This window comes from Sorghum bicolor, chromosome 8 (genome assembly GCF_000003195.3).
Source record: "Sorghum bicolor cultivar BTx623 chromosome 8, Sorghum_bicolor_NCBIv3, whole genome shotgun sequence".
Taxonomy (NCBI): Eukaryota; Viridiplantae; Streptophyta; class Magnoliopsida; order Poales; family Poaceae; genus Sorghum; species Sorghum bicolor.
Genome location: NC_012877.2, coordinates 6,369,657 through 6,441,255, shown reverse-complemented (window position 1 = coordinate 6,441,255; position 71,599 = coordinate 6,369,657). Strand labels below are relative to the sequence as shown.

Below are 71,599 nucleotides of genomic sequence, written 5' to 3'. Positions count from 1 at the left end.
ACCAGAGTGGGAAGCAATGTATAGGAAACGGGATCGCTACAAGGCAAAAATGTATAATTATTTTAAGGAGGAGGCTAAGAGAGAAGTCGAAGAGGTGATGTCTAAAATCCTCTCCAATCCTCCTCCTGAGTTGATGCAGCGATTGGCGACCGCAATGTCTAGCCAATTAAGTGGCCAGCAGCCTCCTCAAATGCAGCTAGTCGTCGCCCCGACAACAACAGAACAAGCTCCGGTCGTCCCGAGTAGTATTGCCTCTACCGGAGACAAGGTCCGCTACCCAGTTGATGAGATCGATAGTCCTATGCCTTGCTCCCTAGTCATAAGGTATGGTTTTAACAATAACCGTACAAGGGAAGTAGCCACAGGACTTGCGATCCCGGGGCGTCAATTCCATGGTAGTGAGATCCCTGAGGACTACTGCAGGGTGGAAGTGTTGACAGTTGTCCAAGGATATGAGGACGACATGCTAGACATTCCCAGTCCCGAGGGCATTGAGAAACTGGGACAAGCTATCAAGAATTTTATTCTTTGGCCTCAACGGGACGTCCTGCTGTCTCAGGTACCAGAACCATCACCCCGAGAAGTGCCGCAGACTCAGAAGTCGTCCCATCCCACATCTCTTTCCACTCCACCAACCTCTCCAATCTTGCATCCACAATCCCCACCACCACCATCACCAATAATGCCTCAACCACCATCCCCACCACCATCAAAACCCACTCCCCCACCATCACCTAAACCCCAGGCTTCACCACCATCACCTAAACCCCATGCTTCAACACCGCAATCTTCCACACCACCGACACCCAAAAATGATGATAAGACACCACCGCAACCAAAGAAAACAAAATTCTCGGTCCCCAAATTGGTTTCCCCGTTCGAGCCAAAGAAGAAGGCCGCTGGTACGGCCCTATTTTTGTCCGGAATTGCAAGGAGCCGCACTTCAAAACTTGTTGACTTAGCAGAGCATGAGAAGGAGGGGTCAAAAAGTTGTGAAACATGTATTGTCAATATCAGGCCACCAACGAAGGATGATTACAAATTTGTCCCTACTAAATATGAGCCAGGCAGACCACTACTTAGTTGGGACAAACTCAAAAAGATCCCAGCTGGTATAAAAAGGATGCATGACTGGTATATGAGAGCAGCTTCTGTAGGCATTGACACGATCAATGTGATTATACCACCAACAGCATTCAACAGTGAGCGTACAAAGGTAATCGTTACCTTTGAGGACATGTGGCTAATGATGAACCTGCAGAAACTAGACGTGCAGCTGGTAACCGTGTTTGCATTGTAAGTGTCACTCGTACTATCTTGTGTTATTATTCATGAGTTGCATCAATTTTCAACATCTAACGTATAAGTGCTCATTGCAGAATGAATTTTGAACAACAAGAGATGCGGTACGGTTCAGATCCGGATAAGTCTGCCAGTAAAAGGGTTGCGTATCTGAGCCCGATGAAGATATGCGAGGAGCAGCACAACTTTAGAATCGGAGACAAACACGACTCCTTAGAAAGTTTGGACCCCGCTGAGCGTAAGAAGATAATAGATGAAAGTCGACTAGATTATGAATGTAAATACGACCTCTACATAGCCTTGACACTGCTCAAGTATCAAGATCGAGAATGTGTTGTTGCCCCATACAACTTTGGATAAGTGTCAATTTGTATTCATCGTCGTATTAGTAATTTTAATGGGCACTTGCATCATAATTTCGATTCTCTCAGGGACCACTGGATTTGCCTCCTCATTAATCCTAGTCTAGGACGTGTGCTAGTCCTAGACTCTGCAGACTATGATCCTTCAAGTTATACAAAATTCATTACACACTTGGAACGGTAAGCTGAGTACATTAAATATTCATACCTACTTTTATAAGAGTTTCAGAATAACTTGAGGATTGTGTATTCGATACTATAGGGCCTATAGGTATTATAAGATCAAAGGTGGAAGGTGTGATTCATCAGAACCGGGGCAGCCATTGAGATTATTTTATAAATGGCCGGTACGTACCAAAATATCACAAGCTGTCTTTTATAAATATAATATGCATATGACGATGTTGCAACTAATAAATATCCACTTTTTTGTCATACTTCAGTGCCATAAGCAACTAGTCGGATCGGTCCACTGTGGATTCTACGTCTGCGAGTTCATGAGAGAGACTGGAAGATTAGCACACGTCCTAAGGTATTGCACTGATGTAACTAACTCTTCTAAGGTATAACACTGCTGTAACTAACCCTTCTAAGGTTTAACATCATAAATTTATAGTTCATATAACACATGCTTAGCAACAAAAAATGACACAAAATAATATAAATGACTATTAGAGCAATACCTTAGAGCATCTCCAACAACTTGGTATTTCAACATGCTATCCTACCAAATTTGCTAAAAGCATAAAAATCCTCCTCCAACAACTCCTTATCTCAACTTGCTAAATTTCCCAAGTTGCTATCTAGAGATTTCTACTGCCGAGATTTGTCAAGTTGCTATCCCAAGTTGCTATCCCGAGCGTAACTTGTTGGAGACACATATTCTTTTACCAAGTGAGCAGGTCTCATCTGTCATCCTCTATTTTTACCAAGTGAGAATAGCAACTTATTGGAGACACATCCTTTTTTCTTTTGCTAAACAAATTAGCAACTTGCTATAACTCAAGATTTGACAAGTGAATTTTACCAAGTTGTTGGAGATGCTCTTAGAAGGGTTAGTTACATCAGTGCCATAACTAACCCTTCTAAGGTATTGCTCTAATAGTCGTTTATATTATTTTGTGTCATTTTTTGTTGCTAAGCATGTGTTATATGAACTATAAATTTATGATGTTTCTAACTTTCTCTGCAGCAACATGAGTTGGAAAAGACGAAGAGCGTGACTCAAGCTGTTCTATATAACATAGTTGAGGACCTCTGCACTTTTCTCTGAGAGAAGCTATTCCCACCGAAGGGAAATATCACGACCCGACCAGCGTCCTAGCAAAGCCTAAGTTTAGAGCGCTAAGAGATATTAGTAGGCTAAAGCTATCTCGATCGGGTTATTAGAGCAGAGGTTTCAGATGTGAAACCTCATATGTCTGTAAACAAAAAACTTTGATGTGTGATGTTTGTAATTAATATAATTTTATGTACAAAGTAATGGTATATATAAATATATTGCATGTTGCATTGGTTGAATCTTGTAGCCTAACATAGTTTCAATATTAATGTATATAATATATATATAATATTAAAAATAGGGTTTGCTGGAAAATAGGGTTAAATTGGAAAATCTTACCATAGGCGGTTCTGTTATGAGAACCGCCTGTACAATCCAATTTCTACAGGCGGTTTATATAACAGAACCGCCTGTAGAAATTGATTTCCACAGGCGGATCGCATAACTGAACCGCCTGTAGAAATCAGTTTCTACAGGCGGTTCTCAGTTAACCGCCTGTGGAAACTTTTATTTCCATAGGCCTATAGCCACTGGCGGTTCGTCAATCCGCCTGTACAAAGGGGTTGCGAACCGCCAGTATAGTGTCTCTCTGTACTAGTGTTCTATGCTACACTGTGATAACAAATCAGCTATCAGTATCGCCAATAATCTAGTTCAGCATGATAGGACCAAACATATTGAGATTGATCGCTTTTTTATCAAGGAGAAGATAGATGATGGTGTTATAGTTTTGGGTCATGTGACTTCAAATGAACAAGTGGCAGATTGCCTAACCAAAGGTTTAGGATTAAAACGGTGTGAGTTAGCACGTAATAAGATGGGGATGATAGATATCTATCGTCCATCTTGAGAGGGAGTGTTGGGCTATATATATATATATATATATATATATATATATATATATATATATATATATATATATATATATATATATATATATATATATATATATCTTCCAATAAATATAGGAAGCCCTAGTCCAACGTGCAGTTACCTGGTTGCACCAAACCAGCAGTCCCCAGCCAGACCCAGCCAACCTTCCGTTTTGAAATGAGGTACACGGGTCTCTCGCGTCAAAAAAAATCCCCTTCTCTCTCTCATCCGAAAACCAAGCGACAGGCGACGCCCCGAGAACACCATGGTGGTCGCTCGCGGGCTGCGAGGGAGAGCCGTGGCGGAGTCGCCGTCCTTGCCCACGGAGGAGGACGTGGCCGCCGCCGCAGTGGGATGGCGACGCCGACGCCCATGCCCGGAGGCGAGGGGACGCTCGCGGCGGTGATGCCGCGGTCCCCGTCGCTGACGCCGGCGGAGGCGTGGATCTCGGCGACCGAGACGTCGTGCTGATATTCCTCTACTTCCACAAGGCGATCCGTGCGGAGCTCGAGGCACTGCACGTCGCCGCCGTGCTCCTCGCCACCGAGCGCACAGGCGATGTAGCGGCGCTCGCCGAGCGCTGCCGCTTCTTCTTCAACGCCGAGGACGCGGTACGGATGCAGGCCACCCCGTGTGGAGCCCTGTTTTTTTTTTTTGTGTTTTTTGTCATTTTCCCATATTTCTTCCTGTTGGGCGGAGGACTCGACGCGTGGTGGATTTGGGCTTGGATGTGCATGGGCGTGGGGGAATTTCGGCGGAAAAAAATTAAATTTTATTTTCATTGAACCACACAATTTCTGCAGAAAAAACTTTTTTATGCATATTGACCTGTGGAGAGATTTTACGTGGTCACAAAATTAAATTTTATTCATTGAACCACTAGTTTCTACACAGTTTTGGCAGAAAAAACTTTTCTATGCATATTGACCTATGATTCAATGCATATAATCGGCCATTACGTGTCTTGATTCAAATTTCAAATTTTAGATCTCTTCTCCATGAATGCATATGGATTGTAGGGTTTATTTAGTTCTACGCATCGTTGCTAGTCTCTCTAGAGAGGGGGTTTATTTGGTTCTATGCATCTATTAATGTGACTCTTTAATTTTCTAGTATTTGCATTGTGTGTTTTTTCTCTGTTCTAAATAGTGCGCTATAGCGGACGCTATAGCGCTATTTAGCGTTTTTGGAAGAGAACTGCTAAGTTATGAAGATTTTTAACGCTAAATGATTGTTCCCGCTATTAGCAGCTAATAGCGCGCTAATTTCGCTAAATTGGGTTAGTTTAGCGCCGCTATTTGGCCTTGGGCTTCATTTCCATCAGCCCAAATAACTTGGAGGCCCAAATAGCAGGGATATGTCCCTATGTGATGTATGTTATTATTGATGTATCATGTATGAACTATGAACTTTGATGTAATATGTCAGTAAGACTTTGAAATATCTATTTCTATTGATTTTCATAATGTTTTCATCTTTATTATGTGTAAAATTACATGATGTTTGACATATTTTTTGTTTAACCGTTAAATGGCTTAGCCCGCTATTAGCGCGCTATAGCTTTTCTTAGCCTTTTAGAGAGGCTGCCGCTAAGAGGCTTAGCCCGCTATTTAAAACATTGGTTTTTTCTAGCATTAGTGGGTTTTCATATATATCAAAAACAGAAAATGAAAGGTTTCTGCTTGTTGCTTGGTGGAGGCACTCTAAATGGATGATTCTATGCGCCTCCATTTTGATTTTTATGCGCTCCGGGTCATGACGCTCATGAGGCGGTCCATTGTATGACACAATCCACCAGCTACACACGCGAGGTGATAATATTCCTGCTGGTGTTTGATGAACTGACCTGCACATATTGGCTTTATTTTTATTCACTTAGGATCTGCATATATTGGATTTCTTTTTCATACAATTGAATGACAAGCAAGAAAATTCTCTATGCAATTTTGATTGTGGTTCGTGCATAATTCATCTTTATTGTTTTGTTTGTAGATTTTTTGAGTTATTTGCTTGTGTGCATAAGTTTCTATGTATGGCTAAACTATTGCTTGGTATGTATTTCATATATTGTTACAACAAACTAGTCTACATTGTTGGATTAGTTAACTGTGCACTTCTATACAGTTATATAATAGTTGGAGCATCTTTTTATGCAATATTGATGCTTCTATTTATAGACAAATTTGTTTCTCTGCTTGCATATATGAGTTTCTATGCATAGCAATTATGATTTAATAATCTGACTGCATAAATAATAGTTTTTACAGATTGTTTTCATGTACTTTTGATTTGGCAATTATGATTTGACAATCTGACTAAATAAAAAGAGTTTCTATGCACTTCTATGCTTGTTTTTTACAGATCGTCCTTTGCGGATGGGGTCAGCAGCAGCACTGCCAGCGCCGAGCGCTTAAGCGCTGTGCTTGCTCAATCGAGCGGTGCTTGCTTTAGGATTCCCGTATGTGGCCGCTCCCTAGGAACTCATCTGCTTGGAGTACGTTTCATTCTGTTCATCGCTCTCTCTGGCTTCTGTTCGTTGTTCTCTGTGTTCGTACAGTGTGCAAGCAGACTAGCACCTGCACCGCTCGGCTTCACTCCTCGTCTTCTCGAGAGGCCAGGTCACAATGCTACCAGTGCCGGCGTCCAAGCGCTGTGCGTGCTCATCGAGCTGTCCCAGTTCGTTCTCAGACAGAGACAATTCACTGTACAGCGGCAAGTGCAAAGCTTGATCGTGCCTTGCTTTTAAATCTTGTGTTGTCAGCTACAGAAAGTTCTCTCAATACTTTGCATTCTAATTCAGTCATGTGCACGTACTTGATTTTGTGTTTCCAACGGTGTAGCTCGTGGCTGAATTTTTATACATTTTCTTCTAATTTTTTGTCTGCAGGAGATGCGGCATCATAGTCTTGTGCGCTGGTGCATAATTAGTGGCTGAATTTTTATACATTTTCTTCTAATTTTTTGTCTGCAGGAGATGCGGCATCATAGTCTTGTGCGCTGGTGCATAATTAGTATGAACGTTATCATTGCTTTTTATACAACTACATGTTGATGATGTTCATGCTTTTTATGCAACCTGGATGGGAGTTTCATTACCATGCCGCACGGTGATATGAATCTGCCGACGAAGGTGATCTCTCATGTTATTTTTTATGCACAATTGCAATATGGCCACCACACACATTAGGTCGAACGACTAGCAGCATGCAAGATATTGTTATTAAAGATTTTATGCTTCCTTATGACCGTGTCTATGTGATTTGAATACAAATTATAAATAGATTATTTATAGGGATGTCAGCTACTGGTGCTAGAAAGTTGTGTATTTGTGCTACTGTGTTTTATGCTCTGCTTGGTTGCAATTAATGTTTGTCGCAAGGGAAATACAAATTCAACCAAAAATCTATATTTTTTCCTAGATTTTTGGTCGTGATTTTTGCATTAACTTAGCTGACATTAATTTCACAAACAGGTTTTTGCGCATGCTAGAATATGTTTTTATGTCTTTTTTGCTGCTGTAAGGTTTCCGCACCTGCTAAAATATATTTTTATTCCTTTCTTGTTTTTCTGATTTTTGGTTGCGGCTTTGGATGAATAGGTGGATTTGATGATTTCTATGTGCTTGATTTTTGGTTGCAGCCATGGAAATGAAGGGACACCAACACAGTCAAGCAAGATTTTTACGTGCTTGATTTTGATTTTTATGCTTTTTCTTGTTATTATGTGCAATGAATATGTTTTTGTGCAATTGATTTTTTTTTTTATTTCTATGCTTTCTTGAGCCAAATATGTAAGCAGGCAAGCAATTGATTTTTGCTTCAAAGATAATGGTTTGTATGTAGGTGAGCGGTGGCGGTCCGCTGCATTTTCTTCAAAAAAGAAAGGTGGCTTTCTGCTGATCTATGTGTGTTATATTTATCCATCTATGCAATACTTGGTTTTTACAAGCAACCCCAATTTAATCATTTGAATGTTACCGGTGGCAAATCTAGTCCGCTGTGGCCTCCCCCACCACCAGCAACGACATCGGTGGCGGCTTTGTTCTCTCTCGGCGCCGGCTCTATGCCTCCCGGCTGCGATGGTGCTCCCTCTTCTAGCGTAGCCACGCACAACGCTCCTTCCATGTTAATGAAATTGAAATCTTAAATAGATGTTTTATGCATGCTGAACCTAATATTTTTTGAATATGTTGGGTGATTTCTATGCTTAGTTTGCATAGGTTTCAACACAAGTTGAATTCAAATTTCAACTATGACGTGCAAGAAGAGCTACCAATAAGTTTATATGCTTAACAAGTTAGATTTATATGTATTTCTTTTATATTATGTGCAATGAATAGTTTTTTGTACATTTGGTTTTGGATTTTTATGCTTTGTGGATTGCCTTCCTCGGTAGAATAGGTTTCTACCAAGGCTGTCAATGGTTTCTATGCATATCAAAGTAGACGACATGTCAGGTGAGCATGTTTCTATGTATATCATTGAAGTGGCCTTACCAAGGATTTTATGCTTGGTTTTCGTAGGTTTCATTCTCTTAGTTTGCATAGGTTTTCCAGTAATGAATTGCTTTTAATTCATGCAAACACTAGATTTTATATGTGGTCATGATAAAAAAAATATTTCTATACAGTCTAATCTAAGATTTTATGCATTTGATTGATTGGATCCCTAAAGGTCCCCCACATGTACGGGCATCAGCCCTATGGTGGGTTGGGTGGAGGTGGCTGGCGTGACTTCCAATAGAAATATGTGAGACTAATATATTTTTGGCAGCATGGACATGGATGCAATAGAGGATGCAGTGGTGTTGCAGAGCTGCTGCCCATGGTGCTTTTGGCCAATCATAGGTACCGTTGCTATCTTTGGGTGACTATTTCAGTATTTATACCAGTAAGTCCATGGCATTTGGCATATATGCCTGAACCTGCTTTTGGACATTTACTTGTAGTATGTTCATATGTCCATGAACAATCTTAGTTTGTTGTTTGTATATATGTGTGTACTTGTGTATTTTAGTTGAAAGTTTTACTTCTACATTGTTGGTACACAATTCTATACATTGTTCTATGTATTCTTTGGGTTATGGCTGCCACGTTCCTGGTACAATAATCCCCTTGAATGGAGGGTATTTGGGGTTTTATGCATTGCTCCTTTGTTAATTATACACCCTCAAAGTTAAAATAATTATTTAGGGTTCTACGCATTGTTTCTTTATTGATTACTCATTCATCCAAGTGGGAGGCAAGGTTTGGGTTGGGACCATAATAGATCTTTGTGTCAGTAAAATAAGTTTACATGTCTTTCTTGCAGCTATAAGGTATATGTGCATACTAAAACTTGTTTCTATGCTTTTTCTTTTGCCGCTGTAAGGTTTCTGCGCCTTCCAAAACATGTTTCTATACCTTATTCTGATGTAGGATGGTTGGAAGGAAGCACCGATGTGAAAATGACATCCTTCATGTGTAAAAGTTGTGCTCCATGTTAATTTCTATGCTTCATGTGTGATGGATGTTGTTAGCAAGAGGTATTTTAGATCGAGCTTTCTTTGGATGATAAGTTCGGGATGGATGTGGTCACAATTTTTATGTTTCATGTGTAAAAGTTTTCTATGCTCCATGTTGTCTCATGTTTTTTTTCAAGATGGAGATGTTGTAGCTAGATGTATCTATGCTTCATGTGTTTCTAGAATTTCATGTCTTTGTGCAACTATTTTTATACAATACTAAGAACTAGCAATGCAAGCAAGCATGGTTTCATATGCTTTTTTTGTACCTGTAAACATGTCACTAATTATTTTCTATGTGCTTCTTAAATTTTCTAGTATTAGTTATTTTTTATGCATATATGTTGGTAAGTGAAGAGGTCTAAAATTATCTGTTATTTGTGAAACTACGTGTATGAGGCAAAACTTTATGATAAACGACTAAAATTACTCGTTATTTGTGAAACTACATGTATGAGCATGGTGCGAATCAGTGGTGGCGGATGGTGGTGTGGACAATGGCAATGGCGTGGCACGGTCAAGGATGTCTTCCATAGGTTTCTATGCCTGACTTTGATGATTTTTGTGTCAGTGGCATAGTGTGATCTTTTTTGAAACAATATCGGGTCAATGTAAAATATTGATGGCTCATGTAATTGATGGCTTACTCATAAGAACAGATTTGTATGCATTCTTGAGCATTTATGTGTTCACCAGTACACAACTATATGCATGGTTGAAGCACTCTTATATGCAATGTTAGAACACTTCGACATACGTTGTTGGGATAATTGTCAGTACACTTCCTACATTCCTACACATTATTGTCTCTACCAATTTTATACATTGTTGGTACATAATTCTATATATTGTTAGAGCAATCATTTGTGCCAGGTGGAATGTCTATCTCGTGGAGAGGTTTTTATGTGTTAACAAAAATAACTTTGATTTCTCTAAACATTAAATTCTATGCAACGTCGGCACCATATCTCGTGGGGAGGTTTCAAAATTCAAATTTTGTAGCATTACAATGGTTCCTATGCTTGTGTCTTCAAAATTCTATGCGCTAGATCGCTCCACAAAAATCATAGAACCTCTATGCCAATAAGATTCAAATTTTAAATTTTATAGTAAAAGGTAGATGGTTTTCTATGGTTGCATCCATGGAGTTATATGCAAGGTCTGTGCTAAAATTTTTTGCACACATATTAAACAATAATTTTATGCATCCAATCTGTATTCAAGTGCCATGATTCAAATTTCAAATTTTTGGACAAGACGACAAGATTATAGGGAAGTATTTTGTAAGTTTCTATGCATCTTGACAAGTGATTCTATGCATAATCAGCTATTACGTGCCATGATTTAAATTTTAAATTTTAATTTTTAAATTTTATTAAAAATATATTCATAATGGATCTTAAATTGTGCGCAAAAATGTCAGAAGTTCAATGGTGAAAATTGTTTCTGAATCGGAAGCTACGTTGAGGAATTATTGAGAAAAAATGGATAAATTTAGAATGGATGCATCCATGTCTGTATGTGTCAGCATGTGTCCGGTCCAGTTAGATGGAACGTCGAGCTCGCGGAAAGGTTTTATGCGTTAACGAATTGATTTTAACTCATGCAATCACTAGATTTTATGCATTGTCGCGATAAAAAAAAATTCCTGCAGTTTGACTTAGAATTTTATATGTTCGATTGATTGGGTCCCCAAGGGATCCCCACCTGCGCGCGTGTCAGCTCTGTGTTGGGTGGGGTGGGGTGGCTGGTTGGGGCTTCCAATAGCTATTTGTAGCCCTGGACTCCCAATATACCAGCCCTATATATATATATATATATATATATATATATATATATATATATATATATATATATATATATATATATATATATAAAGTGGAGTGGTCTCTGGAATTTTGCATACCCCTTCGTCAGCAACCGCCAATCGCGCATGCAGTCCATCGTATCGTTCCAGATCGAGGTCCACAATCGTCGCAACGTGATTCTCACGCGGCAGAATCGTTGACGCTGGCCGTCACTTGTCAGCGGCAACCCAAGTATACACGCTGGCTTCGTTCGTCGCTGTCGCCACGCCTTAACACTAACAAATTAAGCAAGTCGACGTACACGACCAGTCGGGCGCTTTAGCTTGAATTGGCTGGTCAGCAGCCGCCACCGCGACCTACAAATTGAAGAGCGAGGCACCATGGATGCACATCCACGAAAGACGACATAGATCAGATATACAGAGCCGCGGCGCACAGCAAAAAGATCCATAAAATTAATGAAGGCGCCTCGTCCCTCCTTGCTCGTACTTCTGCGTTTCTTGGCGATCTTGGTGGTGGCGTTCTTCATCATTCTCGCCTTGCACGTTGAGCCTGCCCAAGGTACTATACTCCTACGTGCTATGATCGATTACGCCGCTTCCGGTGGTTAGTTTATGGCTCCTGGTTTCTTCAGTTGACAAGCTGCTAGCCAGCACAGCTACACGTGAGGATTAAGCAGCTGACTTGCATGTGTTTTTGATGGTCTGCGTGCAGGAGGGAGGCAGCCGAGCTCACCGCCGTCTCCGGTTCCACATACAAACCAGCATTGGCCTTGCTGCGATCGTAGGTGAAGCAGCGAGTGACAGGCCGGCGATATAATTGGATATAAAGTGCGCCTCTTGTTTAGTGGAACGCAGTGTCCAATTTGAACCTTGTGATCTTACTCCATATGCGCCCTCCTCCATATCTGAAACCATAAACGTATTTTTGTGAGGGAAAAGTCATATAAAATGTCTTCTGATTTTTAAATATTTTTTTGTATCCCTCTGTTTTTATTTTAACTTTCAATAAAATCTAGTAGGGGCAAGCCCCTGTTTCACTCAAAAAAAAAATGTTGTCGTTTGCTAAATAATCGATAATACCATCACTCCTTGACCGGTGACTGGCCTCTAGTCTTCGTTCCCACCTAAAAAAACCTAATGAAGAGGTGTCTAACAACCTTACAACCACAACTATTCACAATCGTAGGTTTTCTTATACCTCAGGGTGGACTTGAACCAGGCCATTAGGTAGTTATTGAGCCCATTCATGGGCAAGACTTAATCACACTACTACAATTTTTTCGGGAAGCGTTTTGAAATGGACGACGGAGGCGGTTGGCCCGACAGTTCGCCTCGGTTAATCAAGGCCGGTCCGCTGGTTCAACAACCGCCTCGATTAATAGGTTAACTAAGATGGGTAGGTTAAGGCAACCGCCTTGGTTAATCATCTTCTAACTGAGACGGTTGCCCTAATTAACCGTCTCAGTTAATAGATTAACCGAGTGGTTAACCTAAAGTAACTGCCTCTGTTAATAGTTATTAATCGAGGCGGTTGCATTATGTCAACCCCTGTTGCTCCTCAATTTCCTCCAATCGAAGCAAATCTAGAGCAGAGGGAAGGTTGATTAGAAAAACAGGAAAATAATTAGAGTTTTGCTTAGGAAAAGATATCGGATTTATTTAGGAAATAATCTAGTTTTGCTTGTAAAGAAGTCCAAATCTATAAGGATTTCTCCTCTTAGTTTGCTTGGGAAACAAGTCCAATAGATACTATAAATACAGGAGAAATGTAATCATTTGATCTTAGCTTTACTCTTTAAATCTCTCTCGCGCTCCAGCTCTCCAGCCGTTACCGCCCTCTTCTGCCTCCCACGCCGCTGCCCCTGCCCTAGCCGATGCTACCGCCCACACCTAGTTGTAGCCGGCGTGGCCCCTGCTCAGGCCCGTCGCATAGGGGAGTGTAGGCAGTGCAACAGCCGGGGGCCCATGGAGCTGGGTGCCCATGAGTATATCCCTATGTAGTACAGGTATTCTGACCATACAGTCATATGGGTATATGACCCTTTGCTTGCCGTGTGTGTCTGTGTGCATACGCTAGATTCCGATCCGAGCGAGGCAGAAATCAATGTATCCTATTCTAACATGAGCCGTGGTCGTGACCCTTTGTTTTGTGATCGTCGAGCAACTTTCTTCATGGTCGCGGTGACTGCACGTCTGCACAGCGATCGACATTCCCTCCTCAACTGAATCCTAAATCCTACCTGTCTTGTCTATCGTCTCCGTGACTGTGATCCACTGATCTTTTCAGCCATCGGGCACCACAGTAAGTGATTACGAGTTTAGTTATCAGTTATAGGAAATTAGCTAGGGATAGGGGCATATGATTTGATCTAATTTTAATCGTCATATTGAAACATTAGATTGCAGAGCTCTTAGTGGTCTTGCTTGCACAAGGGCCCTAGAAATTGTTGAGATGGCCCTGCCTCTGCTGCCGCCGCCGCCCCTAGCCCCTACCCTAGCTGTCCAACCAGCCCCTCCAAGCAAGGCTATGACAGGATGAATTGAATCATCCACAAATAGTTCAAATCTGCATAATATCATAACCCAACTGATGATGATCTAATATGTCATATTTTTCGTCGGTGTAGACAAAATCAATAGAGAATTCCTATCTTCTAGTAGTGTGGTAATTGCAGTCAATGGTGGTAATTTTGATAGCACGCTATACGTCTCTGATTTACAGTCGTAACAGCTATAGACAGTCTTCCTCGGCAGGCATTGTTGCGACAATGCCAAGCAAACATGCATGTCCACGGAATCAATGGCGACACCACTCATGCGTCTCCAGGCCGCTCATGGTGCCAGCAGCCAATTACTACTACATAGACAATAGAGATGATTTTCAAAGGCAGACTCATTTTTGCCAAAGGCGTCTCTATCTCTAAAAATGGTTCCAAAGACTGTTCATTCCTAAAAAATAGTTGATTTTAAGAAACTGTTGATGTTAACTGTCCCTAAAAAGTTCTTCTATTTTTAGTAGATGTGAACACCATCAGCCTCTAGAAACCGTATTTTTAGAGGTGGCTATTGTTCCCTGCCACCTTTACAAATTGATCTTTACAGCCAGATGGAAATGTTGCCATCTCTAAAAAGAGATGTGGAACAAAAAAATTCATAATTTTTTTAAATCAAGTCAGATGAACACAAACTATATGTCAAAGATCTATAACTTTGTAGATGATGTTTTTTTCATTTAAAAATATTTGGAGTTCCAAAATTTTGATATAACCGTCGGATCTGCAGTAGTCAAGAGGACATCACTGCTAGATCATATGCCAGAGCGACAGTGATGATATACTGTCACCATCCACGGTGACGAAAACCGGCAGTAAAGGGGGTTATAAATAAGTGGTGATGACCTTTCTATAGCAGTGTAAACAATTTACTTTTTGCATTTTTATCGCCGTTGAAAACTTACATTTCTTCTCAAGTTCATTAAAATCTATTAGACACCTCTTGACTAGGAAAGTTTGGTCTCATTTAACATGGCTTATCTCCCGAAACGTCTAGTCTTTTGAGAATCTTATATATATGGCCGGTTCTAGAGGTGTTTTTCTCTCTGTTTAATACCGTAGCATGGAATCACAGCAGAGAAGCTCTCCGTAACGAGCTGCATCGTCACGAAAATTGCATCAACAGTTCAATACTCAATCGCGTAGTCCATCATATCCTTTCTGAGGTCCACAGTCATCGCAACGTGGTTTGCATGCGGCAGAATCGTTGACGCACGGCTCTCAGTACTGTCAGCGGCAACAAAGTATACGCTTGCTTCGTTCGTCGCTGTCGCCGCGCCTGACAAGCAAGTCCACCGTCCACGTACACGACCAGTCGGGCTATAGCTTGAATTGGCTACAAATTGAAGAGCGAGGCACCATGGATGATGCACATCCACGAAAAACGACTTAGAGATAGAGAGCCGGCGCAGAGCAAAAAGTTTCAAAATGAAGGCGCCTCGTCCCTCCTTGCAGCTGCCGGTTGTTCTGCGCTTCTTGGCGATCTTGGCGGCGGCGTTCTTCATCATTCTCACCGTGCACGTTAAGCCTGCGCAAGGTACAACCTACTATGCTCGTCGCGCCACTCTGTGGTGGTTAATTTATGGGGCTCCTAGAGTTATAGTACAGTGTTTTTCTCTCACAACAAATCAGAATCGATATCAGCAGTTCAGCCAGCCGAACAGGGCCGCACAGTTACACGTGAGGATTAAGCAGCTGACTTGCATGTGTTTTTGATCCATCATCTCTGATCTGCGTGCAGGAGGGAGGCAGCCCAACTCACCGCCGTCTCCGGATCCAAATGCAAACCCGGGTTCACATTGCTGTAATCGTAGGTGAAGCAGGGAGTGACCAGCGATATAATTGGAAAGTGCGCCTCTTATCTAGTGGAACGCAGCGTCCATGAACCTTGTGATCTTACTCCATATACTCCCACATGAATCCATCTCTGAAACGATAAACGTGTTTTTAATTTGTGAGGGAAACGTCATATAAATGTATTCCGATTTTTAAATATTTCTCTTATAATATATTTTAATTTTGTCATTTGCTAAATAATCGATATCGTCATCGCGCGGAAGCACTTTGAAATTAAGCTTAGTAATTCCATTCCGGTAGCGATTGTTCTTAATCAGGATCTTAATTAGCCCAATCAAAAGAAACGCCTAATACAATCCAGTAGGCTGAGTCAGCATATACAATCCAGTTCGCAGGAATGAGTCAGCATATACAATCCAGTTCGCAGGACGAATACTCAGCTAAGTCAGCATATACAATCCAGTAGGCTCAGCTAAGTCAGCATATACAATTCAGTAGGCTGAGTCAGCATATTTGTCATGTGCTGAGTATTCGTCTGAGCTCTATAAGGACCTTGGAGAGCTCAGACGAATACTCAGCTAAGTCAGCATATACAATCCAGTTCGCAGGACACCTCCAGTACGGCCTATCCAGCTTTGATCTGGAAAGCCTGGGCACCGCCGAAGTGCAAATTTTTCTTATGGCTGCTACTTCAGAATAGGCTGTGGACAGTGGCACGGCTACTACGATGTCAATGGGAGAACAATTATTTTTGTGCTCTTTGTGAGAGAAATCTTGAGACGACACATCACTTGTTCTTTGAATGCCCCTACTCCCACTTTGTCTGGCAGCTTGTGGCTTCATGGAGTTCCTGTGCCAGTCTACATACGGCCAATTGAGAGGTTAAACACGAGCTTGAAGATTGGTTTAGTCAAATATTGGCATCAAGAGGGAAAAAGGAACCACACCCTGGCAATCCTCACCCTATGGAACATTTGGAATCGATGGAATGCGGTTGTCTTTAGGCAAGAACGGAAGACAGCACAGACACTTCTAGCTAAAATAAAGGATATGGCGCATCAGTGGAGCTTGGCTGGGTGCTAGCCTCTTTTTGTTTACCATTTAATTAGTGAGTAATTAGCTAGTTAGCTTGTTTCCTACTTCCACGTGGCCTAGGCTGCGGTGATGGGGGTGCGCTGCTCGTGCATGTAAATAAATGTTTTGCTCCTCCTTATTATTAATCAAAGTCGGACAGTGTTCGGATCTTTAAAAAAAGTCAATGTGTAGTTGTGGTACTACTACGTAGATAACCATCTCTCCTTGGCCGGTGACTGGCCTCCGGTCTTCAGTCCCACCCGAGAAAACCTAATAAGGAGGTGTCTAATAACCCTAATTAGAACATGTAGCTATTCATAGTTGTGGGTGTCTTCTCTCATATACCTCGGGATGGATTCCAACCAGCCCATTAGGTAGTTACTAGACCCACCGATCATGGGCAAGACTTAATCAATATCTGTTACGCCCCCATAACTCAGTCAAGTTATTGACAAAGCAGAGATCAATCCTGACATTCTAGGATTAGTTACACTTTCAAAAGAGCAGCGTACCAAGATAAAAAACAAACACTGATCAGTTAAGTACCATTTTGGACTTGAGTGCATATATCACTCTGCATCAAGAGGGCAACAACTTATTTCACTTATTAGCGTTTGCCGCTTGTTGAATCCGCCGTGGCTGCTAGATCTGCGCCGTCGCTGGAGGTGAGGCCATGGATCCCGCAGCCACTGTGGAGGGAGCCCCACGCCGTCGTGGATCCTGCAACATGCAAGGAAGGAGCTCCGCGCCATCATGGATCCTACCGAGGTGAGGCTGTGGATCCCGCAACCACTGTGTAGGGAGCCTAGCGCTGCCGAGGAGAGAGCCCCTTGCCCCCGTTGAAGTAGCAACTATCGAGGTGAGGCCATGGATCTCGCGCCACCGCGGAGGTGAGGTCATGGAGCCCCATGTCGTCGTGGATCTTGCGGATCCCGCAGCCGCCGTGGATCCCGCCACGTGCTCGCTGCTCGAAGAGGGAGAGGGAGAGGGTGAGGTTGGGGAGACAAGAGGGTAGGAGGGGTGTTGGTGTGGGAAGGGAGAGGGAGTAGGCACTGGCGGCACGTCGCTCAAAGGGAGAGAGAAAGAAGAGAGTGAGGGGGTGCGGAAAAATTTTATATTATATATATATACTCCATACTAAGTGGTTTACTATAACGTTATGGTAAATATCTCTATATGTTATAGTAACCCAACTATTGTAAATATGTTATTGGTATTATCGTAAATTAGTATATAAAATTATCGTATATATATATATATATATATATATATATATATATATATATATATATATATATATGTGCTATTCTACACCCTAGGTGTAGAATCCGAACTGTTATACTGAGGAAAATTTAGTATCGTTCAGTTTTTATATTTCAGTATTGTTCAGTATTTTTATGGTCATGGGTGTTGGACGGGATGATACTGAAGGTTCTCCAGTATTGCTCAGTATTTTTTCTACTCAGTTTTGACTTGCGGTGTAGAATAATATTCTACACCTAGGGTGTAGAATAGTGTTTCCGTGTATATATATATATAGGCAACGGATCTAGTGCAAACTCATATCCCGTGCAAACTGTGCAAACTCTAATCTGGACCACAGGATGTTGATCCAAGGGGCGCGGAGAGATTGGGTAATTTTGCACTTAACCATCTGCTCTTAATCACACTTTTACAAATCCCTCCTTCCACCTCTCTCATGCGTCCCCTTGGATCAACATCCTGCGGTTCAGATTAGAGTTTGCACAGTTTGCACAGGAGATAAATTTGCACTAGATCCGTTGCCATATATATATATATACATTTTATCCGGTCATATACACCTTAAATCTAGAGATATATAGATGAGAGTAACTACACGCGCGTGTAAAAGAAACGCATCATATATATATACACACACATGCGAATAGTTATCGGGTCTCGTATGAGTTTGCTAGACCTCGAGAATTTTAACCGAGGCGAGCCTTATAACTAGCCCACCTCCTAAAATAAGGGTATTTTAGGAGACGGGTCATTTATAAAGTCTGTCTCGGTTAATTGATTTTAGAAGGCAGTTAACCGCCTCCGTAAATTAATTTTGCGAGGTGATTTTTTAATCGCCTTGGTTAATAATAAATAACCACCACGATTAATCTAAAGCATTAACCGAGACGGTTAAAATTGTTGTCCGCCTCCGAGGTCCATTCTAAAACGCCTTGCAAAATATTAATTTACTTTTTTTTCTTGCTTCGTCTCCTAAACTCTCTGTATCACTTTGTTTCATATTTTTAATAATATTTTCTCAGTAGAGGTGCACCACCCTCTCCTATTCACCTAAAAACAACTCCATGTGCTCCAAGTTAGAGCCATTTTGATCAGTACTACGGTGCCGCACAATGACACAGTTGATACAGGAGCCAGAGTTGCCGGCGAAGCTCTACCAAAAACCTCCTTAATAAAAATATCAGTATAAAAAGACCGGGTCATGTCTGTTGAACTTATAATTCAAGAATCAAATGCAGCAGATTCTTATATAACAGTCGACCGAACGTTGCTTGCTTTTTTTTTTAGAGAAGCGTATCATATCATATTAGTTAACTCTCTGTACCTCTCTGTGAGATTAGATGAATGATTGCGTCTCGAGGACTCCAACAAATCAGCAGCTTAGGTCGCTTGGTATAAGAGAGTGCGCCACACTCTCAACCTTTAGCCTCAACTTTTTCTAACTGATTGCTACTCTAATCCGTGCCCTGGTATATGCATCGAGACCCAAAGCTCCACAGAGATCATAGCCTCGAGACCAAGGGTCGAGCCAGCTGGAGCCAACAGTTTAATCATAAACGTACAAAAGATGGTCTTTTCTCCGGCTCCTCTCCGTCAAACACGGCTAGCTTGTCCCTCTCTGATGCAAAATGAATTAAAGCAAATGCGATTTGTAGATTTAGCTAGCTTCGTCTTTGCCCTAGATCGTCACTTCAAGTTGGTGTACTGTCGTCTTATTAATTTAGTGCAAGCAGTGTCACAGTCGCGATATGATACCGTTACACATAGTTCCAAAGCTTGCTTTCAGTACCACTCCCTATTTTAGGTGTGGTGGAGAATCCGACCGAAACCATTCTGTGATATGTGAAAGCAGCGTGAGAAATTGAGAACTCGGTGAAGTCTCCGTTCAAAGTCGCCGCACGAATTGTGTGGACTGAGGATTGGTCCTTACTAAAAGAAAATTGTGTTGATGTCCAAACGAAGAAGGTCCAAGTATAATAATCATTTGATATTGTTCAAATATTCATAATTTTCTATTTGAATATCGATACTTCTTGCTGAAACCAAATGTAAATACTATTTAACCATCAACCATTCCATGTGTGATATTCGACAATTTAGTTGGTACATACCCCCAATGTGATCTTCTTTATCAAAGGGGCAAGCCAGAGAAGGCGAGAACACCATCGCTCGGGTCTCAGTCCTAAGGGGAGTCATGGCATAGTCTTAGTCCTAGAGGTCACCTCAAACTTGGATCGGGGACAACAACAGAGCGTCCCGAGCGAAGACTAAAAGCCAACTCTAAAATTTATTAGGCGCTTCGGGTCTGATAGATGCTAAAGCAACACTTTGCCGCGAGACGTTGTCGATCACTCCCTCAATAGGAGCACGCCTAGGGCGTGACACATCTAGACAAAGGATTTCTCTAAGCCCGTTGAGCACGAGGGCTCCAGGCCCGCTCATCAGCCCCTCTAGACAAGGAGAGGATCCTTGGGTATCAGGGAAGCCAGGAGAAGGCTCACCTAGGGAAGCCTCTGCTGCGCCAAACAGCGCCTGGTGATCAAGCGTCAGACTACAGCAGGGACGTCAAGGAGTGATCGTAACATTTTTGGCCCCTCCTATATGACAAAGAAGTACCCCGGGTGCACCAAGGTGAGAAATCCTAGAGAAACTAGCCAGTTTTGTACTCTCATGCCCTCATCGGTAAAAAAGGGGAGGCATGTGCTCTCGTAGAAAGAGAGAAGCCAAACAGAAAGATAGACACCAAGATCGACGATCAGGTAACCAAAAAGGGGAATTGACTGAACAATCTCCCCAAGAACCTTAGGAAAGTACAGCATGATCCATTGCCAATCTCTCTCTCTTATAAGAACCCTTGGTTGAGCATTCTTAACATAAAGAACACCATACTACTAGATATAGATCTCGTAAAGCCGAACCACGATAAATTGCTTGTCTATGAATGCGTTGAGTGCTTGAGCCACCTGTAACAAACAAAATGATGCTTGTCGCAGTTTTAAACCCGCGACACATGGGTAATTTTGTGCAGCTAAATTGAGTATGGAAGTAGTAAATAGCTGCTTGGCTAATTGGCCCCTCCTTATTTTTGGGTCATGCTTTGTGGAAAATGAAAATGGATATCTAAATTATCCAATATTCGTATCTGCTAAAACTTATAGTATGGATATCCTTATTCGCAGCTGTTTCTAATATGGATATTAAATGGATATATCTGACTTCGTTTTTCCATGTTTTTCTCTATCTGATTCTAGATCCATATTAAACAATATGCGACTGTATCCATATCAGCAAAGAAAACGAAGTGTCCTGAACCTATTTAAAAGTTCTCTCTATGCGAGTGACCAATTATTATTATTACTAATAATGCACTGAAACCATTTAGTAGTATATCGATAAATAAATTTTAGTACTAATTTGACATTATTAATGATACAAAAAGATTAATTAATTTTAGTATTTTTCTGATTTAGTTTAAACCAAATATATTTGTTGTTTTAAATTATTTTAATACTTTAGTTTATTTATTTATTGAGTAAATTATTTATGTAATTTATAATTTTATGATAAATATTTATATAAATATAATATTGATTATTTAATTGATATACTTATTTATTAAATTCAAATATTTATTGGTAACTATATACACAAATACTTTAGTCTTTATTACTTGTGTAATGATTTTGTGATTCCAAAACTATTGATAAAGTAAAAAGGCTAGTTGTTTTCTACCATTTTTATTTGAAATCTTCACTTGATCTATTATGTTATTCAATATTCTCCACTATAATTTAGTTTACTTGCATATTGGAGATTATTAGAAGTGTACTTTCATTTAGTTCACTTTGGTTAACGATGAACTTAGTAGTATTTTTTCATGATGTTAAATTTAACAATATATATTGTGAGTTGACTTGAGTTAATATCCTAATAGAATCTGAGGCATCTGCTTCGTATTCGTAATCGAAAATATCTAAATCCATATTCATATTCGAATTAAAATATGGTAAAAGGTGATATTCGGATTCGATTATGCCCCTAACTAGCATATTTTTGCCAAATCTTGCTATCAACATCTTGGACTCTCAAATGCTTGCACAGCCTTCTGCATGCACTATCTGGATATGCCAGACAAACTGCTGAAAGGAGACCAGACAAGAAGTCTGGCATATACTGAAACACGGCTCTATGTTTAGCCTTTTAAACAATAATGATATGCAAGCATGCAATGCAAGCAATAATCTGATCACTCTTGTTAATCAAATAATTACTAATCAGCTAAGTATAGAGCAGCCAAATTAATTGAACAAAAGCAACAAAGACTAAACTTATTTTAGCATCAAATTTGGCTATATGTAAAAAATATGATTTGAGCCAAATTTGGGTATCAACACAACCACCTCTAGAAATTGATTTTAGAGGCATATGGAAATGTGGTCTGCCTTTGATATTTATTTTTTTAATAGATCAAATGATCTCAAATAGAGGATACCCTAAATCAAAGTTGTAGTGATCAACAAGATGTAAAGCTTTGCAGCACAAACTTTTAAAATTTGGAATCGTTTAGAGGTTGAAATAGCCAAAACAAGATTCGTGAAAGTTAATATGAAAGGATAATGTACTTATACTACTTAGTTATAGTGAGTTAGTGATGTGGCGATAATTTAACGTCGTCCAAGGTTTGAGGTTTTGAGTTCAATCTTCAAGGAAGTTTAGCCTGAAGGGTAAGGGAACTGTCCCTTTGGTTCAAGACCTCACTGCTGACCAAACTTGTTGGCTATATTAACATTAAGCAAGCAAGTGTACCACTAATTCATCCATGCTATGACAAAGAGGACATAATCGTTGGTTTGGACATCCTCTTCTAGCTAAGCGGTCTGCCGTCTAAAGGTGGTCTTGGACAGCCAACAAAAGCAAAGAAACTTTGCATTTTGCTGGCATCCGAATAGAGTCTCTAAGTTCAGTGTCTGTCGATCCATTGGTGTTGAATATTCACCATTGGTGATGAGTACGTGTCCACTCGATATGATCAAAGGACGACAAATTATGTCAACTGCTGAGAGACGTATTGATTGTTAGAACGTCATGTTTGCTTGGCTACAAAATTATGGCTGAAACTACTGTTTGTTGATTTGTTGTAAGAAAAAAAATACTATTGAATGACTGGTAGAACTAGATTCAGCAGATAATTACTGTCCTGCACCGATGAGCCCTAACTCCACAAGTGGGATCGGCATGGTGCTGCAGTTCTACCGGTCAGACCGGAAGATTTCGGATCAATGCAGGTGATCCTGGGCTGCCGTCCAGCATCAGTGTCTAGTTATTTTATGTAAACTTATTATGTAACTTATGTACTTAAGAGTTAAGAGGTTACATTCAGTCTACTCTCCATTCTTAAAAAAAATACAATTCTCATTTTTCAATATTAGTCAAACAACATGAAGTTTGGGAGGACACTTGGAATTTTGAACTGCTGAAACTTGAATTTCCACAACTTTTCTCCTTTGCTAGCTAGGGACTGTACATTCCTTCAACGAAATGTGGAACAAAAAAATTTCAGTCCCTGCCTTTTGGTTGTTTCTCAGCAACTCTAGAAAAACTCAAGCTTCTGAAGAAAGGAAAATTTTGGCCCAGCCAAAATAGACCTTTATTATTATTCACAAGAAGTACAGACACCATCATGCGGAGATACAAACCAAACATGTCTCCCTAAATCAGCATAAATACAACTCCTAGCAAGATTATGAGCATCCACGTTTGATTGTCTCCCCTCATGGACGAACTCGACAAATACAAAATCATTTGATCTATCTCTAATTTCCTGGACAATGTGCCCATAAGAGCCTAAACTACCTTCACGTATGTTTGCGACAACTCCAGCATTGTCGCATGCCACTCTGAAGTCCTGAAGTAGCAAGAGCCAAGCCTTCCTTACATGATATTGCCTCCACCGTCCCTGGCTCTCCGAGCTTCCTTCCAACAATTGGGCCACCTGGGGCACGCGTAATGCTGGATCGTCGGAGCTCAGTACTGGAAGAAGCCAACGATGAACACACATGCATGGAGTCGACGTCTGCGGATAGTTTAGGCGAGTGTCGCGAATTATTATAAGATATATCAAAAGTAACTTCAAGGCAGTCATCACACTCTGAACTATTTACTCTGCATTATCGCCACTGAAATCTTGCATTTCTTCCCAAGTTCACTAAAATATAGTCACCTCTCGAATAGAAAAGTTGTCATGGAAGTTGGATCAAACACCCAATTGCGCAGTCCATCATACAGTTTCTGAGGTCCACGGTCATCGCAACGACGTGGTTCGCACACGGCAGAAATGTTGCCGCCGGCGTGTCACTGTCAGCGGTCTTGCCGACGCGTCTAAACAAGCAAGTCGACGAACGCGACCAGTCGGGCTTTAGCTTGAATTGGCGGCGCAGCGGACAGCATGCAGCAGCCGCCACCGCGACCTACAAATTGAAGAGCGAGGCACCATGGATGCACATCCACGAAAGACGACATAGATCAGATACAGAGCCGCGGTGCACAGCGAAAAGATCGATAAAATGAAGCCGCCTCGTCCCTCCTTGCTCGTACTCCTGCGCTTCTTGGCGATCTTGGGGGCGGCGTTCTTCATCATTCTCGCCTTGCACGTTGAGCCTGCGCAAGGTACTACGTAGTTACGTACTATGCTCATCACGCCACTCCGGTGGTTAATAGGTTACCTGGAGTCCTGGTTTCTACAGTTCACAATAGCTCGTTAATCAGCTGATTTACATGTATTTTTGGTGCATCATCTCTCTGGTCTGCGTGCAGGAGGGAGGCTGCGGAGCTCACCTCCATCTCCGGTTCCACATACAAACCCGAGTTCAGAATGTGGCTGCAATAATGGTACTTGAAGCAGAGAGTGACCGGCGATATAATTGGAAAGTGCGCCTCTTTTTAGTGGAACGCAGTGTCCAATTTGAACCTTGTGAGATCTTACTCCATGTACTCCCTCCTCCATCTCTGAATTGATAAGTGTATTTTTGCGAGGGAAACGTCATATAAAATGTATTGTGATTTTCAAATATTTCTCTTATAATATATTGTCATTTGCTCAATAATCAATGCTTCCTCTGTTTTAACCATTTTGCTATATATCGAGACATATTATTATATCTAGCAATGTAGACGTACAAAAAAAATCAAAGTGACTTATAATTTAAAACGGAGAAAGTAGTATCATTATGGAAGCATTAAAATCAAGCTTATTAATTCCATTCCGGTAGCAATCAGAATGGACATTATTGTTGGACGTACTCCCTCTATTATGAAATATAAGGAATCCAATTTTGTATTAAGTCAAACTATAATAATTTTGACCAAATTTACAGTAAAGAAGAAAAATAAGTAGAACTTCAAATTAGCTTAATTAGTTACACTATAGAATATATTTTTATAATATACATCTTTGATGTGGTAGATATCAATATTCTTTTCCACTCTCTCCCTTCCAAATTATAAGTCATTGTAAGAATTTTAGAGAGTCAAAGCATCTCAAGTTTGACCTAAATCTACCACCTCAAAGGTAGCAAGCCATTCTAGCACTCCAATATGAGAAAGTAGTGCAGAGGCCTATGGGTATCCATTATTCCCACTCTAAATAGTGTCGTCTCAATGACGGTGAAGTCAAAGGTCCAAATTAAACCAACTGGTTCTAATACAACTTGTAGGGATTGTGATGTCTAAGAGGGGGTGAATTAAACAACTTAAAAGCCACTTCTAATTATGACATCTAATTTTCTCCTAGTCAAAACCTATGCAATAAACAAACTATCATTTGTGCAACTATGGTTTTGCTAGGTATGTTGCTATCTCTACCTCAAAAGAGTTATGGAACCTAGGTTCCAATCCTATCAACTAGACTATCAACTAAGCTAGGAAGATAAAGCACAAAACCAAGGTACACAACATAAATACAAAAGGTAAAGGGTGATAGAGATGCAAACTCTTGTTTGACGATGCTGGTATTTTTAGTGAGGTATCAAGAAGCATGGAAGCTCTCCTAGTCCTCATTTGAGCCCCTCTCAAGGATGTCCTCATAGGGGCCAAGCTCTTGGTCGGCTAACTCTATAGATAGCGCTAGGGCTTCCTTGTGTGCAAGTGGATCTCCAAAATTGTCTCTCCTAGATCGCTCCTAGGCGTATTTACTATCGAGTTTTTGGCTAAACTGCAGTGGGTCTCGTTCTCTTCGGTACACGGTGACAGCCACACCACAAATGATGTTAATGTGATCTTGCAAGACTACAAGCTCCTCTAATGTACAATAATGGTATGCACAAGCACCAAGTGGTGAAAGGTATGCAAAGCTCACTACCCACTAGGCCTAAACCTAGAGTGAGCACATTTAGCAACGGTCTAACTAACCTAAGCACTTTTCAAAGCACCTATGCTAATCAGCGAGTATACTATTAAGTACTTTGGTGGCTAGAACAACTAGAGATGAGCCTCAACTCACACAAGTCTTCCCTGAGCTCTGCATTCCCTCTTTTAGCCGATTAGAGTCATATTTATAGCCCCCCAAGGTGAGTCATAGCCGTTGGCACTTTAACAGCCATCTCTGTGCATCGTCGGACCATCTGACACATGGTTGTCAGACCATTTACAACAGTCCAGTCCCTCACAACACCTACTATGTCAGAACTAGCCGTTATCGACTGTTAGGACCTTTTTTGGGAGTGTCAGACCATAACGTACCATTGTTCAGTTCGGTTCAGTAAGTGTCAGACCAAAAGGTGAGCATTGGACTAAGGTGCCACTGTTCAATTTAGTTCATTGAGCATTAGACCGAAAGTCTGAGTGTCGAACTATATGGTACCTTGTTTTTAGCATGTCACGCTTTCGTATTTTGGGCATAACTTTTGGCTTCAAACTTCGTTTTTGATGATCTTGGACTTTTTGGAAAGGTAACAAAAAGCTATATAACTTTGAATTGAAGTCATATCAATTTAAACAGATACATAATCATGAGACAATTCCAATCTGTCTATCTCTTTGTCTCGGCTTCAGTGGCTTCAACTTTGTTTGTGTCTTTGTATGGGCTTCTACTTATTGGTGACTTAGACTTCTAGCATGTCTTGTAGGTCTTCAACATGGCTTTCAATGTCTTTCTTGAGATGTTGATTATTTGGACCACCACTTTGCCTAAGTCCAAGTCCACCTTGGATCCATTTGAACTATACCATGTATATACTAGCAAACAACATTAGTCCAAATAGTTATGTTATTCATCAAACAACAAAATCCAAACTTAATGGCCCATAGGGTGCATTTTCCTTACAGTGTTAGCTTGTTGTTTATGTTTCTCACTAGAATTGTGTAGGTATGCTTGAGCTTAGCCTTTGTTGATTGTTCTATTTGCTTGCTAGTTGTAGTCATGCTAATAGACTTTGTGTAGGGCTTGATCTTGTTTTGCTTTGCTATGGTGCTATTAGTGATTATTAGGTCTCAACTTTGTTACTAATACTTGTGCCTAATTGTGTTTGTGTCTCGAAAGGAATTTTAATATGCCATTCATTGCCTTGTAGCCATTAGGTCCTTTCACTAAGGTAACCATAAGGTGTTGGCCACATAGTTGGGGCATGCACCCCTTAGGTTGGGGTCTTAAGGCTGATTGCTAGGCCCAAGATGATGACACATCACCTGACAGAAACAACAACAACAACATGTAGTGATAATTTGATAATCTTGCAACATAATATTGAGGTGGGACCAGATTAAGTTGAAATATAAATACCCATGGACCTCAATCATGCTATGGATGTAAGAGTTATGGACTTCCCAATAAAGTATTGTCGAGCTGCCTGTGAACCGCATGTTAGACATTGATGAGTTTGCACTCTGAAATTAGTCCTAGGCTGATTTGCCAAAAATGGTCTAGTTGATTTGAGAAACAATGGATTGAATTGGGAAAAATGGGTCAAAAAAATTAAAAGACTAAATAGGCCAAGATAAAACGAATCAGCCCAAGTCAGCACCTTAACAGGCCAAATTTTGGTTTTATGACGGTTGTGGCCTTTTACAAGTCTGCCTCTCATATGGGCCTTAACTGGCCTAATTTTAGTTTTATGACTTTTTTTGCCACTTGCCAAGTCAGAGAAATGTCAACATGGCATCCCACATAGCGCTTTGGTATGCATGGTTGTGACGTAAGAAGTAACATCATAAATCTCTCTAACATAAAAACCAATGTCATAAGGTTAATGACATGAAAAACAAAGACACCATGTATTTTGCGACGCACAATTTTTCGCCATTTGCATTTTCATCAACCTAGTGTCATAATATGCAACCTATAACATAAATGATCTATGTTATGATAAGTATAACGTCAAAAAAATGGCAGATTTCTTGTAGTGTATCCATGTCCGATCTATTGTAGATGTCGCAGAAATAAAAACTCTTTCTCAAGTTCACATCATCATCACGTTTGCTTAAACACATTGAAAGTACCGACATTAGGTAGTAAAAAAAATATTGTTGATACCATAGTTATTAAACATTAAAACAAGCTCATCTCATTTTTAACTTTCATAGTCATATCCAGAGCAGCCGTTCTTATGCCCTCCACGATCAAAACAGAGAGACAATTGATCAACAGGGAAGTAGGATACCACGTCGTCTTTCGGCCTTTGGGGTTGCAGTCCAAATGCCAAACGCTGACATCTTGATCGCTGATTAGTGGCTAGCAAGCAGGAAAGAGGATTGATAAGAATGGCCCTCAATGCTTTAGTGATCATGATTTTTCGGTCTATCTGGAAGGAACAGAATCCCGAGTGTTTCAAAGCTCATGAAACTCAATCACCACGCTGTGGTGGCTGGTGCTTAGTATTACAGGAGATGTCCATACCTAGATTATGGCAGATTACGTTCGGTTGTGATTGTTCTTCATAGTTTACAATGGATAATACATTGTTAACTTGTTTTAAAGCCTAAAACTTTCTTGGTTGTTTTTAATAATAACAATTTTAAGCTTAGTGCCGCCTAAGCCACCTCTGGGTTCATGTGCATGTGTGGTCATGCTTTGCTCTTCTTAATGAATTACATGCTAAGGCATTAACAAACTATGAATATATAAAATTGCATATGGATTCTAGATTTATTATGAAATATTTTCACATTGTGTAAAAATTTTCACCTAAGTTATAGATACTCTTATGTCATATTTGACCCAGACTGTTTCGGGCTCTAGCACCATAGCGCTGCTGTACCAGAGCTGGAGAGAAAAAAAAATACTGGACCATCTCTTCCTCAGGCTGCCCTTTTGCTGCGGATTGTAGGCACTTCGTGGGTATACATGTTGATCTCACTCTCCCTAACCCCTATCCAAGTTCTTATGTCCTTCAAAGATCATCTTCAAAGTGCCATTCTTCACGAAGATTGTTATCCTTCTCTGCTGGAGCATCTGGATTCTATGTAATGATTATGCCATATTCCAAGGAGTTGTGCCTTCTGTGGATAGAATCAAAGGTGGTCTTCATACATGAGTTTGCTATGATGCTTCATCGGGCAAAAAAGAAGAGTATACGGTGACTGAGTTGCCGGCGAAGCTCTAGCAGGACACACAGTTAGTTGATCCAGGAGCCGGAGTCGCCGGCGAAGCACTACAAACACACCCTTAATAAAAATTTCAGTATATAGACCGGCCGGGTTATGTCTGTTGAACTTATAATTCCAAAATCAAAGGCAGCAGATATATATCACAGTCGACATTAAGGACGTTGCTTGCGTTTTTTAGAGAAGTGTATCATATCATATTAGTTAACTCTCTGTGCCTCTCTGTTAGATTAGTGATCGATGAATGATTGCGTCTCGAGACTCCAATTAGGCTATCTAGACCCTTTCTAAATAGGCTTTCGGCACTATGCACTGTACCTGCAGAATCTTAAATCAGCTGCTTAGGCTCGCTTGGTATGTATAAGAGAGTGCGCTACACTTAGGGATGAAAATTATTTGTTTTCATATTTTTGGTCGAATTCAGATTCCAATACGGATAATATCAACCATGTCGGATAAGATAAGATTGGATGTCGACACCATAAATATACGATTTAAGTATTCAAATACGGATACGGAATCGGATATTGATATTCGGACTCGAATACGGACAGATCTAAACCCCTCTAAACGAATTCGGTCTCGAATATGATCAGAAAATATCCGTACCGTTTTCATCCCTAGATACACTCAACACTGCTGAATACACTTCTAGCCTTGACTTTTGCTAACTGATTGCTGGTCTAATCCGTGCTAAGGTGTGATTGGTACGCATCGAGACTCAAAACTCCACAGAGATGATAGCCTCGAGATCAAGGGTAGAAACGTACAAAAGATGGTCTTTTCTCCGGCTCCTCTCCGTCAAACACGGCTAAGCTTGTCCCTCTCTGATGCAAAATTAATTAAAAGCAAAGGGGATTTGTAGCTTTAGCTTCGTCTTTGCCGTCCATGATCACTGCAAGTTGGTACTCTTGTCTTATTAATTTAATGGAATGGAAGCAGTGTCAGTCGGGATATGATGATTACCGTTAAACATAGTTGCAGAGCTCGCTTTCAGTACCAGTCTCTATTTTAATTTACTCTGAATAAACTGAATGCAAGTATTTTATTTTGTCTGGTGAGGTAGAGGTGAAATTCCAAAATTTTTATCAGATGTTTACTTGCAAAAAAAACATTCTTTGGATTCACCTGTTCGTACTTGTGTATGTGTAGAAACCGGAGGGACCAGCGCGTTTTAGGTGTGGTGGAGAATCCTGCCGGCACCATTCTTGTGTGATTTGTGAAAGCAGCCTGAGAATTGAGAAATCGCTGAAGTCTCCGTTCAAAGTCTCCGCGTGAATTGTGTGGACTGTGGACTGTGTAGACGAAGAATGTGATTCATATTTTTTCTTTGAATATCTATTTCGTGCAGAAACCAAATATAAATACTATTTAACTATTAACCATTTCATGTGTGATATTCGACAATTTAGTAGGTACTTCCAACCGATGTCCACTGGTCCATAAAAGATTTCTAGAGGTGGTTAAAATAGATTTACAGAGGCGGTTAGAAAAAATGATACAATACCATCGATTGTAAAGATAGGGTGTTTCTAGCGATAGGCTTTTAACTATCCCTAGAAATGTATTTCTAGGGTTGGGTTTCATTAGAAAATTCACCTTTATTTTTAGGGGTGGTTCAAATACGAGAACCGTCTATAAAAATATATTTTCAACAATGGTTGCGGTAAGCACACAGTCCCTGTAATAACATTTCTAGTGACGGCTGATGCACTGCAACCATCCATAAAAATGTTTTTTCAAGGACAGTCGTGGCAACAACCACCTCTGAAAATGTATTTGCAAGTGTAGTTCACTGAACTGCCTCTGCAAATCAATTTCACACTTTTGGAATTTGAAATTTCTTGCTATATTTGAAATCGTATTTTCCCACCAAATTTCAGAGCCTATTGCAATTTATTCAAATTAACTTCATATATACATAGTACTAAGTCAGAGTTAACTAATACACACATGATCAATAAAGTATTTGTAGCACAATTTTAAATATATTATAAACTATAAATTAACATTAATTGTGCTTCTGCCCAAAAAATGAAAAGGGATACTCGATCGCATGCAGCTCCAAGAGACTCAAACTTTGGATGTGTGATGTACTCCGGATCAAAGAATAAACCGCATGGTTTAAAAACCTCCTACATCAAGAACTTGCAGAAATCATCTTCAACTTCCTGATTTTTTTTGGCCAATTACTTGGTTTGGCCTAAGTTGTTCATGATGCACAAAACAAAAGGGGTACAATTAACTAAGATTCATATTAATGAACATATGCATATGATATGGTTTGATAGATCAACTTACGTCTTTAGGGTTATTGTAGTGACACTCTTGGTTCTCATCCATTGACATACATAGTAGTCGCGAAAGCACACTTCCAAGAGGCTATTCCGAGCACTGCAGGTTTGATGACATGCAAAAAAACAATACAGTGAAACACATTGTTTTATATAATCAATATTCTCGCTATTTGAGTTAGAAAATGGTTGCACCCATTGACGTAGAGAAATGGTAATCCCACACCCCTGCCATGCCCCTCGCCTGATCTAGTGGAGAGGGAGGGAGGGAGAGAGAGGAGCCGCCATCGTCAGGGAGAAGAAGCGTGCTGCCATCGTTGGGCTCTCCAGACATCAGGGCTTGGGAAGGGAGAGGCACTGAGGCTCACCAAGGAGAGGGAAGCACAGAAGAAAGGAGGGGGCTGCCGACAGTGTTGGGGAGCGGGTCGTCAAGAGGGAAGGGGCACGTCGGGTGCTGAGCTCCGCGTAAGACTTTGAGAGAGAGAGAGAGCATCGGGCTAGGGAGAGAGAAGTGCAGTTGAGGAGGGAGTAAGGAGCTAAGGCTAAAAACCCTTAAGTCTTGTATATTTATGTGTGTTCGGAACTAGACCTCTTGGGCTAGCGGGTTGGGCTTGATTTACTAGGACGGTCGATTTATAATGCCCGCCTCAGTTAATGATAGTTTGACTAACCCCCTAACTAACTCTTCCAATCAGCTAGGGGCTACACCTATCTGGTGTGCTCGTATGCACCCTCTGGCAGAAAAGGGATGGCTCGAGAGCCCATAAATGACCTTTCCCCAAGGAGGTCATCGATATAAGAGGGCCAGGCCTAACAAGACAAGAGCTAGCCACAGCGCACAGGGCTCGAGGCTCAGCTAGAACGTAGGGATTCCAGAGACCTAAGGGGAGCCCCAACCTAGCCTCAACCCTGGCGGCCATCCCAACCTTGGCTTGGGGACTACACCCGTCTTAAGCCAAGACTAGATGTTGACACCATTTTTTGGACACGTGCACAGAAACCGGTAGAGTACAAGATCGGTAGGCGGACCAACGGTAACTAGACTGTGGAAGCGTTGCCGATGAAGAAAGTTGCCGATGAAGGGGCGGTTGGATATGGCTAAGTCCGGAAGTGATAGCGCATTCCTAACCGATGACTAGTATCAATGTTTGCCGATGGCGATAGCAAGGAGGTTGTCGATGGCTCTGCAGGAGTTGCCGATTGACCCGTGGTGGTGTCCTGATCGGTTACGGGAAGATAATTTTGTATTTTACTTAGTTATCTAGATTCGTTTTGTATACGAGCTCTGTTTAATTTGGAATTCGAATCCTAGTCGTGTCTGATTGTAGCTCTTTGAGCAGGGTATAAATGTAGACCCTAGGGCCTTGTAATGCATAATCTATCAATCAATCAAACACAAGTTTTTACTCATATTCTAGCATCTACTTTTTCGATGACTTCGTCATATTTTCCTTTTACTATGAGTTCTTAGGAGTTCGTCGACTTAAGCTCGGCGTATTCTCAAGTTCCGTGTGAATACCTCTTGGCCGTGACATCCGGGCGCATCGCTGTTGTCAGGACCAAAGTATTCAAGTTATCACCTTTGCCGATAGTAAGGTCAAATCGGTTGGCACGCCTTAACGTTTGAATCGGGTATTAGCCCTTTGTGTTTGCAGATCCGTTTTTGCATCAACACATCTTTTGGCACACCCAGTGGGACTAAATCAAGATCAAGATTAGCATGGCGAATACCGAGTTCGACTTGGACAATGTCATCCCCGTGACGGAAGCCAATCTCAAGGATGAGCAGAAGCAAGCCATTGCAAAAGCCATGGAGGACTACAAGCAGCAATGTTTGAAGTCTTTTAGTATCAATAGGAGTGGCGAGGTGATCCAGAAGGAGGCACTGCCGGCACCTCGGCAGGTTACTTTCGACGCCAATCCTGGTAAACTCCAAGACATGGTTGATAGTGCTATTAACCGTGCCTTGATCAATTAAGCTGGTGTGCTGTCCAATACGGTTTTCAACGCCGTGGCTAGAACTTTCAAAGAATGACAATTGCCACCAAATTACGTGGGCCCTGTCTGTCATCAGCCGAGATCACCGGTGGTTACAGCTCCATCGGCTGCTATAGCCGCTGCAGGCACAGAAACTACTATTCCTCCAAGCACGCTAGGAGTCACTAACGCGCAATCTACGCCGATGACGACCAATCCATCGACTTTAGATGGGCAGATCAAGCTTGCTACAGATCTATTGGCATCGGCGATGTCTGGATCGGTTCCTCCTCCTAATTGGTGGGGTTATGGTATGCCCCCAGAGCTGGCATTGAAGACACCTGGCACGTCTCAGACGGCTGATTTGAGGGGCAAGGTTCCTATGACATCGGCAGCCCCAAATTTGCCGATGAATCAGAGTCCCCAAAATACTACAACTACTACTGCAAGGCCTTACACTAGGAATTCTCAAGCTCCAACGTTCCAGATGCCTAATGCATCGACAGATTCAATGCCGACACAACAGAGGTTTATGGCTCAGTCAGGGTATGTTAATTCTATGATGATCCCCAATTACCAGACATCGGCAGGGTCTATGCCGATGAATGCTAATGGTGGATGGACTGGGCAGCAAGTCTTTCCACAAATGCCCCAACAGAATCATCAGGCTACAGGGTTTCATCAAGGCCAGATTTACCCTGAGTTCCAGAATCAAGGATTGGCCAACCAGCCAATGAACCTTGGTGGTCAGCAGTTCGGTGGTCAGCAGATTGGTGGTGAGCAGATTGGTGGCCAAATCATTAACCCAATGTTCCATACAGATCACGCACCACATAGACACGTGGAAGTATATCAGCAGGTGCCGGATCCGCAACCACCCCATCGGCAGGATGCCGATGCTTATTGGGCTGATAAGATTGCTGAAGTAATGAGAGACCAATTTGGGATAAAACCCAAAGTCAACACTTATTCTTATCGGACACCGTATCCTCCTGCATATGATTTAATCCCACTTCCAAATCGGTACAAGGTGCCAGATTTCACTAAGTTTTCTGGACAGGATGACACATCAACCATGGAGCATGTCAACAGGTTCATCATCCAATGTGGAGAAGCTGCTAACAGGGACGAGTTAACGGTTCGCTTGTTCTCGTCATCATTATCTGGATCGGCTTTCACTTGATTTATATCATTACCTCCCAACTCAGTGATTACTTAGGCCGATTTGGAGAAGCAGTTCCACAAATACTTCTTTTCTAGAGTCCATGAGAAGAAGATCACCGATTTGGTCAAATTGAAGCAACGCAATGATGAATCGGTTGAGAGTTTTGTGCAGAGGATACGGGAGGTCAAGAACAAATGTTATAGTCTGGTTTTGGACGATCGACAGCTAGCCGATTTGGCTTTCTAGGGTTTGTTGCCGCACATCAGGGACAAGTATGCTTCTCAGGAGTTTGAAAGCTTAAGTCACTTGGTACAGAGAATTTCTGATCAAGATATTAGACCTTTTGAACCCAAGAGAGCATGGAATAAAAAGGTATCGTTCGTTGATGAAGCAGCAAGCTCGGAATCTGATGAGGAACCAGTCATCGGCTTGGCAGAATGGGTGAAAAATAAGAAACCAATGTCTTGTCCCTTTGGGCATAAGGAGCCAGAGAAGTTTGCGTTTGACATCACCAAAGCCGATAGGATATTCGACTTTCTACTTCAAGAAGGTCAGATCAAGCTGTCACCCAATCATGTGATTCCATCGGCTGAAGAATTAAAGAAGATGAAATATTGTAAGTGGCATAATGCAACTTCTCATAGCACCAATGAGTGCAAAGTTTTCAGGCAACAGCTGCAATTGGCTATTGAATATGGGAGAATCAAGTTTGATAGTTCTAAAGCTCAGAAGCCGATGAAGATTAATCAACACCCTTTTTCGACAAACATGTAGGACGCTAAGGGGAAAACTAAGGTGCTGACGTCAGAAGCAGCTGAAAGAAATGCACCGGTTGATCCTCAACATCAGATTACTGCTACCGATGCTAAAGGAAAGGGTTTGATCCAGGAGGGATCCAATTCAGGAAGGCCTCCCCGATCCGGTATTGTGATAACTCATAGAAGGCCTCGGGAGACTTGGCAGCAACGTGAAGATCGGTATCGGCGCCAGCAAGAAGATTATCATCGGGAAGAAGAAAGACGCCGATGGGAGTGGAATCGGCACAAGGATCACTGGAACTGCCCGTTCTTTGTCCATTGCTGGGAGCAGAACATTAAATTACCTACTGTTGAAGATTGCCCTGAGTGCAATGGTTATAATCGGCATGGCAGATCTGATCGGTGCCATCATGATAACAATCGGCGATTTAATGGGCCGATTAGGGGGAGAGCGTCGGTTCATGATCGGCTGGGGGCAGACTCAGTGTACACGATAGGCTTGGTGATCGTGTTGGATATTTTCGGAGGGATCAGGAAGAACTTGAGGAGATGGCTAATGCACGAGTTTCCGATGAGTTCATATTTTGCAGGGATGCTAATACTCATCGGATGGAGTCGAGGGAACATCATTGTCCATCGGCAAGGCAGTCACCACTTCCCCCATGGTGTCTAAAGGGATTGACCAAGACACAGAAGAGGAGACTGCAACGCGAGAGACGAGAAGAGCTAAGCAAGGGTGAGAATTCTGGCCAGTCTGGGGATCAGCAACAATCAGACCCTAAGGGAAAAGGGCCATCGGTAGGTGTTAACATGGTATTTATGTTGCCGATGGAATTCCTTGCACCCTCTAGTGATGATGAAGAGTTGGAGTTTTCCAACCAGATAGCTCAATTGGCTCTGGATCCGATGACAGCCATCTTCGAAAAGTCTGCCGACAATGAAAGGCAGCATCTTAAAGCTCTGTTTGTCAAAGGGAGAGTTGATGGTCAGCCCATGACCAAGATATTGATTGATGGAGGAGCTGTTATCAACATCATGTCGTATACAGTCTATCGGAAGCTTAGAAAAGGAGATCAAGATTTAACCAAGACTGATATGATGCTCAAAGACTTTGAAGGGAACGTGTCTCCAGTCAAAGGAGCAATATGCGTCGAATTGACCATCGGCAGCAAAACCTTGCCGACAACTTTCTTTGTGATCAGCGGAAAAGGTGCTATAATTTGCTGCTAGGGAGAGATTGGATTCATGCCAATTGTTGCATCCCATCTACAATGCACCAATGCTTGGTACAATGGGTAGGTGACAAGATTGAGATTGTCCCAGGAGATTTTTCCTATGTTATTGCATCAGCAGAGGCAGATACTTATGAAAGGACTAGGTGCATCTCGGGAGAAATTTGGGAGAAGGATTTCCTCAAAGTCGCCGATTATGAAATTCCACCGATCCAAGCAGTCGGTTCTAATGAGGAGTTTTAATGGATAGGTTCGCCGATGATGGAAAATTAGACCAAGGATTCACATCGGTCGATGATTTGGTAGAAGTAGATATAGGTAGTGGTGATAAACCTAGACCTACTTTTAGGGTCCCTTTGGTTGGGCTTTTGAACCTGCTTTTGCTTTTGTAAAAGCCAAAAGCCAACCAAAGGGCCCAAAAGCCACAAGTGCTTTTGTCCAAAAGCAACTTTTCTCGTAGTACAAATCCAAAAGCATCTCACCCCCTGCTTTCACTGACTTTTGGGATGCGTTCAGTTTTTTTTCCAAAAGCCACGAGTGACCAACCAAATGACTTTTGGGTTTCTCAAAGCCCACATCCCACAGCAGCTTTTCAAAACCTCAAAGCTCACAGTAGCTTTTCCAAAAGTCACAGCCCAACCAAACATACCCTAAATTAGTGCTAAGTTGAGTTCTGAGTGTAAGCAGCAGTTAATCAATCTGTTGAAGGAATATAAAGATTGCTTTGCTTGGAATTATACTGAGATGCCTGGTTTAGACCGATCAATTATTGAACATCGGTTACCCATCAAGTCTGGATTTCGGCCGCATCAACAGCCAGCTCGCCGATGTAATCCTAATATTCTTCCTGATATTAAGGCCGAAATAACTAAACTTATTGAAGCTAAATTTATTCGGCAATGTCGGTATGCCGAGTGGATTAACAATGTTGTTCCAGTTTACAAGAAAAATGGGAAGCTTCGGGTTTGCATTGATTTCAGGAATCTTAATAAAGCTACACCGATGGATGGTTACCCGATGCCGGTTGCCGATCTACTAGTTGATGCTGCGGCTGGGCATCGGGTCATTAGCTTTATGGATGGCAATGCAGGATACAACCAAATATTCATGGCTGAAGAAGATATCCCAAAAACTGCATTTAGATGTCCTGGTCATGTTGGGCTGTTTGAGTGGATAGTCATGACCTTTGGCTTGAAAAATGTTGGCGCTACTTATCAAAGGGCCATGAATTTTATATTTCACGAGTTCATCGGCAAGCTGGTGGAGATTTATATTGATGATGTGGTGGTTAAGTCTGGGGATTTCACGAAGCATCTTGCCGATTTGCGAAAAGTGTTGGAATGCACAAGAAAACATGGTTTGAAGATGAATCCTAATAAGTGTGCATTTAGTGTATCGGCAGGACAGTTTCTTGGTTTCATGGTACATCAAAGAGGGATTGAGATTAGCAGAAGATCCATTGATGCTATCAACAAAATAGTTGCTCCTACCATCAAAACTGAGCTCCAGTCCTTGATTGGCAAGGTGAATTTCATCAGAAGGTTTATATCTAATTTGTCTGGTAAAATCCGTGCTTTCAGTCCTTTACTCAAATTAAAAGCCGATCAAGAATTCGTATGGGGAAAAGAGCAACAGTTGGCCCTAGATGAAATCAAGAATTATTTGGTGAATCCTCCGGTTCTGATTCCACCTCAGCAAGGAAAGTCCTTCAGTTTGTATTTGTCTACCGATGGGATGGTCATCGGTTCAGCTTTGATTCAAGAGTTTGAAGGGAAGGAGTGTGTAATTTATTACTTAAGCAGAAGGTTGATTGATACTGAGACCAGGTATTCGGCTATTGAGAAACTATGCTTATGTTTGTATTTCTCCTGTATTAAGTTAAGACATTATTTGCTATCGGCCGAATGCACTGTTGTTTGCAAAGATGATGTGGTCCGATGCATGCTATCTATGCCGATCATGAGTGGTAGAATCGGTAAGTGGATTTTGGCACTGTCGGAATTCGATCTGCGTTACGAATCGGCTAAAGCGGTAAAAGGACAAGTTATGGCCGATTTTGTGACTCAACATTGCGGTACAGTGGAAACTTTGGAAATTGTACCTTGGACACTCTTCTTTGATGGATCCACATGTGATCGGGGGGCAGGAATCGGCATAGTGCTAATTTCCCCTCGGGGAAGGAAGTATGAATTCTCCTTGCCGATTGCTGCCACGTCAACGAATAATCAAGCTGAGTATCAAGCTCTAATCAAAGGGTTGGAGTTGTTAAAAGAAGATCATGCTAATGCTGTCGAGATCTTCGGGGATTCCATGCTGGTTATAAATCAATTAGCTGGGAGTTATGAATGCTGAAGTGAAGTCCTGATAACTTATTACGAAAGGAGTATGCAATTATTAAAGGAATTCAAGGATTTCCGATTAGAGCATGTTCCTCGGTTGCATAATGAGGAGGCCAATCGATTGGCTCAGCATGCCTCGGGATACCAGCCCATGTTGAATAGAATACAATATCGGCAGTTGGTGCCGGTGATTGGAGAAAAGAAATTGTTAATTATTTGAAGGATCCATCCAAGAAAGTCGAGAGACGTGTTCGGTTTCAAGCCACCAAGTATGTGCTCCTCGGAGATGAATTGTATTATGGAACAATTGATGGAATTCTTCTCAAATGCTTGAGTGAAGATGAAGCTAAAAGTTTGATGGGAGAAATCCATGAAGGAGTATGTGGAGCACATCAGTCGGCATTCAGGATGAAGTGGATGATTAGGAGGAATGGGTATTATTAGCCAACCATACTTGAAGATTCCTTTAAATATTTCAAGGGATGTCAAGGGTGTCAGAAGTTTGGCAATGTTCAAAGAGTACCCGCATCGGCCATGAATCCTATTATTAAGCCTTGGCCGTTCCGGGGATGGGCTATTGATCTAATCGGTTAGATTTATCCGCCTTCTAGTAAAGGACACAAATTCATCTTAGTTGCTACTGATTATTTCACCAAGTGGGTTGAAGCAATTCCTTTGAAGAAGGTTACATCGATCAATATGATTGATTTTGTGAAGGAGCATATTATTTACCGATTTGGTATTCCTCAGACGATTACTACCGATCAGGGTACTATGTTCACATCGGGGGAGTTTGACGAGTTTGCAATCGGTATGGGAATTAAAGTGTTGAATTCTTCTCCTTATTATGCTCAAGCTAATGGGCAGGCCGAGGCATCAAACAAAGGAATTATCAAGCTTATTAAACGAAAGATTGAAGAAAACCCTAGAAGGTGGCATATGTCGTTGAATGAAGCTTTATGGTCATATCGGATGGCTTGTCATGGATCGACCAAAGTTTCACCTTATCAATTGGTGTATGGGCACGATGCAGTGCTACCTTGGGAGATTAAGACTGGATCTAGGCGACTGTCTTTTCAAAACCAATTGGCTGCCGATGATTATGCTACTTTGATGACAGGCGAGTTGGATGATCTAGCGGAGCATCGGTTAAAGGCTTTGATAAGTATAGAAGAGAATAAGAAGAGAGTTGCCAGATGGTATGATAAGAGGGTAAAACCTAAGGAGTTTGCCGATGGAGATTTAGTATGGAAACTAATTTTACCGATCGGGACTAAAAGTTCAAAGTTCGGGAAGTGGTCTCCTAATTGGGAAGGTCCCTATCGAGTAAATCGGTTGGCTCCTGGAAACGCTTATATCTTAGAAACTCTCGAAGGAGTTGAATTTCCTAGGGCATTAAATGGTAAATATCTGAAAAAATATTACCCAAGCATCTGGGTCGATGCGTAGAAGTTTAAATGCCGATAACATTTCTATCGGCTGGATCAAACTGTGTCTGGAACCGGACTTAATGTTTTAAACGGGTGCCGATAACAGTCCTATCGGCTAGACCAAAATGGTTAGAATGAAGAAGCAAAGAACACCGCCGATGAAGAGTTCATATGTTCAACAGCGCCTGGATCGTCGATATGGCACGCAGACGGATCTGGTTGGCTTCTTCTATCTCTTTCACGTCATCATCGGCAGAACCCTCCACTGGCTTCAGCTTCTTCTTCATCTGCAATGCTTTGCGGCCATGAACATTTGGCTTTCCTCTTGTTGAGTTTGGGACAAAGCTTCTTCTACTTGCTTGAGTTCTGCCAACAGGGCTTCTCTTTGTGCCGACAGATCAGAGATCTTATGCTTCAGCGCATCTCCTGAGGACTTCAAGATGCCGATGTTCTTGTGTTTCTCATCGGCAAGGAGCTTCACTTTCATCATCTCCTCAGAAAGCTGAGCCTGAGCAACTCTATCGGCAAGACGCTGGGTAGCCTTTTGGTATTGCAGCTGACGGCTCTCTAGATGTGTAGCTTGAAAAAGGATTTCTTCGGCATCGGCAGGAATTTGGCCTCTGAGGGTCATGAACAAGGTCTTGGCCGGGTCGGAGTCATCAACCAGTTGGGCCGTGTCTTGATGGAGGGCTGATAATTCTTCTAACTTTGCCCTCATCTCTGCCGATGTAATTTCGACTGCTTGAGAAGAACTTGCCTCCTCGCCTTCATCCTCAGAGATGTCGATGGCAAAGGAGAATAGGCTGTCAGGAGAATCATGTTCCTGAAAAGGAAGATAAAATAAGTTACTCTATGATCAAGCATTGATAAACGATGCAGATATAGATTGGGTAACTTACTTGCTTCAGGGCCATCTCTCGCCTCTGACTAGATGATGCCGATGGAACCACGGGTTGATCGGCTGGAATTGCCGATGAGACTATGTCAGCTGGAAGATTAACAGAAATAATTACAAGATGGGGAAAGTAAGTTCATCGGCAATGATTTCCTAGAGAATATGTTACCTTGAGGAGGAGCAGTACTTATTTGGATGGAGGAAACTACCGATGCTATAATTGAACTTGCTGGATCGGCAGTTTGCTCATGCACGTCAGCCGATGTGCCTTCTGGCTGAGGTTCCTCTGGGTGGGGTTCTTCTGGGCGAGGTTCTTCTTGTGGCTGAGGAGAAGGTATCTGCTGTGTCTCAGCTTCTAGAGAAGAGGGAGAAGACTCCACTAGGGTTGGAGATATTGGGGGAGGAGAAGGCGTTGCTATTCTTTGGCGCTTTGCTTGTGATCTGGTACTCTTGGCACCTTTTCTCTTCGGTTGACTGGACTAGGGGGCATCGACACTTATGCTTCTGGTCCTTGCCGATGCACCGGTGTGCTGGTACAACAATAAAAATTTGTGAGTACAAGTGTAACAAATGTAAGAATGGAATCGGTATGGATAAAAGAGTTTGAAAATTTACCTTGAAAGCCCGTGCTAAAGTAGAAGCAGGTACCGATGGAGATGCTTTCGTCCGCTTGGTGTGATTTTCTTGAGACGTACCCCCCGATGCATTATAGCAGCCAAGGTGGGAGCATTGTTGCCGATCGTAGAGATTGGGCCCAATGGAAGAAGCGCAATCGGCTTACCACTCCTGCTGACCGATGGTGGTGTATCATCAACCTGCATGAGATGAAGGAAGGGGATTACCGATTGAAAAGGACAGTGAAGAAATTGAAACGTCGGTGTAAGAATACTTACAGTATTGTCAGGGACCTTATATTGAGGGTCAATCATACCACGGTACGTAAGAGCCGATCTGCAGAACAGATGCTCTTTCCATTCTTCCCACCATTGTTTGTATGCCTGAGTAATGAAGAGGGCCGGGATCCAATGTGATAAATCGGCATCTATGTCGGCATTTGGTGGCAGTTGAGCTATCCTGGTCCATTCAAGAAGACTAGTGATGGTTTCCCTGGGTTTTATCACATCGGCATAACAAAGTGCAATCGGTAGCTGACCAAAAGCCAGTTGACGAGCTAGTGCCGATGGGTTGTAGAATTCATAGGTCTGGTTGGAGGCTTTCCCACTACCAAAAAAGTTTACTGGTATGACCCTTGTGGTGATAAGTGCCATCATCACATTATGATCCTTATTGAGAGCATCGTTGAAGGGATGGAAGACCAAAGGGAATCTGGTGTCTGGGTCTTCATAAGGCATCCATGCTCGTTGTTCTTTGGTCAGGCCCTCGTACAGAGTCTGAAAGAATCGGCAAACCTGATCTGCGTTACCCCCTGTGCCAGGCAAGACTATGGCAACCTCACCAAAGTTCAGAGGAGGACGAGTTGCCGATTCTTCTTCACCCAGTTCATGATCCTCAGCTATATCCCTAGGGAAACGTTGTGCAAAGATGTCGAACTCGAGGCGCTTGTGCATATGGAGGCTGAGCCACATATTGATGAACCACCAGGGACCCCCTAAGTTACCGATGGGTTGACCGGGCAGGAGTTTTCTGGCTACTTGGTGGAGAAGATGATAGGCAGAGCCAAGCAGTATCGGCCGAGGGGAAATCGGCCACCATTAGCTAATCTCTCTGCTGCCGATAGGTAGACAGAGGTTGGTCCTGCCGATCGACCGCAGAACACAAATTTGTCCAACCACATGTTCAGAAAGGTGGTTTGTTCCTTTATGTTAACAGGCCCCGTTCTGCGGTACTTCTGAATGTATCCATACCAGCCGCCGATAGAGCGGGTTTCCACCTTAGCACTAGGCGTGGTGTCGAATATGTGACTACTATCGGCAGTGGATACATCTAAGCCGGTGAGCATAAGTACATCGGTAAGAGTGGGAGAAGCAGGGCCATGGCTGAAAACAAAGGCATTGAGTGTGTCTGACCAGAAATATGATGCGGCAATTAGCAGTGACTCGTTCCTATGCATATCGGCAAGTGACAACCTGATGCATTGGTCTAGTTTTCGTTCACCCCACTGAACCTCATTTGAATGGCTGACTCTCAAAAACCAATCCTTCCATCCCTTGGTAGGACTGGGCCAGGAACGGAAGGTGTCTTTCCACAGATCTAGAGAGAAGTTCTCGGTTCTAAAGGGGATTCTGTTTGTCTCTGCGTTGATCAGATCGGTAGGATCTGGGTTCCCAAACGGACCGAGACACTGAAGGTGTGGTTGATCGGTAGGGATGACGATTCTATTGGATAAATCCTAGAGGTTTTTGGGGTAAAAGAAGAACAAAAGAGAAAAAAAAGGGGTATTCAGTAAGATGAACTGTGAATGAACAGGAGTACGATGAAAATACGGGAGAGATGGGGTGATGAACTGACCTCAGGAACAGCAAAGTTGATGGCCATCTCCTCGCAGGAAAGATGATCGAAGACTTTGGGGTCGGTGGAGAAAGGCCTTCGTTGGAGTTCTTGGGGCTCTCGAGTAGCGCCGCCGCCAGAAAAGCAAAGTTGGGGCTGTAGAATGATGCGATGGAGAAAGAATACCGGAGAAGGAACTATTTATAGGACAAAATGGGCAAGGGCAAATATGACTTATCTCATCGCCGTATCCGTGAAATCCGAGGATACTTAGGTAGATATGGTAACTGTTCGCACGGTAATCAAGGGATTGTGCAGGCGATTTGACAGGAAGCGGTCATGATCTGGAGATATTTCACTGTGCGGGATTTCCTGGTCGGTCCATCGGTAGCCTCCTCCAACGATAATATTGCCGATGGGCGAATAAAAGTAGGGATGTCCGCTATCTGGTTTGGGAGGTTGAGAAGTTCTAGGAGTCTGCGAAAGAATCGAGCCAAGGTTGTTCGGATTTAATGACCAGTTGCCAAATTGGGAAGATTAACTATAGAAAGGTGTCATTAATGCAGAGAATTTTGGAGCATTAAGGATTTCATACTCCGAAACTGGGGGACATGTGTTGACACCGTTTTTTGGACACGTGCACACAAACTGGTAGAGTACAAGATCGGCAGGCGGAGCAACGGTAACTAGACTGTGGAAGCGTTGCCGATGAAGAAAGTTGCCGATGAAGGGGCGGTTGGATATGGCTAAGTCCGGAAGTGATAGCGCATTCCTAACCAATGACTAGTATCAATGTTTGCCGATGGCGATAGCAAGGAGGTTGCGATGGCTCTGCAGGAGTTGCCGATTGACCCGTGGTGGAGTCCTGATCGGTTACGGGAAGATAATTTTGTATTTTACTTAGTTATCTAGATTCGTTTTGTATACGGGCTCTGTTTAATTTGGAATTCGAATCCTAGTCGTGTCTGATTGTAGCTCTTTGAGCAGGGTATAAATGTAGACCCTAGGGCCTTGTAATGCATAATCTATCAATCAATCAAACACAAGTTTTTACTCATATTCCAGCATCTACTTTTTCGACGACTTCGTCATATTTTCCTTTTACTACGAGTTCTTAGGAGTTCGTCGACTTAATCTCGGCGTATTCTCAAGTTCCGTGTGAATACCTCTTGGCCGTGACATCCGGGCGCATCGCTGTTGTCACGACCAAAGTATTCAAGTTATCACCTTTGCCGATAGTAAGGTCAAATCGGCTGGCACGCCTTAACGTTTGAATCGGGTATTAGCCCTTTGTGTTTGCGGATCCGTTTTTGCATCAACACTAGAAGCCAACTTCCAAAATCTATCAGGCACTCAGGGCCTAATAGACGCTAAAGCAACACTTCCTCGGTAGGGGCACACCCAGTGTGTGACGCATCAAGACAAAGTATTTTCCCAAGCTCGTAGAGTGGAGGGCTTCAACCCCCTTGTTAGGCCCTCGAGGCAGGGGGAGGATCCTTGCATACCAAGGAAGCCACGAGAAAGGCTCACCCAGAGAAGGCTTTGCTTAGGCAGACACCTCCTGGCGATCAAGCGTCAGACTATAGCAGGGATGTCAAGAAGTGGTTGCAACATTGTCAGCACTTCCCTACATGACATAGAAGTACCCGACGACGCCAAATGGAAGGAGACCAGAGCGCAAGGGGAGAAACCATCGGATTTTGTACTCCCATGCCCTCCTCGGTATATAAGGGGAGGCATGACCTCCTGTAGAAGGAGACGAACCCAAACATAAAGATAGATATAAGACGGATAATAAGCTAATTAACCAAATATGAGAGTTGATCAGGCAATCTCACCACAAACCCTAGGATGGCACTGCACTAATAAATATGTCTAAAGTTCTAACAATTTCTTATCTTGTTTTGCTCTATCCTTGCTAACTATCCATATCATTTTTTTTCTCCGATGGCTCTATTTACTTCTTGGAAATCGGGCTGCCCTTATGGGTGTGACTATTGACCAGGCTAAGTTTGACAGAAATGCCCCTATTATTTTCAGGCAAAGCTAAAGCCTAAGACCTTGTTTAGTTCACCCAAAAATCTAAAAACTTTTCAAGATTTCTCATCACATCAAATCTTGCGGCACATGCATAGAGCATTAAATATAAATAAAAAATAACTAAGTGTGCACAGTTTGTCTGTAATTTGCAAAATAAATCTTTTGAGTCTAATTAATTCATAGTTAGACAATAATTACCAAATATAAATAAAAATGCTACGATACCCAAAATCAAAAAAATTGCCAACTAAACCAGGCTTAAACTACTCCAAATGTAGGTCTCTCGGTCAAGCTGCTTCGGCATTTCCAACGCGTACGTCACCCTTTTCCTGCGTTGGTCCCCGGTTTACTTTGACTCACCTTTCAATTCCTGCATTTGCGTCAGCAAATCTGGTTCACGTTTCCTACCATGGGCCTTGTTTAGTTCCGAAAACTGAAAAGTTTTCGGAACTGTAGCACTTTTGTTTGTTCGTGGTAAATATTGTCCAATTATAGATTAACTAGAGTCAAAAGATTCGTCTCGTGATTTACAGTCAAAATGTGTGATTAGTTTTTGTTTTCGTCTATATTTAATGTTTCATGCATGTGCCGCAAGATTCGATGTGACAGAGAATCTTGAAAACTTTTTGGATTTCGAGGTGAACTAAACAAGGCCCAGGAACCAGTGATCACCAGTTTTACTGGTTAAGACAACTGGAAAGTCGCTTTCAGAATTAAGAGGATCCTGTGTAGCTGAAGCCAAGAGCACCAACCTCTTTGACCCGGCACCACCTGGAGACTACAAATGGAAACCCATGGTTGATTTTCAGTAGCACACGAAAAGAATTCTAAATTCCACATGAAACCTGGGAGAATTTTGGAATTTCAAAATGTTTTGCTGGCTCTGTCACTTGCCTGAAAAGTTATGGTTGAAAATACTGTTCGCTGATTTGTTGTGAAAGAAAAACACTGATGAATATCTAATAGATTCGGTAGCTTAAGCGAAGAGGCTCTATTTCTCCTACATACATTGAAAACATCACAAAGCTTTTTAAAAGACTCGACCAATCTAAATTATACAAGTGCTATTAGGCTAGAAGCTCTTTGTCCATCACAAAGCTTTTCGTCGGAATGGCTTTACATTTTAGTCATCAACTATGCTGTACCTGTATATTATTAAATAAAGTAGTCGTTGATTTATTATGAACAATGTGGCATAGGAACCTCACAGAAACATTGAGGGGCCAGGATGAGTATAACCATTTTTAGCAAAATGACACATGTATTCTCATTTCACTCAGAACTCAATATGGCAACGGATACAATTTTACTTGTCGGTTACCCGTACCCGAACGCGTTAGGAAAATGCTCCCATACTTGCACCCGCGCGTAAATTCTACCTGACGGGTAACCCATACCCGATAGCATACTCGAGAATTACATATAAATATTAGACATTCACATGCAAAAATAAAATCATTCCAAGTCTCCAACAAGTTACAAACTAACATTCAAATAATAATATCAAATTCAAATATATACTAGGAGGATTTAGTTGGATTTGGGCCAAATTCATGGGCTATATAGGCTAAAATGACAAGGGTGGCTTGTTATTTTGGCGGGTGTTTTTTTTTACCCGTAGGAAGGCGGGTATGGGTAGTATACACTCATACCCGTACCCCGTCTTACCCAATGGGTATAGGATTTTGCCCAATAACATATCCACAGGTAAAAAATTCATTCCCTAACTGTCTCTTTACCGAGTAAAATCCATCGCATACTCGGATTTCAGGTACCGTGGGCATCTTGACTCAGAACGGCAACCTCCATTCCATGCCCTTCTCCATGTGCTAGTCTCTTTCGTTTAATATGAAAGTTTAAAGTTGCTCCTTTTTTATGAACCGTTCTATTTCTAGTGAAACTTCAAAACTGTTGCAAAGCTTTAAAGCTACTCTATTTTTAGGTAAATTCTAAAGTTGCACTTTCTTTTAAGCGAGACTTTGTAGTTGCTAGTAGAACATTAGGATGCACTATTTTTAACCATAGTTCAAAACTGCTAATTCTTTAGTGGAACGTTACAGTTGCTACATTCTTAGCAGAGTTTCTCTATAAAGTTACTCAATCTTTTTAGTGAGAATTTAAAGTATGATATGTTTTCATTAGCAATTAAGTGTGAGCGTTCTTTTTTCTAGAATTTGAAAGGTACTCTAGAAAATACTTCCTCCATATATAAAAAATATAATTATATATGAAATTTGTGTCGGTTAAACTTAAGTTTGATCAAATTTATAATAAATAGTATTAACACTTATGTCTTCAATAAACTTTACTACACAAATAATAGTTATTTAATACATTTTTATATAACTTTAACTAAAGTGTATACTGATTGATTTTTCAAAAAACAAGAATTGTATTCCTTGTTTAGTTGTGAAAATTTTTTGAATTTCACTACCGTAGCATTTTCGTTTTTATTTGACAAACATTATCTAATCATAGAGTAACTAGGCTTAAAAGATTCGTCTCGCGATTTACACTGTGCAAATAATTTTTATTTTTATCTATATTTAATGCTCTATGCATATACCCTAAGATTCGATGTGATGAGAAATCTTGAAAAGTTTTAGGTTTTTTTTTTTTGAAACTAAACAAGGCCTTTATTGATGAAAGGATTACCCAAAATAGCTTTGACCAAACTCCTGCTAGATCATTATGATCCCTATAGAGCACTACACACGCAACCTATTCACTCAGAGCACTCACAATGCAGACTCTATCATGGAGTCTAAAGCTATTTATTACCTCGAACAATGTGGACTTGGAGTCAAAATAAGACTTGGAGTCTTATTTTTTCTATCTCTTTCTTCAATAAATATAGTGCCACATCAGCAAAATACTATAAATAATATGTAATTAATTGATTTGGACTATGTGATAGAGTCTTACATTGGGAGTGCCCTCATAGTAATTAGCAAAGACAAACCACACAAAACTCAAAGACGAAGAAGACAGCTTTTGCCTGCAAAACACGAGAGCAGAAAAGTGCTGCACCATTTTGCAAGACCTGCCAAGTTGTCCTCAAATTCTATTCCTTGCGGGCCCCACGGTCCAGCATTTCCTCGAGGTTTTTCAGGCTTTCCGTTCCCAATAGCGTTTTGGTCGCTCACTCGCCCTCACAGCACAAGTCATCACACAGCAGTAGGCGGTGTTGCACGTCATCGGTCAGTCAACGCTGGACCCAACCCCAACCCAAGAGAAGGGGCACCACCAGGAACACCTCAACAAAATCGTGAGCAGACGGGTGGGTCTCCCTCTCTGAAGCACACTTCTCATTCTCAACAAAACCCATGGAGGAAGCCATGGGCGAGCACACCCAGCACTCAAAATCCTAGAGAGGGGAAAAAAGATTTCGTCTTTTTCTTCCTTCTTCCCCTGCTACTCGAGCTCAAGCTGGTGGAGGTCAGCTGGGATTGAGGAGGAGGGAAAGAGGCGAGGCGGTTAATCAAGCGGGGAAGGCCAAGAACTGGCGGATGACCATGGCGGAGAGGAGGTATGGTCCCTGTGCCAGCCATGGCTTCTTCCTCCTACGGCAGCTGCTGCTGCCGTTCTTGTTCTTCTTCTCCTTTCTTGATGTGCCACCGGCCGCCGCCGCCACCACACCCCTTCCAATAAACGCAGCACAAGGAGACATCATGCAGGCCATTGCGCGCCTGGTGAACTCTGAATCCGCCAACACCAAGTGGAACACAGCAGACAATCCATGCAGCTGGAAAGGAATCAGTTGCAGAAATTCCAGTTCTTCTTCGGTCGTCACTAGCATCGCCTTGTCCAACTATGGCCTCTCCAACTCCTCCATCTTTGCCCCCCTTTGCCGTCTTGACACTTTGCGGAATCTTGATCTTTCCATAAATTTGTTCACAAATTTGTCCCCCCAATTCTTCGCCTCTACTTGCTCCATGAAAGAAGGGTTGCAGTCACTTAATCTGAGCACCAATCAGTTGGCTAATTCGCTCAGTGATTTATCCGGTTTCCCCCAGCTAGAAGTTCTTGATTTGTCCTTCAATTCCTTTGCCAGTACAAATCTGAGTGCAGAATTCGGTTCTTTCCCCAAATTAAGGAGCTTCAACGCTAGTGCCAATAAGTTGAATGGTGATGTTCCTACCAGTATGGTCAGCTCTTTAGTGGAGTTGGTATTGTCTCGTAATCGGTTGAGTGGTTCAATCCCTCCGGGCTTGTTTAAATATGAAAATCTTACTCTGCTAGATCTCAGTCAGAATTATATAACTGGCACTGTCCCAGATAACTTCACGAGTCTCCCCAAGCTCGAGACTTTGCTCCTTTCATCCAATAATCTGTCTGGGGAAATACCAGCGAGTCTGTCTAATGTGACAACGCTGACTAGGTTTGCAGCCAACCAGAACAGTTTGAATGGTTCGATCTCCCCTGGAGTTACCAAATATGTGAAGATGCTGGATTTGAGTTACAATGAGATCAGTGGGAGGATCCCTCCGGATCTCTTCTTAGGTATGAATTTGGAGACGATTGATCTCACAAGCAACAATCTTGAAGGGCACGTTGATGCCAAGTTTTCTAGAAGTCTCGTCCGCCTTCGTCTTGGTACAAACAATCTCAGTGGGGGAATCCCAGACTCAATTAGTAATGCCTCAAAGTTAGCCTATCTTGAGTTGGACAACAATAATTTGGAGGGCAATATCCACCCTAACCTTGGTGAATGCAAGAACTTGGCCCTTTTGAATCTGGCATCTAATATGCTACAAGGTCAAGTGCCAGATGAGATTGGCAACCTTAAGAATCTGGTTGTTCTGAAGCTTCAGATGAACAATTTCAGTGGATCTATTCCAAGCACTTTTTCCAATTTCATAAGCCTGAATGCATTGAATCTTAGTTACAACTCATTCAGTGGGTCTATACCAGTTGAAATTACGAACTTACAAAATCTTTCCAGCATGAATTTGCAAGCCAATAAGATCAGTGGTGTGATTCCAATTTCAATCTCGTTGCTGAAGAATCTAATTGAGCTCAACCTGGGGAACAACCTGCTAACAGGCTCCATCCCAGAAATGCCAGCCAGCTTGAGTACAACACTTAATCTTAGCCACAACCTTCTCAGCGGGAATATTCCTTCAAATATTGGCTATTTAGGTGAACTAGAGATTCTTGATCTTTCATACAACAACTTGTCAGGTCAGGTACCAACCTCAATTGGGAGTCTTAATAGCTTGACAGAGTTGATTCTTGCTTATAACCAACTCTCTGGGTCCCTTCCGGTACTTCCTAAACAAGCGGCAGTCAATATCACTGGAAATCCTGGCCTTACAAATACAACTAGCAATGTGGACACTGGTAGTAAGAAAAAAAGGCACACTCTTCTAATAATCATCATTGCTCTGGCCGGTGCTCTTATTGGATTGTGTTTGCTTGCTGTTATTGTTACATTGTCGTTGTCCAAAAAAGTTTATCGTATTGAAGACGAACAATCACCATCTGAAGAGGGTGTTGCTCAAATCACCAGTGGTCGTCTCGTAACCATGAATAGCATACACGCCTCTGCGATTGATTTTATGAAAGCAATGGAAGCAGTCTCCAATTACAGCAATATCTTTCTGAAGACACGGTTCTGCACCTACTATAAGGCTGTTATGCCTAATGGTTCAACCTACTATGTGAAGAAGCTTAACTGGAGTGACAAGATCTTTCAAATTGGGAGCCAAGAAAAGTTTGGTCATGAAATTGAGGTACTTGGAAAGCTAAGCAATTCCAATGTCATGGTGCCATTAGCTTATGTGTTAACAGAGGACAATGCATACCTTCTCTATGAGCATGTACACAAGGGCACAGTCTTTGACTTCCTCCATGGTGCAAAGTCAGATATTCTGGACTGGCCTTCACGATATAGCATTGCTTTGGGGGTGGCCCAAGGGCTTACCTTTCTTCATGGGTGCACTCAGCCGGTTCTACTTCTTGACCTGTCAACCAGGACTATCCACTTGAAGACAGTGAATGAACCTCAGATTGGTGATATTGAGCTTTACAAAATTATTGATCCTTCTAAGAGCACTGGGAGCCTTTCAACCATTGCTGGGACAGTTGGTTATATTCCACCAGGTTAGACATACTAGTCTGATTCAGTTTTTCTGCATCACAGTTTTAAGCTTATTCTGAAACTGTTTCTTGATGTAATTGTTTCTAGTTGATCATGAACTCTTTAATCAATTATCAAGTAATTTGTTTGAGTGTTGTGAACCTGTTGGACCATACCCTCAAATTCTGTTCTAGTTAGCCCACAAATCTGCTTGTGCCTGTACCAACTAATTATGTCTTTGCTTCCTAAAAGTCTGATTAGAAACGTCATTCCTGATTCTGGATGGATTTAACAAGTAGTCAGAACTTTAGTTCATTTGTTTCTGAAATCCTCAAGTGATCATATACTAAAATTGTGTCAAATTTGATTGCAGAGTATGCATACACTATGAGGTTAACGATGGCTGGCAATGTTTATAGCTTTGGAGTCATTTTACTGGAGCTGCTGACAGGAAAACCATCTGTCAGTGATGGCACTGAGTTAGCCAAGTGGGCTCTCAGTCTTTCAGGCAGACCTGATCAAAGGGAGCAGATCCTTGACACCAGGGTCTCAGGAACTTCAATTGCTGTTCATAGCCAGATGCTGTCAGTCCTGAACATCGCTCTCTCTTGTGTTGTACTCTCTCCGGACGCTCGGCCAAAGATGCGCAACGTCTTGAGGATGCTCTTCAATGCAAAGTGAATCAGCAGCAGACTGCTACAAAATCATAGATAAATCTCGGCTGGAGTTTCAGCTTAGTTTAGTTTGTGGATGTCAGTAATCAGTATACAGGCTGTCCTTGTATAGTTCCATAGAAGATAGAACCCTAGCTTATGGTAGATTGTTGTATGTTTGATGAATTGGGTAATAGGTATCTGCTTTGCAGTGAGTGGTAATATGGTTTCTATGCTGTAACATGCAGAGATGGTTATGAGCGAAGCTTAAAGGTTATGGGTATGTGTTTTCATAAGAGATCATCCATCGTTTTGCAATGTAGACTAGTTCAACCAATCTTTTGCATTAACCATATGTAGTTTAACTAAAAGAGTCGAACACGTCCCGAAAAGCTAATGCTGCTGTCTAATGTGCGACATTTAATCTTCATTGCGTGAAAATATTTATATTTTTTTTTCTGGTTTGGACGAAAGGCCTCCTCATGCATCCTAGTTCCTCAGGTTGAGTCATCTTCAACTCAAAGTTGGGTGCATATTTTCTTCCAAATGAAAACCCTCCTAGTTCCTCTCAGAACCCATTGTTTTTTGTCAAACTATTTTGTTCTTGTGCTTCAATTTGCATTACTTTATAACAATGTGAATATCTCAACATTTCCATTTTATTTTGCTTATTTAAAGGTTTATGTGTCACATAATAATTTGTATATGAGCTGTATCAATTTTTAAGAGAAACGGTTACTTTTGTAATGCTTTAGTCTAAGGAAAATTTCAAGGAAACTAGATATTCCATATAGAGAAATAAGATGCAAGAAAATCACGTGTTTGCTTGGCTGATAAGTCATGACTAAAAGTACTGTTCGCTGGTTTGTTGTGAGAGAAAAACACTACTGAATGGTTGACAGATTCGGCAGATAAGCTCAAATTTTACAATAAAGAATATCCTGCAAAGATAAAACATATAGTCCCTTTGCATCCTTCCTACATTATTCTGAATAAAAGTAAGTCCACTCCAATAAAAATTGCCAACAGCACAAATGGAGAAGAAATCAGCATAAAGAAAACATATTTCTTCAAAAAAAAACATAGAAGTGCATAATAATAAGCTATAAGCCTATAAGTAACCTCAATACTGTATTGATATTTTTAATTAAATAAAATAAAAATGTTTCTTGTTTAAAATGAAAAACAATGTACTCCGTAGGTACCTCAGTGTCAAGAAAAAAAAATGGTAAAAAGTACTGGCGGAAACGTTGGGCTTGTTGGAGCAATCCCCAAAGCAGCAGGTGCGACGAGCCCAAACCTTTGCACCCCTCGTCGTCCTCGGCTAATCCGCCGCGCCTCCGATACTCCCAAGGCAGCAGCGCCCCGCCAGCTGCAACAACAGCAGCAGCCAAGCCACCACCATCTCATCAGACTCCTCTCAAATCCTCCCCGCCACGCTCCCTTTCCCTCCCCCTCCCCCGCCACCCCGCAATGGCCGGCCTCCTCAACCTCCAGTCGACGCTTCTCCCCTCGGCGTCCGCGCTGCGCCGCCGCGCGGGCGCGCCGGGGCCGTCCTCGTCCCGCCGCCGATGCCGTGTCGAGGCCAAGATCCGGGAGATCTTCATGCCGGCGCTCAGCTCCACCATGACCGAGGGCAAGATCGTCTCCTGGACCGCCGCCGAGGGCGACCGACTCGCCAAGGGCGACCCCGTCGTCGTCGTCGAGTCCGACAAGGCCGACATGGACGTCGAGACCTTCCACGACGGCTTCCTCGCCGCCGTCCTCGTCCCCGCCGGCGAGTCCGCGCCCGTCGGCTCCGCCATCGCGCTCCTCGCCGAGTCCGAGGAGGAGATCCCGGTCGCCCAGTCGCAGGCCGCCTCCTTCTCCTCCAGCTCCCCCTCGCCGCCGCCTCCGCAAGAAACTGCTGCTCAAGAAGAGTCCCTTCCGCCGCCGCCACCTCCTACCCCAGCGCCGGTGGCAGTCTCTGCTCCCGCGCCGCCTTCGCCAGCAGCACAAGGCGGGGGGCGCGTTGTTGCTTCGCCCTACGCCAAGAAGCTCGCCAAGGACCTCGGCGTTGATCTTTTCTCGGTCACGGGGTCAGGCCCCGGCGGGCGAATTGTGGCCAAGGATGTCGAGTCTGCGCTTGCTGCGCCCAAGAAGGCCGTACCAGCGACTGCTGCACGGCCGGATGTGCCATTGGGATCGACGGTACCATTCACGACAATGCAGGGTGCTGTCAGCAAGAACATGGTGGAGAGCCTTGCCGTCCCGACATTCAGGGTCGGGTACACCATCACGACTGATGCTCTTGATCAGCTCTACAAAAAAGTGAGCATCTTTTCACAATGTTTAGGACCATCGTCTTATGAATTTGATGATTGGATAAAGGGGTAAGTTTTTTCTTCTTTTTTTTTTAACAGATTAAGTCAAAGGGGGTTACAATGTCAGCACTATTGGCTAAGGCGACGGCAATGGCTCTGGTTCAGCATCCTGTAGTCAACTCCAGCTGCAGGGATGGGAAGAGCTTCACATACAACAGTAGTATCAACATTGCTGTGGCAGTGGCCATAGATGGTGGGTTGATTACACCGGTTCTTCAAGATGCTGATAAGGTCAAACACTTTACCACGCACAATGAATGTTGATATTTTTGATCATTTGTTTAAATAAATGGTTACTAACTTTTGTTTTTGGCAGCTTGACATTTATTCATTGTCAAGGAAATGGAAGGAGTTGGTTGATAAGGCACGAGCAAAGCAGTTGCAGCCTCATGAGTACAACTCTGGTATTTCTTTGCCTCATTACACAAATCTGAATATGTAGCACGTTGTGCATCTTTTCTAATGTTCTGAATAAGACAGTATACTTATAGAGATGAACTTTTATGGCGGCTGAATAAAAGAATGTAGTGGATACTAGATATTTCTTTGATACCATTTAACCTTGCTATATTAGCCATACGGTCAAAAAATGGTGCAATCCTGTGTGTTTGTATGCTTTGTGACTCATCAGCTATGACACCCTAACAAACTGTACAATTACCAGGATCCATATGCAATCCTTCATTATCTGTATTAACACTAAATACAGTTTCATTTCGTAACTTACTTCAGTCAATCAGTCATGCATAGAAAGGTGTAGGTCCCCTCTGTAGCTCTGTAGTAGGTCGCCCTGATTCTTAAGCTATATGTATATTGCTCTTCTGCACCTTTCTATGAATTGGAGATCTGGAGCTGTCTTGGACTATTTTATATCACAGCAAATGATTGCCTAATTCAGCTCTGATGCTTCCTGTTCATTACTTGATACAAGTGCAATTCTCTTCATGTGGATAAGAAGGAATTGACTGCTATAAATTTCTTATGACTACCTGAATATATGTGTATATGCATGTTGTCATAAGCATTTTACTTTGACAATATTTTGTACCTGGTAAACATATAGGTTATAGAGCATGGTGATTGGTATTAATGTTAAGGATCGTGCTCTTTATTAATCATAATTTCTGTATCTTGTAATACTATGATATCCATTATGATGGTCTAATTTGGATAACTTATTAGCAATGTTCAAGTTTTCTTTATGTTTCTAGTCTAATCAATTTCAATTCTCCTATCACAATTTATTAAGTCTGTAGGCCAGAAGTGTTTCTCCTAGCTGTGACTTCTGTGCGTTTCTTGGATATGGACTTCTGATAATATAATCTAGGAGTTTGGCTAAATAATAATCAGTTAACTTCAGTTCATGAGTATATATATAGAGTAATATGCTGCTGTCAACTCATGCTCAATACTAGAACTATCTTTTGTGAAGGTTATGCACTGAGATATCTCATCTCACTTGTAAGGTTAAGAAAACTAAGATAGCATCAAATTAATTGTTAGTTTACACAAGATTTTGATGTGGCCCAGCAACATGCATTTTATTACTATTTTTTTGGCTTTATGCATCGAAGGTAATGGACTGATAATTAGCTATGATTGTCTTGGAGTACTGAGCCTCCTCACAGCAGATCAAAACTTTCCGGAGTAGATATATAGTTGTTAATATGAATATGGAGGGTAGACCACAAAAACACTGAAATGATTTATACCGGCTTTAACAAATTCACAAAGTTTTTTGGAGCATTTAAGCCTTATGTTATATAGATAAGTGTAACTATTTCCTTTGTTTTGTTTCTAGTTTAAAATTCCTATACCTTGCCCCAGAGTTTCACCTGAAAATCCGTGTCTCTTTGCTGCAGTGTGTGTTGTTGTATTTTCACTGGAAAGAGGTTTACAAACGATGCCATGATTTACTTTCAGAAATTAGATATATATGGTTGTTGTATTTTAGCAAAATTTACTTTTTCCATTAAATAAATAAAGTGCTATGCACTATATTGTTTGCTGATACTTTTGTACAGTATAATGCTTCCTCCTAGTTTCTTTGCAAATGCTCCCTCTTCTGTATGCCCTTTAGAGTAAATGGAACATCCAGCATGCCAATTTTTTCTTGACCACTCAGGAGAGCAGCATATCATTATATAATTAAGAAGAAAAAGGGGTTTGAAACCCATACAATACGAACCTCACTCACGCAAAAGCCAAAACTTAGAAAATCAGTGCGCTCTTAATTAGACAGAAATAAAACCAACCTCGAACTAGAACTCTTAGTTTCTTTCTAGCACAAAGGCAATGAGATAAGAAATTCCTCGAGCCCTGGCCAGTATACAGCATACCGATGATATCATGTATGGGATTCATTTGATTGTCAGCTTTGTCAAATGGAATGATCTTAACAGCCCTTTTTGAATAAGTTGATGTTGTTTCCTCTGCTTCTAAAATATAATAATTAATCCAAGTGGTGGTGTAGATTGCTTCATGGATTTGTTTACTTGCCTTATAAAAATACCATGTTTGAAATTCTGAAATTAAAATCATGAAGGAAGGATCAGGAATGATACATTTGATTCACCTTTTAATGTGCTGTTGCTTTAACATGCATTGATGTTTTATTTTAGTCCTCTGTTGTCTCAGTTTCATAGCTAAAAATTTGACTGATTGACTAGGTTCCTATATTATCTAATATCTTACATTTCTAGTGCTCTGGGTAGGGATGCAAGTTCTATTTGTATTGGTTCATTGTGTCAACCCAAAACTTGCTAAAATGAACTGAAATAATATTCCATGTAATTAATTTAGGGGAGAAATGAACTAAAAATGCCACGGAGTCTAATTAATTTTCTGACACAGAAAACACCATTGGGCGTCCACCTTTGTTCCTCGACAGCCTCTTGGTGTTAACCACACCAAACATGTATGATACGGTGACCGTGTTATTTGTGTATGCTAAGAACTACTCATGTTTATTCTGCAGGCACGTTTACTCTTTCGAATCTTGGTATGTTTGGAGTTGATAGGTTTGATGCAATACTGCCACCTGGAACTGTAAGATGAACAATTTATTTTATTCTCCATTTCTATTTTCATGCAATGCTGCGTACCTTACTGAAATATGTGGGTTACTGAAAAAAGGGAGCAATCATGGCCGTTGGGGCATCAGAACCGACCATTGTTGGTACAAAAGATGGTAGAATTGGGATCAAGAACCAAATGCAGGTGAGTTTCTTGTGCCTGGTGGAACCTGTCCTTTTGCACCACTATTTTTTGTTTGATGATTTTCTTTTTGCTTGATTTGATAATTTCACTCACCTGATCAACACATGTAGGTAAATGTTACCGCTGATCATCGGATTATTTATGGAGCTGACCTTGCTGCTTTTCTGCAAACACTTGCCAAGATAATTGAGGATCCCAAGGATCTTACATTTTAAATGTGCCAAGTGATTGTCTTTCCTTAAGGCGATCACAATCGGGTGTTTCTCACCCATCAGTAGATGTGTAGTATGTCTTCTGGTAATGTGAATTAGTTGATTTAAGCTGTCACCAATGTCAGCATCAGGTAACTTTCCCTCGCTGGTTACCTGATCATCATTGGTTTCTTCAATAAATTCTTTTTTTTTATCTTTCTTAATTCAAATAGGTGTGTAAGGATGGGTATATCTACCATTTTACCAGAGTTTTCATGGATAGTCGATTTTGTTGAGCACATCAATTTACCGTGACCTTGAGATACAAAGAATGAAATGTACCTTGTACCACCCTGTGGTTGATTTCACATGCCTGTCAAACAGAAATATGGTTGATGCCCTTACAAGGGTGCCAACATGAAATCTTCAGGGAGATCTGTAAAAACGTCACATATCTGTTTGTTTTTACAAGTGAAGGAGACGGACCATGATTTCTCCCAACCACTCCCATGATGCCAAGGCTGTAGAGTATCAGATATCCTGACCTGTTGTACATTTCTGGGACAGCTCGAGATAGCGCCCTCCATATTTTGCGCAGAAAGCATTCCTATTTCAGATCGTTGTACTCTTCATCTTCTCTACTTGAAGGATCCTATTAGGTGGCATGTCCAGTGTCTTGCTTGCTGGCATAGTTCATCATCCTATCCGCCATTGTAGTGGAAGCTAAGCAAGCCACAATAAAACCCCATCATCCAGCAGCTCTTGTTCTTGCCTCCAACTCCCTCGTGGCCTGCAGGGAAGCCAACCTTGCAAGCTCTGGCAGCGGCATGGCGTCGGACCGAGGAGAGGTCGACACATCCCGCGCCTTCCGGTCTGTCAAGGAGGCGGTCGCCGTGTTCGGGGAGCGCATCCTTGTCAGGGAAGCTCAGTTCAGACCAAATGGTGGCGCGCATGGCGGCCGTCGTGTTGGCAAGGAGGTGAACTCCAGGGTGAATGCTGTCGCCATCGCCGCCTCTGATGTGAAGCCGCCTGACCGGAGCGATGGCGTGATGGAAAGCCACTCCAAGCCAAGTGTTGTCACCTACAATGCCAAGAAAGAGTTGACTAGTGGCAACACCAAGCCTGCTGTGCCAAGGCCGCCGGTTGCAGAAGACGTGCCAATGTACCTGGTCCCCACCTCGCCGCCGTTCTTTGCGTCGTCGCCTTCGCTGGCCAACGACGACGACGAGGAGCAAGAGCGCAAGGCGGCGGACCTCATGGTCATGAGCTCCATCAAGAATCTGGAGGACGAGGCGGCCAGGACGAGGCAAGAGGTGTCGCAGCTCAAGAGGCGGCTGGCCGAGATGGAGCTGTCCATGGCCACCCTGAACGCGAAGCTCCACCGCGCGCTCTCCAAGGTGGCGCACATGGAGGCGGACAACGCGGCGGCGGCGCGCGCCAGCATCGAGAGAGCCGGTCGCGGCGGCGGCGACATGGCGCTGACGGTCTGGGCCGAGCACCGTGCCCCCAGCAGGCCGCAGCTGGGCCACCTGCTGAGGCTCGGCGAGGCTGACAGGGAGGCGATGGTGGTGTCTGGCGGTGGCCGGGAAGTGGCGGCGCCGGCGAGGAGGAAGGTGCAGAAGCAGAAGCCGATCGTGCCGCTGGTTGTTCCGCTAATTAATGGCGTCATCTTCTCCAAGAAGAGGAGGATGAAGGACAAGGAGAGCGTGTACATGAAGGAGCTTTACAGCTTGCTTAGGTTGAGTTGATGATCACGGCTGTCATGCTAAATCTGTGGAAGTGTACTTGTGCACAATCATCTGCACTGAAGTTATCTATCTACCCACTAATTTTTATTTGTTTTTATAGTTTGTGTGAGTGGATCGTGGAGTGTGAGGATGTAATTTGTAAAAATTAATATGTAAATTTAGCATTAGTGGTTATTTGTATATTGAAATCAAGAACTTATATCGGGCAATAGTTGCAGTGGAGCCATGGAGGTACTTATTTGCAAATCAATAAATCTTAGAGCATCTCCAATGGACTTTGCAAATGAATTTTGCATTTGGTGTTGTTTGCAAAGTCCCAAACTCATTTGCAAAGTCTAAAAATAGTCCAACTCCAAGGGACTTTGCATTTAGACTTGGCAAACCCAAAGTGTGGACCCCACCCCTGATTTTTTTTTCAAGCCATTTTGACGTACGTCGTGTGTGCCAGTCGCCGTCCAGGCCAGGTCGCCGCCAGTTGCCGCCCAGCCTAGGTCTTCGCGTCAGTCGCCGCCAATTGCAGCAATCTTTTGACAACAATATATGAGATAAAACATGGCCATCTATCCGACAACTCTATAATTCATGCCTTCGTCATAATGAACAACGACCGTCGGCCATCTAAACCCTAGGCCGCCATGTCTACTCCCCTAGACGGCACAGAATCACCAAACCCGCCCATCCCAAAACCCTACAAACAATGGCCGCCATGCTACAGGAATCGAGCTAAGAGAGATTGAGATCCATGGAGGTACCTTGCTGGAGGAGGCGCGCGACACCTTGGCGGCGGAGGGATCCTTCACGAGGAAGCTGGAGGGCGAGCGCACGCGGTAGGGAGGGCGGGCGCGCACGGCAGCTGGAGGGATGGCGGGCACGCGCGGTAGCTGGAGGGCGGGCGCGCGCGGTAGGGAGGGCGGGCACGTGCGGCAGGGAGGACGGGCGTAGAATCGCGCGGGGTGGGTGGGGGGGGGGGGGGGGGGGCGGGGGGACGAAGTCCGACGTGAAAGGCCGAAATTGTAGATGCAAAATGGTGGGAATGTTTGCATATATGCAAAGCCTCAACCTCTATTTGCAAAGTTAACCAAATTGCAAACCTTATTTGCAAAACCATTGGAGAGGTATTTTCTACTTTTTTGGCAAATAGGGTAATGCAAAGTTTGTTTGCAGAGCCCTTGGAGATGCTCTTATTGCATGAAATGCACGTCTATGCTATTATAGGGTGTGACCTCAACTGCCGCTCCCTAGTTTTCAGTTACCTTGTGTTGAACATTTCCAACTTCCTCGCAGACATGCTCACAAAAACACCGACGCCAACAAAGATCAAAACTTTTTTTTGCCTTTTTTTGCGATCATCGGCATCCAAGAGAATAGGAGACACAAAATCGATTAATCGATGATACTGTAAAGATCATCTGATCTGATCTTGGATGAACATCGTCCTTGTTCGCGCGCGGTTCATGATCAGGTTCTTGGCATTCCCTGTGATCTGAGCGCGCGGTCGGTCTCTATCGGATCGGTCCCGATCGAGAGACCGGGATCGATGGGACCGCCGCAGAGGCAGCAGTCCCCGGACCAGGCACGGCCGCCGGCGGGGAGCGCGTGCGTGTGGGTGGTGGCGGTGGTGCTGCTCCTCGCCGTGCTGGCCGGCGGCGGGTGCCTGGGGCTCTACGTCACGCTGCCGCCGTCCGAGGTGCCGCAGTGGCTGCCGGCCGCCGGGCTCGCCCTCGTCGCGCTCCCGTGGGCGTTCTGGATCGCCACGTGCGCGTACCGGTGCTGCTGCTCGGGGGACGCGGCGGTGGCCAATATTGTGGAGCGGCGGTCGTCGTCGAGGGCGGGCGCCGCCGCCGTGGCGCCCATGCCCAGCAGCAAGAGCCTCAAGAGCGCGCTCAGCACGAGGCACACCAACGGGTCGCCGGCGTCGGGGTCAGGGACGACGGGGTCCCCGACCGCCAGCAGCGCCGCGCGCCGGGTGCGCTTTGGAGACACCACGGTGTTCGGGGAGGACCACGCCGCGCCGGAGAAGGACGACGCCTCGTCGGTGCACTCCAACGAGAGCGAGGCGCCTCTCACATACAACATGCAGTCCTCGTCGTCATGATGATGTCTTCCGCATCGTGTAGTGCAGGTAATCAAGAAATAGATCACTAATAATTAAACAGGTACATGTAGAGAGATTTTTCTGTTACACAATGAAATTAAATGCAAAAGTTTTTCGTTTTAACCTACATCAAAAACCATCAGATTCAGAATTGTGTGCACTTTCCTGGGTTTCTTCCGGCTCTCTTTTGTCTCAGTGTGTACACCGTGCTAAAGCTACGGCATCACACAACCATCAAGCACTCATTCTCAGCTAGGAGATTCCCATTGTACCCCATATAACAAAAAAAAATTACCCCAAACAAACTGAAGTAGAGGATTAGCTGCAAACAAGCAAGCAGGACTGACGAAACTACCAAGCCTCCTTGAACACACACTTGACCCCTAGCTACTAGGTTGAACTTCATCAGTGCCAGCAAAGTCCTCTTTTTGTAGAGTCAAGAGGCCCCTAAAACACCTGCTTAAATGCTACAATGTCGTGGTCAGACTGTGTGCTGATCCCGCTGGGGCTGGAATCCCATTTGGAGGATAGCACCTTCTAGGCCTGTAGCGTTGCATTCGCAGCATGCAAACCGCACTTCACCGTGAGACGACCACTATGACAGATGGAGACAGCGTTTTTTTTATGTCAGGGCAGTGCCTTGATTAGTGGAGTCTTGAGCAGCTCTACAACCTCCCACAGTCCCACATCAAGGTAGCCAAGGAAGGCTTGATAGGCGAGTTAGCCATAGTGACATCATCAACCGGCCACTGAGGCAAGGCATGGGCATCAGACACTGGCCCATCTAGCTCCGGGCCATCGACATAGCGAGACCTCTCCACAACATGGGCCGAGGTGCTGGCCTCTCAACCTCAAGGAGTAACGCAAACCAACCTCAAGGCCTGCGTTCAAATGATCTTCGGTCTCTACACCATTTTGTTAGATTTAGTAGTCTTAGAGGAGTTTGGTCCTGTCGGTGTTTCTCTAGAACTATATTCTACCAGATCAAGTTTCTTCTAGAGTTTGCTTCTGAGATTCTCTACTAATCGACTTCTGATTCAAGTAAGCAATTTGTTCTTCAAGTTTGCAACTCTATTTTGAGTGCTTTGATCATAGTAGCTCGAAGTAGTATAAGCGAGGTGCTTAGACTAAGTTTACTTGCATTTACCCTCTATTTTCCTGATTCGGTGGTAGTGTGCAAAGGTGACTTTATAGCTTCGTTGATTCCTCTATAATCCACCTCCCGTTAATAGGATTTGGTAGGCTTTTTGGTGCTTATATAGAAGAAACTCTGATTTTGTTCTTTATAGGACATCATCCACGATAGAACAATAGAAGGCAAGCTTATAGAGATGAAACTAGACAGTCCTCAATAAGTCTCTTTTATTCCCCCTATTTTTTGATCTTGGTTGTGAAGTTGGGTTAAGTTATAGAACTTGAATTAGTCTCACTTACTGTTCCTTTGGATACGATATTAAAACTAGGTTAATTTTGATGAAGTGCTACAACTGTATAATATCTGTGTGCTTGCGGATATCTAAATTTATTTGTATGTATGTATTTAATTTAGGCCTTGTTTAGTTTGCAAATTTTTTTGGTTCGGGACACTGTAGCATTTCGTTTGTTTGTGGCAAATATTGTCCAATTATGAACTAGTTAAGCTCAAAAGATTCATCCCGCGATTTACAGACAAACTGTGTAATTAGTTTTTATTTTTGACTATATTTAATGTTTCATGCATTTGCTACAAGATTCGATGTGACGGGGAATCTTGAAAAATTTTAGGTTTTTGGGTAAACTACACAAGGCCTTATACCAACACACTCATAGGCGATGCAACTCATAGTTGTCGCCTGGTTGTCGTATGTTGGATTTGACTTAGTACCTTACAGTTGCATGTGGTTTAGAGGTTTTGGAGTCTATCATTGGTGGTGGCACATGTTAGGAAGTAGTGTTTGCATTTGCTTGGTCAGTAGTTCGAGCTGGTAGCTAAGCCATGTTGTTGTGTTGATGTCGCTATTATCTCCCCCTCTCCCTCTTTATACTCTATTGGATCTTCAAGGGTCACTCGTAGTTTGTTGAGAGAAAAAAAATATTGTTCCATAACTGAAAAATAGTGCCGATAAATTTAAGAGAACAGGACATAAACTGCAACACATTTAACAACACAAGGCAAGTGTTGTAGACTCCATCTATATGGTAGTTTGCACGAATTCGGTTGCCAGAAAAGTTTGGGAGCGAGCAGCTCCGAGGCCTTTCCCACCTAAAATTTCGCCCATCGCATCGAATCTTTAGACACATACATCAAGTATTAAATGTAGACAAAAATAGAAACTAATTACACAATTTAGTTGGAAATTGCGAGATAAATCTTTTAAGCCTAGTTAGTCTATAATTGAACACTAATTGCCAAATAAATTAAAAATGCTACAGTAGCCAAATTCAAAAAAAATCGGAACTAACCTTGTTTAGTTCGCGAAAACTTTTAGGTTCGGCTACTGTAGCACTTTCGTTTATATTTTCCAATTCTTATTCAACTATAGATTAACTAGGCTGAAAAGATTCATATCGCAAATTACAGGTAATCTGTATAATTAGTTATTTTTTATCTATATTTAATGCTCTATGTATGCGAATCTTGAAAAATTTTGGGAACTAAGGTCTTGTTTAGTTCCGAATTATTTTTGAATTTGGCTAGTAGCACTTTCATTTATATTTGGCGATTATTGTCTAATCATGGACTAACTAGGATAAAAAAATTTATCTCACAAATCACAATCAAATTAGGTAATTAGTTATTTTTTATCTATATTTAATGCTTCATGCATAACACAAAATTTGATATGATGAAAAATCTCGAAAAGTTTTTAAAACCAGGGCTAAACAAGGCCCGAGTGATGCCTTGTTCAGTTCGCAAAAACATTTGGAAAACGACCCTGTAACATTTTCATTTTTATTTGTCAAACATTGTCTAATAATGTAATAACTAGGCTTAAAAAATTCGTCTCGCGATTTATAGATGAACTGTGTAATTAGTTTTTGTTTTTGGAAGCGGCTAATGCACGACTGTGCATGCGTTAAGCAGACCGCACGCACACTCCGTATTAGGAAAAACCAAGGCAACCCCGCCTAGACAAGGCCCACCAGAATAACAGGCCCACGCCCCTTTTCCCCTCGCCTAGAAGCTTCTTTTCCTCTTCCCTGTTTTGTTTTTCCCTTTCAACCCTCAAAACAAAGATGCCCATGGCGCCGCCGCCACCATCTAGGATTGTGCAACAACTTTGTACTATCAGCTTCTTCTGCCACTACTTTCAACAAAAATAGTCCCAAAAAATAGAACTAGCCAGAAGCAATTTTGTTCTCTTGAATCACCTAACTAGCCAGATCTGTTACAAGAAAAGCAGATTTTATCCTAACTTTTGAGCAATTCACCACTTTTGCATAAGCAAATCAGTTGTTTTGCATAAGCAGATCTTATCACATAGTACTATAGTTCCTACTACATTAGCAGATCTGATACTACACCACTGTACGTCTTGGTGCCCATTAGATGACATGGATATATGTTGTATGCACCACTCATGCAGATGTACATCTTTCTGCATTAAAAAGCTTCTTGTGTTAGCTGCTGCACATGGTTACTCCTATGCATTGAACTTTCTTGTATTAGCTGCTGCACATAGCCTCACACCTGCAAAAATTAAGTAAAAAAAGTACAACTGATAAAATCAATTGAGTAGAGGACAAGCAAGCCTCAAATATCAAACTTCCTCTAAAAGGAAGAGAACACAATGACACTAGATTCATAAAAAGTTGAAAAAAACTGAGTATGGAATAAACTACAAACCTAAAAAGCATGTACTGAATAAAGCTAGCATGTATTCAAATACAACTAAAAAAGCATGTACTCAACAAAAAAACTGCATAAGTTGTTGGCCTATTTTGTCTAGTTCTGTACACTATTATTGCCTAATAGGTTTGACTAAGTTGCCTACTGTCATGATATAGTAACACACACCTATAGTTAATGTTTTGCATGCAGATCTCAAAAAAAATATGAATCTTAACAAGCTGCCACCAGATTTGGATGAATATTTCTTGGATGCATTTGATTTTGATTATATGACCAGCAACCCTACCTTCTGCACTCAAGTGTCCACAAATCCTGAAATTTCTTAGCCTAACGATGAGCATGTGAATCAACAGATTTTGCCTAGTATTTCTGAAGATGGTCATGCTGGTTTAGCAGAGACAGATCCTGCAGTTTCAGAAGAATTTCTTCCTACCATTTATGAGATCAGATTGTCATTTGAACAGGCAAGAATAGAGGACAGGAATGAAGATTCTACTACTAATCCTGTAGTTGCTGAAGTAGCAGAAGAGGAGGAAGAGGTGTGGTCTACACCTGAAATGCCACACAATGGGATGTCTTTTGCAACCATGGACGAAGCAAGGGAGTACTACAACTCGTATGCAAAGAGAACTGGCTTCTCGATTAGAACAAACACGTCACGTCGGTCTGCAATCACAAGAGAAAAACAAAAGGTGCAGTTTGTGTGCAACAAGGAAGGCTTTGGCAGGAAAAGGAGAGTTGTTGCTCAGCTTGTTGATGGAATCACTTGCTACTCTGACAATGATGAAGCCGAAGAAGAGGATACTGCACAAGAAGAAGAGGATGAGCAAGTAGAAAAGAGGAAGAAGTTTGACGGATGTAAGAAAAGAAAGAGGGAGAAAATGGTATATACAAAATACAAGGCAAGGATGGTAGTCAAAATCATTGGCTCTAGATGGCAAGTAATCTATTTTTGGCCGAGCATAACCATGATCTTGTGGTTCAGTCCTCACTCAAGAAGTTCCTAAGGTCCCATAGAGGCATACCGAAGCAGGAAAATGACTTCATTGTTTTGCTACATGGATGCAACTTGAGCACCGGTAGAATCATGCAGCTGATGAGCGAGTTCTATGGCTCAGCACAGCTGGTGCCATATGACGGCAAACAAGTGTCAAACTTCCGCTCTACCATCCACAAGACAGAAAAATTCAAAGATATGTAGGAAACTTTGGATTACTTCAGAGCATTGAAAGAAGAAGACCCTGAATTCTTCTACAAGATCAAGCTTGATGACAACCATAGGGTTGAGAACATGTTTTGGGTTGATTCAGCTACAAGGCGTGCTTACAAAGAGGCATACAATGATTGTGTCTCATTTGATGCAACCTATATGACCAACATATACGAGATGCCTTGTACACCATTCATAAGAATCAACAGACACTGCCAAACTTTTCAACTAGGATGTGCCTTTATAAGGAATGAGAAGACAGCTACCTATGAATGGTTGTTTCTAACATTTCTAGAGGCAATGGATAGAAAAACACCCCTTAACATAATCACCCATCAAGATCCTACGATGAGAGCTACCATTTGCATTGTGTTTCCAAACACAACCCACAGGAATTGGAGGTGGCATATCATGGACAAGTTTTCAGGCACAATTGGACCGATCCTTGTTAAAAATGATGAGCTGAATGAGGAGTTTGTGGATTGCTTAAACCACACTGTAAGCCCAGAAGATTTTGAGTCAAAATGGGCTACTGTGGTCTAGAAATACGGTTTGGAGGACAATGAGCATTTTCAACACCTATACCATATAAGGCAGAGCTTCATACCAGCCTACTACATGCACAGTTTCTTCCCAGTCCTCCAGTCGACTCAAAGGAGCGAGGGGTTCAATGCTTTGTTGAAGAAGTATGTGAACCCAAACTTGTCAGTGCTACAGTTTGTGAGGCAGTACCAGAAAATACAAGAAAAGTGTCTAGTTGCACAGGATGGGCAAGACTTCAGGACCGATGAGAATGAGCGAAGACGATGGTCAAGGTATCCACTTGAGAAGCATGCTTCCACTGTATACACAAAGAATATGTTTTACAGGTTCTCCAAAGAGTTTGAGAAAACTGCAGAATATGATGTGAAGCCTGTAGGGCAGTTCCAATATTGGTTGGAGCCCAATAATAGCTTTGTTTTTGGGTATGGAAAAAGGAACTATCTTGTTACAGCAATAGAAGAGGATGAAAGCTATTGCTGCGAGTGCAGCAAGTTTGATAGGGATGGAATCATTTGCTGCCACATTATGAGAGTTATGGTCAGAATGGGTGTGAAATTAATACCAGAAAGGTACATCCTTAAAAGGTGGACGCAACAAGCAATTGCTAGTGATACTAATCAGGTCCAAAATGTGAATGCACCAGTGGAACTTGTAGCCTGTGGGATGCCATTGACTAGTGAGAAAACTTTGAGTTTGACCAACACAACCACCGCGTTTGCAGCAATAGCAGTGGAAGGTTGTACAAATGATGAAAACTATGCTATTTTGGAGAAGCACATCAAGGAGATGAGATCTGAATTTGAAGAAATTAAGAAAAGGACGATGGCAAATAGGCAAAACACTAGTGGTACAGAAGGTGGTGCTACAGAAGGTGCACAAAATGGTACGGGTGTCTCTACTCTAACTGGACCTTCATTGCAAACTGCAGGTTTAAAAAACTAGACACTATATTCTGCTTTACTTCATCTTTGTACGCCTGTACTAGATTGATTAGTTGCTTATTGAATTTCACATTGTAGGTGCAGTGGCTGGTCCAATGTCACACCCATATTTTAAGAACAATATAGGATGCATAAAAGACTCATATGTGCCCCAGGAATAGTCGCACAAATAAGTAGACAAATCTCAAATGTACCATTGCAGTGTTCATTACATAGCGAAACATAAGAAATCACATAGTCTTATACATAAATGATAGCAAGATGTAAACAACGCTCTCGACGGAAGCTCCACACAGGGACACTGTTGACTGGTTGACTCCAAACCTAGTACTCATAACGGTAATCCTCATTCCAGTCATCTTCATTATCATATCCTGAGGTGTTGGGAAATTGCAAGAGTGAGCACATATCGTACTCAACAAGTATAACCAGGGGTTCATGAGGCTCAATTAGCTGACTTTGGTTTGACTGCATTTAGCTTTTAATAGTGGATAGCATATTCATAATTAGATGGCAAATGTCAAGGTAGCATAAACGATCCATTAATCCCCTGATCCAGTGTAAGCATAATTAACTCATAGCATAAACGATAATCAAATGAACATAATAACATAATAAGCTCATCATCTTAATTTAGATGTCCCCAAGGCCGCTCCTGACCGTGAGCTCGGCTAGTATACCAGTTTTACACTCTGCAGAGGTTGTACATCTTTACCCATGAGTCATGATTTACCCTTTCGCCCGAGGCCCGTCGACCTCTTAACCCACTACCAAGGAAGGTCGGCAGGGATCACTATGAAGCCTTTCAAAAGTTCGTCTAACATGTTAGGGCCGCAAGGTTTCCTTTGCGCGTAGATATAGATACCCCCCTTCCGAATGGCACAATGACGCGCAGCCTATACACATAGGGACAGGGGCTCGCACTATACCCAAAACGGTTCAGCCCCTCCGCCCTTTCGGGTAACCTCTAACAAGCTAGAAGAGGGCTTCATACTGAGCTAAAGCCAGAGCCATTATAGCCCTCATGGTTGCACTGTTATCCCGGGTGATCACGTACAGACAAGATCTCATACAGTTATCTGTCATTCTTTTATGTTCATTGCATAGCTATTAATCATCTTACAAGATCATGGATTAAATCAAGCACTAGCACATTTACAACAAATGCATATCAAGTAGGTAGCAAGGAATACAGGTATCAATCATCTATGATTTTGCTAAGGTCGACAAGGTGATAGCATGCATATGATATATATGTGTAGTTATAAGTGAATAGGTAACAAGGATGGTCCCAAGTTATACTTGCCTTGACCAAAGCTCTTCTGAGCCCGCTGGTCTTCAAAAGCTTGGTCTTGATCACCAACGTACAGCTCACCGTCTATTCCCAAACATCAATCAACAACACGCAATCCAATGGAGACAATCATACACAAAGCAAACAAGGTATAATTAGAACATTACACCAAACAGTGGTAAAACAAATATAAAAGTTTATCAAAATATTCTACGCAGCGCTACGATCACACAAACGTAAAGTTCACGAAAATCGGAATTAAAACGTGAAAGATATGAATTTTCTAAGATTTCCTATAAAGAAATAATTAATTAAATGCTACTGCAGAATTAAAAAGTTTCAAAACAGTAAACTAATATTTCTAACATGTAGAGATCGTAAATACGAATCCAACGGAATTTGAATGGACAAAAACGGAGTTAAAATGAATATTTTATGAGCAAAACCAAACCAGTGGCAAAACTGTAATTAGCCGAAAACGTATTTGGCCTTAACCAAACGTAAATACGCTTTCAACACAAGGAAACGTAATCTGTTCCAGGGCGCCAGGGACCGCGGGGTAATTAACCAGTCTTTCCAGGGACTCTTTACGAATTCTCGCAATGAAAGGGTATCTTCTAATCCTGGCCCTTGATCTTGGATCCGACAGTTCACGAGCTTCCAGGACCAAATCACGGTGGCGCCGGCCACCAGGGGCATTCCGGTGCGGCGGTGGCCATGCGAGCCGCCGGAAAGCTCGCCGGAGAATGTTGACTTCTCGTTTCCGAGCACGGTTTCAAGAAATAAAAACACCGGCGGGAAGAGGAGCTCGCCGCGGACTCACCTAACCACTTAGCGGGCGTCGGGGATGGCTTAGGATGGTCCGGCCGCGAGGAGACGAGGAAGAAACTTCCTGCACGTTACGGCGTGATCCAACTTCGACGAATTCGGTAGCTAGGGTTCAATTTCAGCGGCGCGGTGGGAAAACGGGATGCGGGCGAGGCTAGAGATATTTATAGGGCTCGGAAAGGCAAGTTATCCCGGGGTTTTCGGGATTGGGAAGATTGGGCTCGGTTCTGTTTCGCTCCCAGCCGAAACCTACCAGGCTACGGCAGGGAAGAAGAAAGGCGCTGCGCGCTGGGCCCCGCGCGTCAGCCAAAGGGAGGGAGAGAAGGGCGCGGGTGAGCTGCCCAACTGGGCCGCCGCGGATGGGCCAAGGTGGGGAAAAGTAAGCAGGCCGGAGAGGGGCTGGGCCGAGGGAGTGAGGGGGGTTTCGGCTGGGTTTTTTTTTCAAAAATCTTTTCTGTTTTCTTTTTCCAAACATTTTCCAACTAGAGTTTTGTGTGCAAAATAAATTCTCATAAAAAAACAACAAGCATAGAATAAAATGTGCTCCAACATGAATGCAACAACATGTTTCTAAAACTTATGATAAATTTTATTTTCCACAAAATTATTT

General features: G+C 42.4%; 5 protein-coding genes and 1 long non-coding RNA gene across 11 annotated transcripts; all 6 read left to right on the top strand.

Annotated features, from left to right (window-relative positions):
- LOC8054105 lies at positions 3,964 to 10,091 on the top strand. Of its 6 annotated transcripts, none has more exons than XR_002446889.1 (4): positions 3,964 to 4,430; positions 6,181 to 6,277; positions 6,377 to 6,949; positions 7,459 to 10,091. It is a non-coding gene; the product is annotated as an uncharacterized LOC8054105 (long non-coding RNA). The 6 variants fall into 6 exon arrangements; XR_002446893.1 differs by having other exon boundaries at positions 6,181 to 6,313; positions 6,707 to 6,949; XR_002446890.1 differs by having other exon boundaries at positions 3,966 to 4,430; positions 6,181 to 6,949; positions 7,459 to 7,703; positions 7,812 to 10,091.
- LOC8054104 (probable leucine-rich repeat receptor-like protein kinase At2g33170) lies at positions 49,195 to 53,028 on the top strand. The gene is made up of 2 exons (XM_002442889.2): positions 49,195 to 52,095; positions 52,446 to 53,028. Exons 1-2 carry the CDS (start codon positions 49,500 to 49,502, stop codon positions 52,751 to 52,753), a joined length of 2,904 nt encoding a protein of 967 aa, XP_002442934.2. The 5' UTR covers positions 49,195 to 49,499; the 3' UTR covers positions 52,754 to 53,028.
- LOC8054103 (dihydrolipoyllysine-residue acetyltransferase component 5 of pyruvate dehydrogenase complex, chloroplastic) lies at positions 54,024 to 58,849 on the top strand. Its single transcript, XM_002442888.2, has 6 exons — positions 54,024 to 55,035; positions 55,128 to 55,319; positions 55,405 to 55,492; positions 58,066 to 58,136; positions 58,224 to 58,307; positions 58,418 to 58,849. The coding sequence occupies exons 1-6, from the start codon at positions 54,199 to 54,201 to the stop codon at positions 58,520 to 58,522; spliced, it is 1,377 nt and encodes a 458-aa protein (XP_002442933.1). The 5' UTR covers positions 54,024 to 54,198; the 3' UTR covers positions 58,523 to 58,849.
- LOC8054102 lies at positions 59,000 to 60,517 on the top strand. The gene has a single exon (XM_002442887.2). It carries the CDS (start codon positions 59,326 to 59,328, stop codon positions 60,244 to 60,246), a length of 921 nt encoding a protein of 306 aa, XP_002442932.1. The 5' UTR covers positions 59,000 to 59,325; the 3' UTR covers positions 60,247 to 60,517.
- LOC8054101 lies at positions 61,558 to 62,451 on the top strand. Its single transcript, XM_002442886.2, has one exon. It carries the CDS (start codon positions 61,784 to 61,786, stop codon positions 62,339 to 62,341), a length of 558 nt encoding a protein of 185 aa, XP_002442931.1. The 5' UTR covers positions 61,558 to 61,783; the 3' UTR covers positions 62,342 to 62,451.
- On the top strand, positions 65,564 to 68,868 carry LOC8082763 (protein FAR1-RELATED SEQUENCE 5). The gene is made up of 4 exons (XM_002442884.2): positions 65,564 to 65,590; positions 66,527 to 67,031; positions 67,811 to 67,881; positions 67,981 to 68,868. The coding sequence occupies exons 1-4, from the start codon at positions 65,564 to 65,566 to the stop codon at positions 68,866 to 68,868; spliced, it is 1,491 nt and encodes a 496-aa protein (XP_002442929.2).

What these genes read in the sequence shown, in the direction of transcription:
- LOC8054103 (XM_002442888.2), top strand. Translation starts at nt 54,199, where the DNA reads ATGGCCGGCCTCCTCAACCTCCAGTCGACGCTTCTCCCCTCGGCGTCC. An exon ending in TTCTTCAAGATGCTGATAAG is followed by an intron (nt 55,320 to 55,404) that starts GTCAAACACTTT and finishes TGTTTTTGGCAG; the next exon opens with CTTGACATTTATTCATTGTC. An exon ending in GGATCAAGAACCAAATGCAG is followed by an intron (nt 58,308 to 58,417) that starts GTGAGTTTCTTG and finishes CAACACATGTAG; the next exon opens with GTAAATGTTACCGCTGATCA.
- LOC8054101 (XM_002442886.2), top strand. Translation starts at nt 61,784, where the DNA reads ATGGGACCGCCGCAGAGGCAGCAGTCCCCGGACCAGGCACGGCCGCCG.
- LOC8082763 (XM_002442884.2), top strand. Translation starts at nt 65,564, where the DNA reads ATGGCGCCGCCGCCACCATCTAGGATT. An exon ending in CGCCGCCACCATCTAGGATT is followed by an intron (nt 65,591 to 66,526) that starts GTGCAACAACTT and finishes GTGAATCAACAG; the next exon opens with ATTTTGCCTAGTATTTCTGA. An exon ending in TGGATTGCTTAAACCACACT is followed by an intron (nt 67,882 to 67,980) that starts GTAAGCCCAGAA and finishes CATATAAGGCAG; the next exon opens with AGCTTCATACCAGCCTACTA.
- LOC8054102 (XM_002442887.2), top strand. Translation starts at nt 59,326, where the DNA reads ATGGCGTCGGACCGAGGAGAGGTCGACACATCCCGCGCCTTCCGGTCT.
- LOC8054104 (XM_002442889.2), top strand. Translation starts at nt 49,500, where the DNA reads ATGACCATGGCGGAGAGGAGGTATGGTCCCTGTGCCAGCCATGGCTTC. An exon ending in AGTTGGTTATATTCCACCAG is followed by an intron (nt 52,096 to 52,445) that starts GTTAGACATACT and finishes ATTTGATTGCAG; the next exon opens with AGTATGCATACACTATGAGG.